Genomic DNA, 67,683 nt, shown 5'->3' on the forward strand with positions numbered 1-67,683 from the left:
AAGAGAGAGACATGACAACCGTGAGTCATGTCAAAAGTACGTCCAGATCACAACAACTCGCTGTGTAAAATTTAAAGTTTCATGTCATTGCAAACAATTTTAATGAGTTTCCCTTGTGTAGTAATCCAGAACAAAGTTCAACACTTTATAGTACAGACTGTAACAAACACCGTAAACCCATCCCTCCACCTCTTCACCCCACAAGCCACCGCCCCCCCAATTTCATCCCCATCTCCCCCCAATTTCGCCCCCATCTCCCACTCCCTCCCAATATCACACCCCATCTCCCCCTCCCCCCAATTTTGCCCCCATCTCCCCCTTCCGCCAATTTCACCCATCTCCCCCAAATATCCCTCTCCTCACCCTCCCATACTCCAATTTCATGCCCCTCCTCCTTACCCCCACCCAATCTCCCCTCACTCCTCCTCACCCAGTCCCTCCTCCTCCTCACCCCAGTCCCTCCTCCTCTCACCACCCCAGTCCCCCCTCCTCCTCCCACCAGTCCCCCCTCCTCCTCCCAATCCCTCCTCCACCAGTCCCCCTCCTCCTCCCACCAGTGCCCCCCTCCTCCTCACCCCAGTGCCCCCCTCCTCCTCACCCCAGTCCCCCCTCCTCCTCACCCCAGTCCCCCCTCCTCCTCACCCCAGTCCCCCCCTCCTCCTCACCCCTCCCCCCCTCCTCCTCACCCCAGTCCCCCCCTCCTCCTCACCCCAGTACCCCCTCCTCCTCACCCCAGTCACCCCCCTCCTCCTCCTCACCCCAGTCCCCCCTCCTCCTCATCCCAGTCACCGCCCTCCTCCTCACCCCAGTCCCCCCCTCCTCCTCACCACCACCCCAGTCCCCCCTCCTCACCCCAGAGCCCCCTCCTCCTCCTCACCCCAGACCCCCCCTCCTCCTCCTCACCCCAGATCCCCCCTCCTCCTCCTCACCCCAGATCCCCCTCCTCCTCCTCACCCCAGATCCCCCCTCCTCCTCCTCACCCCAGTCCCTCCACTCCTCCTCACCCCAGTCCCCTCCTCCTCCCCACACCCCCTCCTCCTCCCCACACCCCCCTCCTCACCCCGCTCGCCCCAACCCCCCTCCTCGCCCCGCTCGCCCCAACCCCCCTCCTCGCCCCGCTCTCCCCCTCCTCCTCGCCCTGCTCTCGCCCTCCTCCTCGCCCCGCTCTCCCCCTCCTCCTCGCCCCGCTCTCCCCCTCCTCCTCGCCCCGCTCTCCCCCTCCTCCTCGCCCCGCTCTCACCCTCCTCCTCGCCCCGCTCTCACCCTCCTCCTCCTCACCCCGCTCTCCCCCCTCCTCCTCACCCCGCCTCTCCCCTCCTCCTCCTCACCCCGCTCTCCCCCTCCTCCTCCTCACCCCGCTCACTCCCCTCCTCACCCCGCTCTCCCCCTCCTCCACCCCGCTCTCCCCCTCCTCCTCACCCCCTCCTCACCCCCTCCTCCCCTCACCCCCTCCTCACCCCTCCTCCCCCTCACCCCTCCTCACCCCGCTCTCCCCCTCCTCCTCCTCACCCCGCTCCTCCTCCTCACCCTCCTCCGCTCTCCGCCTCCTCCTCCTCACTCCGCTCTCCCCCTCCTCCTCCTCACCCCGCTCTCCCCCTCCTCCTCCCACCCCTCCTCCTCCCCCTCCTCCTCGCCACCCTGCTCTCCCCCTCCTCCTCGCCACCCTGCTCTCCCCCTCCTCCTCGCCCCGCTCTCGCCCTCCTCCTCGCCCCGCTCTCCGCCTCCTCCTCCGCCCTCCTCCTCGCCCCGCTCTCCGCCTCCTCCTCCTCGCCCCGCTCTCCGCCTCCTCCTCCTCGCTCCGCTCGCCCACTACTCCTCTCCCCCCGCACTCCCCCCTCCTCCTCCCCCCGCACTCCCCCTCCTCCCCCCGCACTCCCCCTCCTCCTCCCCCCGCACTCACCCTCCTCCTCCTCCCCCCGCACTCCCCCTCCTCCCCCGCACTCCCCCTCCTCCTCCCCCCGCACTCCCCCTCCTCCTCCCCCCGCACTCCCCCTCCTCCTCCCCCGCACTCCCCCTCCTCCCCCCGCACTCCCCTCCTCCTCCGCACTCCACCTCCTCCCCCCGCAATCCCCCTCCTCCTCCCCCCGCACTCCCCCCTCCTCCCCCCGCACTCCCCTCCCGCTCTCCCCCTCCCGCTCTCCCCCTCCTCCCCACCCCGCTCTCCCCCTCCTCCTCCTCACCCCGCTCTCCCCCTCCTCCTCACCCCTCTCTCCCCCTCCTCCTCCTCACCCCGCTCTCCCCTCCTCCTCACCCCGCTCTCCCCCTCCTCCTCCTCACCCCGCTCTTCCCCCTCCTCCTCACCCCGCTCTCCCCCTCCTCCTCCTCACCCCGCTCTCCCCCCTCCTCCTCACCCCGCTCTCCCCTCCTCCTCACCCCGCTCTCCCCCTCCTCCTCACCCCGCTCTCCCCCTCCTCCTCACCCCGCTCTCCACCTCCTCCTCCACCTGCTCTCCACCTCCTCCTCCTCCCCCACTCTCCCCCTCCTCCCCCCGCTCTCCCCCTCCTCCTCCTCCCCCCGCTCTCCCCATCCTCCCCCCGCTCTCCCCCTCCTCCCCCCGCTCCTCCTCCTCCCCCTGCTCCTCCTCCTCCCCCCGCTCCTCCTCCTCCCCCGCTCTCCCCTCCTCCTCCTCCCCCCCGCTCCTCCTCCCCCGCTCTCCCCCCTCTCCTCCTCCCCCCGCTCTCCCCCCTCCTCCTCCTCCCCCCGCTCTCCCCCTCCTCCCCCTCACCCCGCTCTCCCCCTCCTCCTCCTCACCCCGCTCTCCCCCTCCCCCTCCTCCTCCTCACCCCGCTCTCCCCTCCTCCTCTTCACCCCGCTCTCCCCTCCTCCTCCTCACCCTGCTCTCCCCCTCCTCCCCCCGCTCTCCCCCTCCTCACCCCGCTCTCCCCCTCCTTCTCCCCCCCGCTCTCCTCCTCCTCCCCCCCCTCACCCCGCTCTCCCCTCCTCCTCCTCCCCCCCCTCACCCCGCTCTCCCCTCCTCCTCCTCACCCCGCTCTCCCCCTCCTCTCCCCCTCCTCACCCCGCTCTCCCCCTCCTTCTCCCCCCCGCTCTCCTCCTCCTCCCCCCCCTCACCCCGCTCTCCTCCCCCTCCTCCTCACCCCGCTCCCCTCCCCCTCCTCCCGCTCTCCTCCCCCCCGCTCTCCTCCACCCCGCTCTCCTCCTCCTCCCCCCCCTCACCCCGCTCTCCTCCCCCCCCTCACCCCGCTCTCCTCCCCCCCACCCCGCTCTCCTCCCCCTCCCCCCCCGCTCTCCTCCTCCTCACCCCGCTCTCCCCCTCCTCCTCCTCCTCACCCCGCTCTCCCCCTCCTCCTCCCCCGCTCTCCCCTCCTCCCCCCCCGCTCTCCCCTCCTCCTCCACCCGCTCTCCATCTCCTCCCCCGCTCTCCCCTCCTCCCCCCCGCTCTCCCCTCCTCCTCCCGCCCCCGCTCTCCCCTCCTCCCCCCCCGCTCTCCCCTCCCCCCCCGCTCTCCCCTCCTCCCCCCGCTCTCCCCTCCTCCCCCCCGCTCTCCCCTCCTCCCCCCCCGCTCTCCCTCCTCCTCCCCCCCACCGCTCTCCCCTCCTCCTCCCCCCCTCCTCCTCCCCCCCCCGCTCTCCCCTCCTCCTCCCCCCCCGCTATCCCCCCGTCCTCCCCCACGCTCTCCCCCTCCCCTCGCTCTCCCCCCCCGCTCTCCCCCCCCCGCTCCCCCCTCCTCCTCCCCCCCTCCCCCCCGCTCTCGCCTCCTCCCCCTCCCCCCCGCTCTCCCCCTCCCCCGCCCCCGCTCTCCCTCCCCCCCCGCTCTCGCCTCCTCCCCCTCCCCCCCGCTCTCCCCTCCTCCCCCCGCTGTCACCTCCTCCTCCTCCCCCGCTCTCCCCTCCTCCCCCCCGCTCTCGCCTCCTCCCCCCGGCTCTCCCCTCCTCCTCCCCCGGCTCTCCCCTCCTCCTCCCCACCCCGGCTCTCCCCTCCTCCTCCCCCCCTCTCTCCCCTCCTCCTCCCCCCCTCCTCCTCCTCCCCCCCTCCTCCCGCGCTCTCCCCTCCTCCTCCCCCGCTCTCTCCCCTCCTCCCCCCCCGCTCCTCCCCCCTCTCTCCCCTCCTCCGCTCTCCCCTCCTCCCCACCCCCGCTCTCCCCTCCTCCCCCACCCCCGCTCTCCCCTCCCGCTCTCCCCTCCCCCGCTCTCCCCTCCCCCCGCTCTCCCCTCCTCCCCCCCGCGCTCTCCGCTCCTCCCCCCGCTCTCCCCTCCTCCCCCCCCCGCTCTCCCCTCGTCCCACCCCCCGCTCTCCCCCTCCTCCCCCCCCCCCCGCTCTCCCCTCGTCCCACCCCCCGCTCTCCCCTCCTCCCCCCCCGCTCTCCCCTCGTCCACCCCCCGCTCTCCCCTCCTCCCCACCCCGCTCTCCCCTCCTCCCCCCCACTCCTCCCGCACTGTCCGCTCCTCCCCCCTCCCCCTCCACCCCTCCCTCCCTCCCCCTCCCCCCCTCCCCCAATTCACAATTCAAATCGCTTTATTGGCATGATAAGTTACATCTTATGTTGCCAAAGCATCAAAATACATTTATGGTTTAGCACATAAACGCAGTTCTATTCATACAGTGTATAAACAGGTATATCCTGAGTGTATAAATATACATTCGCATTGTTTATATATATTCTTTTCTTAGTTTACTGGTTGGCTCTCTGTTCATGGCAAGCTGTAACATAGTGTGCCGCCAGTGTTATACAGCTTCTCTCCTCTCCCAAGTAGGTATGGGAGTTTTTGGTTGTCATTCAGATTTCTGAAATCAGGGCATATTTGTGAGAATTTTTGGTAGAAATTCTCCCTGATGCCCTGATATTTTCCTCAGGCTGTGAGGAAGTGCATCCCTGTCTCCACTACTCCCTGACTGCAGTGAGAGCATATCCTGTCTTCTCTTGGTAGCCTGGTCTGCCTGTGTCTGCCTTTTTCGATCGCTAAGCTATGTTCGCTAAGTCTGTACCTTGTCAAGGTTCTTCTCAGTTTGTTATCCTTTACCATGGTCAGGTAATCAGCTATGTTGTATTGTCTGTTAGGGCCAAGTAGCAATTGAGTTTGCTTTGGGTTTTTGTTGTTTCTGCCCAATATGTCAGATATTTTTCCTTTTGCTTAGCGACGATTGTGTTGGGTCGAATTCTTTGTGTTACCCTGTCACTGTCCTGGTGCTGGTTATTGTTAGTAGTTACTTCACTGAGTCCCAGGACTAGTTGACTGAGGGTATTCTTCTTTATGGTCAGTTCTTGGCATTTCAGGGCGTCGTAGTGATAGCATTGGGGATTGCTCATTTGTAGGTGATTCCAAAATTTGGTGGCTCTTTTTTGGATAGTGATTATTAATGGATATTGGCCTAGTTCCGCCCTGCATGCATTGTTTACTGTTTTCCTTTGAGTCCGGAGGATACTTTTACAGAATTCTGCATGTAGGATCTCAATTGGGTGTTTGTCCCATTTTGCAAATTCTTGTTGAGTTAGCGGTCCCCATACTTCACTGCCAGAGTGCAATTGGTTCAATTACTGATTTGAAAATTTTGAGCCAAATGCTAATTGGGATTTCTATTTGGATTGATTTTTTGATGGCATAGAAAGCCCTTCTTGCTTTCTCTTTCAGTTCATTCACAGCCAGTTTGAAGTTTCCCGTAGAACTGATTTTTAAGCCCAAGTATGTGTAGTTAGTGGTTTGTTCAATTTTGGTTGTTCCTACTGTGAAATTTATTTTGGGTCCCTGATGTTTGGATCTTTGCTGGAACACAAGGACTTTGGTTTTTTGGGGATTTATTGTCAGGGCCCAAGTCTGGCAGTATGACTCCAGCAGGTCCAGGTTTTGCTGTAGCCCCTCTTTAGTCGGTGACAGCAGAACCAGGTCGTCTGCATAGAGGAGGAATTTAACCTTGGATTCATATAGGGTGAGGCCGGGTGCTGTAGATTGTTCAAGTAGTTTTGCCAATCCATTTATGTAAATATTAAAGAGTGTCGGTGAGATTGGCGAGCCCTGCGTCACCCCCCGCCCCTGTGGGAAGTATTTTGTTTGTTTGTCTCCAATTTTAACTGCACATTTGTTGTTTGTATACATTGATTTAATTACATCATATGTTTTCCCTCCTACCCCGCTTCGATAAGTTTCAGGAATAAACCGTCATGCCAGATGGAGTCGAAAGCCTTCTGGAAATCTACAAAGCATGCGTAGATTTTGCTTTTGTTATGGTGAACGTGTTTGTCAATTAGGGTCTGTAGGGTGAAGATATGGTCGGATGTTCTATAGTTTGGCAGGAATCCAATTTGGCTTTTACTCAAGACATTGTGCTCCTCAAGGAAGTTTATAAGTCTTTTGTTTATGATGCTACAGAATACCTTCCCCAGGTTACTGTTTACACAGATGCCTCGATAGTTGTTTGGGTCGATTTTGTCCCCACTTTTGTATATGGGCGTTATGAGTCCTTTGTTCCAGATATCAGGGAAATAACCGACACTCAGAACCAAGTTGAAGAGTTTTAGGATAGCCAGTTTCATTTTGTTGTCTGTGTGTTTAATCATCTCGTTTAGTATGCCGTCTGTCCCGCAGGCTTTTCCTGGTCGCAGGGTCCTTGAGTTTTTCAAGAAGTTCTTTTTCTGTTATTATGGCGTCCAGCGGGTTTTGGTTATCTTTTATGGCCATTTCTAGCTTTTCCAGTTTTTTGCATATTTGGTGTTGCTCTGGTCTTAGTGTGTTTTTCTGGTATAATTTTTCAAAGTGGTTTACCCATGTGTCCCCATTTTGAATGGCCAAATCGTCGTGTTGTTTTTTGTGTAGTGTTTTCAAGTTTTCCCAGAAACAATTGGAATCAATGGATTCCTCCATGGAGCTGAGTGTATTCTTATATATTGCTCTTTTTGGTTCTGAGTGTGTTTCTGTATTGTGTTAGTGTCTGACAATAAGTAAGGCGTAGTTCCTCGTTTTCTGGATGTCTGTGTTTTTGGTTTGATATTTTTCTAAGTTTTTTCCTCATGTTATGGCAATCTCGGTCAAACCATTTTTCATAGTTTTTTGTTTTGGGTTTGTTCTTGCGAGCTTTCAAGTTTGCATTTGTTGCCAAATTATCAAAAATATTGTTTAGTTTACTAACTGCCCGGTTTACGCCTTCTTTATTGTGAGTGTATATGTTATCCAGAAAGGTGTCTAAGAGAGCTTGAGTTGATGCATTGCTAATTGTTTTCTGGTATTTTTCCGTGTCGTTTTTTGGCCCATCTGTACGATTTTTTGGTGTTGTACAGTTTACTGGGTTGTGCTTCTATGTTGTTTGTTTCTGTCTTTTTGAGGAACATAGTAATTTGATTGTGATCTGACAGTGTTGTTTGTGGTTTGACTGTGAATGCTCTGAAAGAGGATGGGTCTAAGTCTGTAATCATATAGTCTACTGTGCTGCAGCCAAGAGGTGAGCAATAGGTCGATCTTCCTAGGAGGTCTCCTATGAACCTACCATTGACAATGTACAGACCCAGGTTTCGACAGAGCTGTAGTAGCTGTTTTCCGTTGGTATTTGACTGCTTGTCGCAGTTATGCCTGTATGGAAGGGAAGGGATGTCAAAGTGGTTATTCCCGAAAACGTAATTGTTTCCCTGATTATTGGTGAAGTCTGGTTCTTCGCCCGTTCTTGAATTGAGGTCCCCACAGATCAACACGTTCCCCTGGGCCTGGTATTGGATCATTTCCCCCTCCATGTTGGAGAAGGTGTCCTCTTTAAAGTACGGGGAATTGATTGGAGGGATATAAAGTGCGCAAATGTAAACATCTTGGGTGTTTGAGATAATCTCCCTCTCAAGTTTGAGCCACATATGGTTTTCGCCCTTTTTTATAAATTTGATGTAATTCTTAAGTTCTGTTTTAAACCAGATCAGTATGCCTCCGGAGTCTCTGCCTTGGGTTACACTTGGTAATTATTGGAGGGGACCACCAGCTCAGTGTACCCTTGGGGACAGCCAGTGTGTCCTTTTCCTTTATACCAAGTTTCCTGTAAAATGATAATATCTAGGTCTTTAGTTTCATCTATGAACTCTGGGGTCCTACTTTTCACTTCTCGCAGTGAAGAGCGTAGACCTTGGATATTCCAGGTCGAAATATATAAGGATTTCATGTTAAGTTTGATCTTTTACTATGATAGGTTAAAGAGTGGTACGTGTTTGTCGTGTCTAAGTGTGGGGAAAAAAAAGATCACATCAGTTGTCTATAAAAGTTAATACAATTTGGTTACAGTTCTTCCTATTAATTAGTCCTTGATCCATAAGGCGGAAGTAGATGCTGCTGCACATCTGCTTATTGTCTCTTAATGGATTGTTTCTGTCTGAGGTATTGCGTACGTCCTGTGCATCCTCTCCCTCTGTCTGGCTGGGAGCAGTCCTATTCCCCTGTGGGACAGGAGTGGTGCAGGTCTGATATTGTTGTTTTGCATGGGGATCCTCTCTGGTCTCGGTTGGTGTGTTGGTGGTCCTTGTAGTGTTCCTGATATGTACCCCGCTGATCTCTGGTGGTCGGGGGGGGGGTCCTCTTGGAGTCTGGGTATGGGACCCGGTTAAAAGCGACGTCCTTCAGGGCTTTAGCAAAGATCGATATTCTTTGCCTTTGGATGTGGACGTGGTCGTAAAGACATTCCTCATCGAGGGTGGGGTGTTGGGCCAGGTGTACGTTGTGGTTTGATTCGCAGTCTCTTGCTATGCTGGCATTTATCTCATGAATTGTGTTGTTGTTGAAGTCTGTTCTCGGCAATATTGTGGAAACAGTGATTCTAGTGTTTTGGAAATGTACTGCTTGCTTTCCTAATCATTGCTCTGAGCGATGTTGCTACTTCTTTCTGTTGGGTCTTTAGGTCATTTGTGCCCGTGTGTATTATTATGTGTTGGGGGGAGCCTAATCTGGCTTTGGTCAGCCATCCCATGGCTCTGTTTGTTGTTGGGCACCAGATCTTTTCTACTTTACTTCTAGGAATAGCTTTTTCTCCCATAGAAATTTCCCATTTGAGTCTATGAGTATTACGACGTCAGCCTTGTTTGTGTTTACTGTCTGGTGGCTTTCGCTTGGACTCATAGTGTGTGTGCTGGGCTGGGGTGTCTGGTGTGTGCGTACCTCTTGTGAGCGGCCCGCTTGTGGTTCCACGGTGGTGGGGAAGATTGCGAATCAGTATGCTGGTCGGTCTGTGTGGCACCCCTTGTATTGTGTGTCTGTTGCTTTTGTTCCATGTGGGAGTGCAGCCGTTTCGTCCGGCTCTGTCTTGTCTTATCTCTAGCCTCTGGTTGCTGGTCTAATGGTGTTATCTCTCCTCTATGGCTCTCTTCTTTTTCCTGCAGCTCTTTCACCTGATTCCTAAGTAGATTCACCTGGTTCTCAAGTAGCTTCAGCTCTCTCTTGTGTCTCTCCCTCTCCTGATTTTGATCGTCATTCATTTTGAGGAAGTCCTCTCTAAGTTTAACCATCTCTATCTCTAATTGATTAAATTTATCTTTTGGTTGTATCTGGCTGTGTGATCCGGGGTATGTGTCTGGTCGGCCCTGGAAGGCTCACTCACTTCCTGGCTAGGCTGGTCGGCCCTGGAGGCTCACTCACTTCCTGGCTATGCTGCTCTTCTCTTGGTGAGCTGGGAATGGTAGGGGGACTATGTGTGGCTTCCTCCCTGGTAGTTATGCTGGGGTTTGTCAGTTGTATCGTGTGGCTGTGGTTCCCCGGGGTTAGTGTCTGGTTTGAACTGTGTGGCTCATTCACCTCCTGACCAGGCAGATTTTCTCCTGGTAAGTTGTCAATGTTGGGAGGAGTGCGGGCCACTCTGGGCTGTTCCTTCCCCCCTTAGTTAATTTTTTCAGTGGCCTGAAGGCCGTTGCAAATTTGTCGAGGTTGCCTTGCACTAATATTGTTCCGGTATTGTACGCGTTGACCGTCGTAGTTGAACTGTCTCCTGGTGTGTTAATTTTCATTATGGACCCATTTGCGGTATTTTCTAGCTTAACATTGGTATAGTGTGATTTTATTGCTGTGATCCAAGCCACTGGCTGATCTGAGCAGAAAATGAGGTTACTTTTTGTCCCATTGTTGTAACAGTCAGCAAAAAGTGTTTCTGGTTTTTCTCTCATCTGCTCATGCTTGATCGCTTTTATAGCTTTTTTTGCGGTGTTGGGGGGAATCTGGAAGCGGGGCTGTTGTGGATCTTCTGATTCGCTCATTTTTGGTAAAGTATTGTTGATCTTAGAATAAACTTTTCTGGGGCCCCGGGTTTGGTGTTTCCCTCTCCCTGTTCGCGAACTTTCCCGGTCCCCCTCTCCGACCCCGTGGTCCCTGGGCCTCGGCTTCTGGGTTCACCCTTCTCAGGTCTGGGTCTGTGAGCCGCTGTTTCCCGGTGCCTTCGGGCTGTTCCCCTCCCCCTCAGACGTCTCTGTGCCTCTGTCTCGGCCTGGCTCCTCGGGCCTTTCCCTGGCTTCAGTCTCCCTCCCTGGGCCCTGTACTCACAGTCTTGGTTTGCTTCTGGAAGCCTTCTGGTTGCTCCCCTTCTCCTCAGAGGTCTCTGGGCCTGGCTCCTCGGGCCTTTCCCGGGCTTTCTAGCCCAGCCGCCGCTCGGGCTGTGCCTCGTTCGCCGTTCGGGTGCTGGGACTGCGGTCGTCGCTCGGGTGCTGGACTGCGGCCGTCGCTCGGGTGCTGGACTGCGGCCGCCGATCGGGCCGTGTCTCGTTCGCCGCTCGGGCTCCCCGAGTCACCTCGTTCCGGCTGCCGCTGCATCTCCGTGCGGCCTCCCCGATTCGCCTCGTTTCCCGAAGCGGCCTGAGAGAGACCTCCCCGATTCGCCTCGTTTCCCGAAGCGGCCTCCCCGAGTCTCCTCGCTCCAGCTGCCGCTGCGTCTCCGTGCGGCCTTCGCGCCTCGGTTCCCGATGCGGCCGAGTCACCTCGCTTCTGCTGCGGCCCCGTGCGGCCGCTGTTCTTTGGTTTCTATATTTTTTTTTTCCCCTTACTTCTTTTTTTTTCTTTGGCTTTTTTTTTCTAATTTCCTCTGGTTTTTTTTTCCTTTGGTGGTCTCTTTGGTGGTCTTTTCCTTCCTTACTTAATCTAGACTAAACTAAACTTAAACTTAACTAAACAAACTAAACTAACTTAACTAGAACTAAATTTAACTTTAAAACCTTTTTAAACTTGAAATGAACCTTTTTTCCCCCCACTTTAAACACTAAAACACTAACCTCCCCCTCCCCCCTCCTCCCCCCCTCCCTCCTCCCACCCCTCCCCTCCTCCCCCCCTTCCCCCTCCCCTCCCCCCCTCCGCTCTCCCCTCCCCTCCCCCCCGCTCTCCCCTCCTCCTCCCCCCCCGCTCTCCCCTCCTCCTCCCCCCCCGCTCTCCCCTCCTCCTCCCCCCCCGCTCTCCCCTCCTCCTCCCCCCCCCCGCTCTCCCCTCCTCCTCCCCCCCCGCTCTCCCCTCCTCCTCCCCCCCCGCTCTCCCCTCCTCCTCCCCCCCCGCTCTCCCCTCCTCCTCCCCCCCGCTCTCCCCTCCTCCTCCCCCCCCGCTCTCCCCTCCTCCTCCCCCCCCGCTCTCCCCTCCTCCTCCCCCCCCGCTCTCCCATCCTCCTCCCCCCCCGCTCTCCCATCCTCCTCCCCCCCCACTCTCCCCTCCTCCCCCCCCACTCCCCCCGCTCTCCCCTCTCCCCCCCCGCTCTCCCCTCCTCCCCCCCGGCTCTCCCCTCCTCCCCCCCCGCTCTCCCCTCCTCCCCCCCCGCTCTCCCCTCCTCCCCCCCCCGCTCTCCCCCCCCCCCGCTCTCCCCTCCTCCCCCCCACTCCCTCCGCTCTCCCCTCCCCCCCCCGCTCTCCCCTCCTCCCCACCCCCCCGCTCTCCCCTCCTCCTCACCCCGCTCTCTCCTCCTCCTCACCCCGCCCTCCCCTCCTCCTCACCCCGCTCTCCCCTCCTCCTCCTCACCCCGCTCTCCCCTCCTCCTCCTCCTCACCCCGCTCTCCCCTCCTCCTCCTCACCCCGCTCTCCCCTCCTCCTCCTCACCCCGCTCTCCCCTCCTCCTCACCCCGCTCTCCCCTCCTCCTCCTCCTCCTCACCCCGCTCTCCCCTCCTCCTCCTCCTCACCCCGCTCTCCCCTCCTCCTCCTCCTCACCCCGCTCTCCCCTCCTCCTCCTCCTCACCCCGCTCTCCCCTCCTCCTCCTCCTCACCCCGCACTCCCCTCCTCCTCCTCCTCACCCCGCTCTCCCCTCCTCCTCCTCCTCACCCCGCTCTCCCCTCCTCCTCCTCCTCACCCCGCTCTCCCCTCCTCCTCACCCCGCTCTCCCCTCCTCCTCACCCCGCTCTCCCCTCCTCCTCCCGCTCTCCCCTCCTCACCCCGCTCTCCCCTCCTCCTCCTCCTCACCCCGCTCTCCCCTCCTCCTCCTCCTCACCCCGCTCTCCCCTCCTCCTCCTCCTCACCCCGCTCTCCCCTCCTCCTCCTCCTCACCCCGCTCTCCCCTCCTCCTCACCCCGCTCTCCCCTCCTCCTCACCCCGCTCTCCCCTCCTCCTCACCCCGCTCTCCCCTCCTCACCCCGCTCTCCCCTCCTCCTCCTCACCCCGCTCTCCCCTCCTCCTCCTCACCCCGCTCTCCCCTCCTCCTCACCCCGCTCTCCCCTCCTCCTCACCCCGCTCTCCCCTCCTCACCCCGCTCTCCCCTCCTCCTCCTCCTCACCCCGCTCTCCCCTCCTCCTCCTCCTCACCCCGCTCTCCCCTCCTCCTCCTCCTCACCCCGCTCTCCCCTCCTCCTCCTCCTCACCCCGCTCTCCCCTCCTCCTCACCCCGCTCTCCCCTCCTCCTCACCCCGCTCTCCCCTCCTCCTCACCCCGCTCTCCCCTCCTCACCCCGCTCTCCCCTCCTCCTCCTCACCCCGCTCTCCCCTCCTCCTCCTCACCCCGCTCTCCCCTCCTCCTCACCCCGCTCTCCCCCTCCTCCTCACCCCGCTCTCCCCTCCTCCTCCTCCTCACCCCGCTCTCCCCTCCTCCTCCTCCTCACCCCGCTCTCCCCTCCTCCTCCTCCTCACCCCGCTCTCCCCTCCTCCTCCTCCTCCTCACCCCGCTCTCCCCTCCTCCTCCTCACCCCGCTCTCCCCTCCTCCTCCTCCTCCTCACCCCGCTCTCCCCTCCTCCTCCTCCTCCTCACCCCGCTCTCCCCTCCTCCTCCTCCTCCTCACCCCGCTCTCCCCTCCTCCTCCTCCTCACCCCGCTCTCCCCTCCTCCTCACCCCGCTCTCCCCTCTTCCTCCTCCGCACCCCGCTCTCCCCTCTTCCTCCTCCGCACCCCGCTCTCCCCTCCTCCTCCTCCTCACCCCGCTCTCCCCTCCTCCTCCTCCTCCGCACCCCGCTCTCCCCTCCTCCTCCTCCTCACCCCGCTCTCCCCTCCTCCTCCTCACCCCGCTCTCCCCTCCTCCTCCTCCTCACCCCGCTCTCCCCTCCTCCTCCTCCTCACCCCGCTCTCCCCTCCTCCTCCTCCTCACCCCGCTCTCCCCTCCTCCTCCTCCTCACCCCGCTCTCCCCTCCTCCTCACCCCGCTCTCCCCCCCCTCCTCCTCCTCCTCACCCCGCTCTCCCCTCCTCCTCCTCCTCACCCCGCTCTCCCCTCCTCCTCACCCCGCTCTCCCCCCCTCCTCCTCCTCCTCACCCCGCTCTCCCCTCCTCCTCACCCCGCTCTCCCCTCCTCCTCCTCACCCCGCTCTCCCCTCCTCCTCACCCCGCTCTCCCCTCCTCCTCCTCCTCACCCCGCTCTCCCCTCCTCACCCCGCTCTCCCCTCCTCCTCCTCCTCCTCACCCCGCTCTCCCCCTCCTCCTCCTCCTCACCCCGCTCTCCCCTCCTCCTCCTCCTCACCCCACTCCTCCTCACTACCCGTTGCCATGATGCCCTCGCTTCCCCCGAGTGAATAATAACAACAAAAATCCAAAGTTTGAAATAAACCCCCGAGTATAAAACCAGGCGGCGGCCGCCGTGAGCCGCTCCCAACTGGCAGAGCCCAGCGCGGCGTCACTGCCACTCGGCCCCAACTCACTGCCCGAGCTCCGAGTCCGACTCCCACTGAGGCGCTCCGGCCAATCCGCTTCCCCGGGGAGAGCCCCGCCCCGGAAACCCGACCCTCAATTTGAGTGACAGGCGCTCCGACCAATCCGCTTCCCCCCGTGAATTTCATCGGGAAATCGCTGAACTGCGGATGGTCGGCACCGCAGTAAACACGGAAACGGAAAGCGGTTTGAATCAGGAAGTGCTGAGGGTGAACATGGCTTCCAGACAGCAGGCCGAGAGTTGGACCGAGGAGACAATTTGTCCCATTTGTCTGGATTTCTTCACCGATCCGGTAACACTGGAGTGTGGACACAACTTCTGCCGCTCCTGTATCACACGGTGCTGGGCGAAGAAGCGGAGAAAAGCCTGCCCGGAATGTAGAGCAGAGTTTTCGGGAAGAAACCTCAGGGTAAATCGGGCCTTAGCGAATCTGGCCGAGAAAGCGCGAAAATTAAAGCTGAATCCGAAAGAGAAGGAAAGTAAACTTCCCTGTGAGGAACATCAGGAAGAACTGAAGCTGTTTTGTGAAACTGACAAGAAATTGATCTGTTACATTTGTAGAGATGCGCGGGAACACAGAGAGCACCGCTTCATGCCCATTAAAGAAGCTGTTGGAATCTACAAGGTAAAAGGGAGCAGATTTGATCACCGGATTATTTTATCACATTTTCATGGTCTAACACTTTTATTCTGTGATTTTTCTCTCCCAATCCCAGGATCAGCTGAAATCTTCCTTAGATTCTCTCACAGAGAAGAAATCGGCGGCTCTAGAAACGGAGCGGCGGCAGAAACAGAAGATTTCCGAAATTAGGGTAAATCTCCCTTTGCTGATTTTCGAAATTTGATGCTTTTTCTTGTTCTTATTGCAGAAAAAATATTTTTCACATTTCATTTGGTAGAAACAGTCGAGCAGTCTGCAGACCCGCATCACATCCGAGTTCGCTAAAATGCACCAGATTCTCAGTGAGAAAGAGCAGCGTTTAATCAGAGATCTCAGGAAACAAGAGGGGAAGATTCTAGAAACAATGGAGAAAAATCTTCGACAGATTCAAGAGAATTTAAATTCTATTCAGGAGAAACTCTCAAAGTTGCAGAAACAGATGGAGCAAAAAGACGAGCTGACATTTCTGAAGGTGAGGATTATATTTCAGTTTAGTTCAGTGAAAGTTCACAGTCACAAGTTGACGGGCGAGAATTTTGACATAAATGCAGCATTTTCCCAATAATTCGTCACTGATTTAAACCGATCGATTGTTTTGTCTATCCGGGGCGGAGCTGCTATTGTCACCGAACTAATCGACCTCTCACAAAATCTACAGGATCCCGGGAATACCTGCAACCTCCCCGGGAATGAGTAGCTGTGATCTTGATGTTTAGTCTGTAATTATTTCTGTGGTGCCTAAGTTTAATAATCTCCTGAAACTCACATTCCAATCCAGTTCCAGTCCCATGTTGTGAGTGTGTGGGTGTGTCTGGTAGGGTGGGTGTGAGAGGCACTGTGTCTGGAGTGACACTGATGTTGATTTCTAGTATCTGATACTCTAATAAGATTTTTCAACTATATCCTGTTTCTATCAGAAGCATTTAATAATTTTTCGTGTAATTTCTGATGGCCTGTTTTCAAATATGCCGCTCATAGAATTACACAGAATTTTACAGCAGAGAGACCGGCCATTCGGCCCATCAGATCAATGTCAGTGTTTATGCTCCACACGAGCCTCCTCCCACCTTACTTCATCTCACCCTATCAATATATCCTTCTGTTCCTTTCTCCCTCATGTACTGATCTCGCTCCCTTTTAAATACATCGGTGCTATTCTCCTCAACTTGTGGTAGCGAGTTCCACATTCTAAACACTCTCTGAGTAAAGAGATTTCTCCTCAATTCTCCTTTGGATTCATTACTGACTCTCTTATATTTATGACCCCTCGCTTTAGACTCCCCACAAGTGGAAACATCTTCTCTACATCTGCCCCATCGAATCCTTTCATAATGTAAAGACCTCGCTCAGGTCACCTCTCAGTCTTCCCTTTTCTAGAGAATAATCTTTCCTGTTCACTCTTTCCTGTTAGTTGTACCCTCGCAGTTCTGGTATCATTCTTGTAAATCTCTTTTATACGTTCTCCTGTGCTTCTATATCCTTTTTGTAATATCCTCTTTCTACCTGTGTGTGGGCAGCAGTGAGAATTGGGAATTATCAGCAGCTTGTAACAATCTGGGTGTAATTTCTGCTGTCCCGATATAGACGCTCAGTCTCTGTCAACTCAGGTTGTGTTTTATTTCTTTCAGGAAGAAACTCATCAGAAGAGGAGGTAGGCCATGCTCTTTACTGAAACTCTGCACAGTTTGGTAAAATAGCTCAGAAAAGTGTTTATGGTCAATTTATAACCAATTGTTTGATATTTGCAGGATTAGTGAGGACGATAATACACTGACATTAGTAGATACCGCCCTGACTATCGAAAAATTCAACGGCCCTTTACTATACGCAGTGTGTATAGAAATGTTGGATGTCATGAACCCAGGTAAAACTCATATAAGTTCCTTTGGCCTGATTTATATCTTATAATTTGATTCGTTATACATAAAAATATCATAGAAAGTATCTTTTAGTACTAAGTAGTTGCAAATGAACACGGTTAAAAGCGGGCCTGGATGGAGTTAGTGTTATTCACGCACCAAATCCATGTTCTAAAAAGCATCGCCTTCAACTGGTCAGTTGAAAATGTCAGCTCCCCTAACATGACCAACACAGGGACCCTCCGATGAACCACAGCCTCCAGAACCCATCGATACTTTGCACACTTCAGCAACAGGAAACACCGCCCTTCCCAGCTGAACCTTTCCTCCTCTACAATACTCATCTCCTGATCCATCTCCACCTTGTGTGTCAAACCATCTTGGTCTGTGACCAAGGTCAGGACAGAAAGCCTGGGAGCGAGGCTTTCTCTGCCTGGTGAGGGGTATAGAGTTAGCTGGTGCTCACTGTGGACCTGGGGAGCAAGCACTGGATTGCTGAAAGTGTCACCAAGGCTTATTCTCTCAATTGCCTTGAATCATTCCACTCGCCCTAGACAATTATGGCTTATACATCCAGGGATAGTTTCAGGGTAGAGGTATGACAATGGTGCATCACATTGAATAACCGCTGGTGTTTTGCCTCCACGTGCGGCCCCGTATGAAGCCTATTTGTTTGCATGGACCAGGCCGGAGATATCTGGAGGTTAAGATATTGGCCAATATTTTCTTGTCCGCATTGAGGAGGGATTTAATTTTCTACGGTGAGCAATGGTGGTGACCTTTCTCTTCATATGTATTAACATGATTGTGGCTAAGTTAAGTGTGTCTGTGTCCTTGTCTCCAGCACATAGTGCGGGGTTTCAGTAGGAGCAGAGTAAGCTCCGTGATTAGGGCCTTGTAAAACTCGGTAGGGGACCCATTAGTTGGTGTGGGACCAGGTCACTATTTTTCCCAGATTGCTCCGGCTGCTTGTTCTAGTGCCCTGTGTCCACTGGAAGCTTGTCCCGTTGGGAGTGAAGAGCACAGTTTAGGTCTCCACTTTGAATTCTCCTGTTATTCGAGATTCTTTAGGATGGAGCGGCCTCCTTCTCCAGGAATGCGTGTCTCAGAGTAATGGGAAGGTTCCTGTTGATTAGTGTGACTATCCTCTGCACTTGGGTCAGTAGAAAGCGGCCAGCATTGGTCCCACCCACTCACTCACAAACTCGGTGTGTTCTGAGGGTGGTGAGGAGGATCTCCTGTAGAAATGGAGCGTCCACCTGTCCTTTTATGTCAGTCAGTTTTGTTTTGTCTGATTATGTGCTGGAGTCTGTTGAGATTCGTGGATATAATTTGATTGATGGACTGTATTCAGGGTGATGTCGGTTTGCTGTCTCCAGGGTGTCTTTTCCTCTTGGGGGTGTCTCTGAATCTGGGGCCTGCCCGATTGTACCAGTTTTGTTTGAGTTCCTGTCCAGGCTGCTGTTCAGACTGATCGAGTTGTGGGCCACAGCTGCTTCATCCTCTTTTTTTCCTCTACTTTTTCCCTTGAATTATTTATTCACTGCCCTTCCTTACCTTTTCCCCTGTGGCAGCTCGTTTCCTCATTCCATCTGTGGGATGTGTTCTTCATCCAGTTAGGTGTTTGTCCCCTAATACGCTGAATATACATTGGCTTTTTACAGAATAATCTGTATTAAGACCCCTTTAAACGAGCTTAAAAACGAGGAAATAATGAGTGAACCGTTTAGTACTTTTCAATCGTATTAAACCACCCAATACATACAGTGACTGAGATTACTGGTACAGACAGATTATACAGTGACAGTGAGATTACTGATACAGACAGATCATATATTGACCGTATGATTCCTGGTAGAGACAGATCATACAGTGACCATGAGATTACTGATACAGACAGATCATACAGTGACCATGAGATTACTGATACAGACAGATCATACAGTGACCATGAGATTACTGATACAGACAGATCATACAGTGACAGTGAGATTACTGATACAGACAGATCATATATTGACCGTATGATTCCTGGTACAGACAGATCACAGATTCTAGAATGGTGCCCGCGATTGGAAAGTTGCAAATGTATCCCCCCTATTAAAGATAGTTGGGAGAAAGAAACCTGGGAATTACAGACGATTTAGCCTGACGTCAGTATGAGGAAAAATGCTGGAATCTATTATAAACGATGTGGTAACAGGGCACTTAGAACATAATAATAGGATTGGGCCGAGTCAACACGGATTTATTGAAGGGAAATCGTGTTTGCCAAATCTGTTAGTGTTTTTTGATGATGTAACTAGCAGAATAGATAAGGGGGAACCAGCGGATGTGGTGTATTTGGAATTAAAAAGGCATTCGATAAGGTGCCTTAAGCAAAATGAGGGCTCAAGGGATTGGAGCTAATATAGTAGCATGGATTGAGGATTGGTTTACTGGACAGAAATCAGAGAGTAGAAATAAATGGTTCATTTTCGTGTTGGCAATCTGTAACTAGTCAGGTACCGCAAGGACCAGTGCTTGGGCCTCAGCTGTTCACAATCTACATCAATGATTTGGATGAGGGGACCAAATGCAATATATCCAAGTTTACTGATGATACAAAGCTGGGTGGGAATGTAAGTTGTGAGGAGGATGCAAGGAGGCTTTAAGTGGATATAGACAAGCTAAGTGAGTGGGCAGCAACATGGCAAATGAAATATAATGTGGACAAATGTGAAGTTATTCACTTTGGTAGGAAAATAGCAAAGCAGCTTATTTTATAAATGGTGAGGGATTGTGAAATGTTGGTGCTCATTGGGACCTGGGTGTCCTTGTACACGGAATCACTAAGGAAGTGGTACTCGGTAAAATAATGGGACTCAAGACGGATAAATCGCCTGGACCTGATGGCTTACATCCAAGGGTCTTGAGGGAAGTGACGGTAGGGATTGTGGATGCATTGGTAATAATCTTCCAAAACTCCCTGGACTCAGCAAAGGTCCCGGCAGACTGGAAAACTGCTAATGTAACACCCTTATTTAAAAAGGGCAGTAGACAGAAGGCTGGAAACTATAGCCTAACATCTGTGGTAGGTAAAATTTTGGAGTCCATTATTAAGGAGACAGTAACAGGACATTTGGATAATCATAGTTTAATAAGACAAACTCAGCATGGTTTTATGAAGGGGAAGTCATGTTTGACAAATTTGCTGGAGTTCTTTGAGGAAGTAACATACAGGGTGGATAAAGGTGAACCAGTGGACGTAGTGTATTTAGACTTCCAAAAGGCATTTGACAAGGTGCCACACAAAAGATTATTGCTTAAGATAAAAAATCACGGGATTGGGGGTAATATTCTGGCATGGATAGAGGATTGGCTATCTAACAGAAGGCAGAGAGTTGGGATAAATGGTTCATTCTCAGACTGGCAATCAGTAACCAGTGGTGTTCCGCAGGGGTCAGTGCTGGGTCCCCAACTCTTTACAATCTATATTAACGATTTGGAGGAGGGGACCGAGTGTAACATCTCAAAGTTTGCAGGTGATACTAAGATGGGAGGGAAAGTAGTGAGAGAGGAGGACATAAAAAACCTGCAAGGGGACATAGACAGGCTAAGTAAGTGGGCAGAGACTTGGCAGATGGAATACAATACTGGAAAGTGTGAGGTTATGCACTTTGGCAGGAAAAATCGTAGAGCAAGTTATTATCTTAATGGCAAGAAACTGGAAAGTACTGAAGTACAAAGGGATCTGGGGGTCCTGGTGCACGAAACTCAAAAGGTTAGTATGCAGGTGCAGCAAGTGATTAAGAAGGCCAATGGAATGTTGGCTTTCATTGCTAGGGGGATAGAATATAAAAATAGGGAGGTATTGCTTCAGTTGTACAAGGTATTGGTGAGACCGCACCTGGAATACTGCATACAGTTTTGGTGTCCATACTTAAGAAAAGACATACTTGCTCTCGAGTCAGTACAAAGAAGGTTCACTCGGTTAATCCCGGGGATGAGGGGATGGACATATGAGGAGAGGTTGAGTAGATTGGGACTCTACTCATTGGAGTTGAGAAGAATGAGAGGCGATCTTATTGAAACATATAAGATTGTGAAGGGGTTGGATCGGGTGGATGCGGGGAGGATGTTCCAGATGATGGGTGAAACTAGAACTAGGGGGCATAGTCTTAGAATAAGGGGCTGCTCTTTCAAAACTGAGATGAGGAGGAACTACTTCACTGAGAGGGTGGTAGGTCCATGGAATATGCTGCCCCAAAAAGCTGTCGAAGCTACATCATTACATAAATTTAAAACAGAAATAGACAGTTTCCTAGAAGAAAAGGGAATTAAGGGTTACGGGGAGCGGGCAGGAATTTGGACATGAGTTTAGGTGCGGATCGGTCATGGCCCTGTGGGTAACGGAGCGGGCCCAGGGGCCGTGTAGCCTGATCCTGCTTCTGTTTCGTGTGTCTAATTCTGTTAGATTCAGGAGATAGTCCTGTCATAGTGGATTGGCGGTTAGGATCAGATCAGCCATGATCTTATTGAATGGTGGAGCAGGCTCGAGGGGCCGATTGGCCAACTCCTGCTCCTATTTCTTATGTTCTTATGTAATCACAGAAAGTTAACATGCAAGTACAGCACGCAATTAGGAAAGCAAATGGTATGTTGGCCTTTATTACAAGAGTATTGGAGTATAAGAGTAAATGGGCTAAAAATTGGGTAGAGGCACCAAAGTGGCGCAAAGTTCGGCTGTGCGCTGGTTTTTGCGCCGCGAACGCCGCAGTAGCGATCGCCTTAAATTCAGTTTCAGTGCCCCAAGAGGGACACGGGGCGCGGCTTGGGGCACGGCTCGAGGCGCTCCGCGTCCCTCTTAGGGCGCTGAAAGTGAATTTCGCAGCGCAACATGCCGCAGCGGCGCGCTGCGGTACTGCAGGCCTCCCTCCCACTGTTAAGGGGGAGGGGCCTACAACAGCGCGAGCCCCGATCGCAGGTGCCGGCAAAAGAGCCCGGCACCAAGGAGAAGTGCCGGGCTCTCGGGAAACAGCTGGCATTGCCGCGGGGGGGTGGGGGAGGGATAAGGAGGCCGGGGACGGAGGTGCTGGCAGGCGGCCGCCGAATAAAACGGCCGCACCACACCTCCACCTTAACTTGTGCCTCTGCCGGCGCAGCAAGGCCCCGGGAACCTGGCGTTGTTTGCGAACGGCGCTGCAGGGGTGTTCGCAAACAAATTTCGCGATCGGGGCGCTAATGGGGCGCTGCGCACACCGATGATGTTATCGGTGGAGGCGCAGCGCTACAGGCTAGCGCCCCCACTGAATATGGCAGCAGGCGCAGACAGTGGCGTTACAGCCACTGACTGCCTTTTTAGGCGCTAAAAGGTGACGCTAGCCACCCAATTTTTAGCCCAATATGTCTTACTGCAATTATATAGGGCTCTAGTAAGACCACATCTGGAGTATTGTGAACAGTTCTGGTCTCCTTACCTAAGGAAAGATGTACTTGCCATAGAGGGAGTGCAACAAAGGTTCACCAGAATGGTTCCTGGGAATGGGGGGATTGTCCTATGAGGAGAGATTGAGTAGACTGGGCCTATATTCTCTAGAGTTTAGAAGAACGAGAAGTGATCTCATTGAAACATACAAAATTCTTACAGGCTTGACAGGGTAGATGCAGGGAGGATATTGCCCCAGGCTGGGGAGTCTTGAACCAGGGGTCACAGTCTCAGAATAAGGAGTCGACCATATGGAACTGAGATGAGGAGAAATTTCTTCACTCAGAGGGCGGTGAAATTTTGGAATTTTCTACCCCAGAGAAATCTAGAGGCTCAGTCGTTGAGTATATTCAAGACAGAGATCGATAGATTTTTGAATATTAGGAGAATCAAGGGATATTGGGAAAGTGCAGGAAAGTGGAGAAGAGGCAGCAGATCAGCATTCATCATATTGAATGGCAGAGCAGGCTCGACTGGCCAATTAGAACATAAGAAATAGGAGCAGGAGTCGGCCAATCAGCCCCTCGAGCCTGCTCCACCATTCAATAAGATCATGGCTGATCTGATCCGAACCTCAAATCTTCTATCACTCTGCATCCACCCGAACCCATGTGATCTCCCGGGAGAGGCGAAAAACCAGATAAAGACCCAATGGCCAATTTGGGAGAAAAAAATCTGGGAAATTCCTCTCCGACCCATCTAGGCGATCGAAATTCTTCCAGGAGATCACTCTGTCCCTATATTTTCTACAGTACTTACCTTCTGTAAAGGCGATCTCCACCCCAGCCAGGAACAGGAATAAAACCATCTCCTGAAATCTAACACAGAATTAGAACACAGTAGGAGCAGAACCAGGCTACACGGCCCCTGGGCCCACTCCACTACCCACAGTGCCATGACCATTCCGAACCTAGACTCATGTCCAATTTCCTGCCCGCTCCCCGTAACCCTTAATTCCCTTTACTTCTAGGAAACTATCTATTTCTGTTTTAAATTTATTTAATGATGTAGCTTCCACAGCTTTCTGGGGCAGCAAATTCCACAAACCTACCACCCTCTGAGTGAAGAAGTTTCTCCTCATCTCAGTTTTGAATGAGCAGCCCCTTATTTTAAGATTATGCCCCCTAGTTCTAGTTTCACCCATCATTGGGAACATCCTCGCCGCATCCACCCGATCAAGCCCCTTCACAATCTTATATGTTTCAATAAGATCGCCTCTCATTCTTCTGAACTCCAATGAGTAGAGTCCCAATCTACTCAACCTCTCCTCATATGACCACCCCCTCATCCCCGGGATTAACCGAGTGAACCTTCTTTGTACTGACTCGAGAGCAAGTATGTCTTTTCTTAAGTATGGACACCAAAACTGTATGCAGTATTCCAGGTGCGGTCTCACCAATACCTTGTACAACTGCAGCAATACCTCCCTGTTTTTATATTCCATCCCCCTAGCAATAAAAGCCAACATTCCATTGGCCTTCTTAATCACTTGCTGCACCTGCATACTAACTTTTTGAGTTTCGTGCACCAGGACCCCCAGATCCCTTTGTACTACAGTACTTTCCAGTTTCTTGCCATTAAGATAATAACTTGCTCTATGATTTTTCCTGCCAAAGTGCATAACCTCACACTTTCCAGTATTGTATTCCATCTGCCAAATCTCTGCCCACTTACTTAGCCTGTCTATGTCCCTTTGCAGGTTTTTTATGTCCTCCTCACTCACTACTTTCCGTCCCATCTTTGTATCATCTGCAAACTTTGATATGTTACACTCGGTCCCCTCCTCCAAATCGTTAATATAGATTGTAAAGAGTTGGGGACCCAGCACTGACCCCTGCGGAACACCACTAGTTACTGATTGCCAGTCTGAGAACGAACCATTTATCCCAACTCTCTGCTTTCTGTTAGAGAGCCAATCCTCCACCCACGCCAGAATATTACCCCCATCCCGTGATTTTTTATCTTGAGCAATAATCTTTTGTGTGGCACCTTGTCAAATGCCTTTTGGAAGTCTAAATACACTACGTCCACTGGTTCCCCTTTATCCACCCTATAAGTTACTTCCTCAAAAAACTCAAGCAAATTTGTCAAACATGACTTCCCCTTCATGAAACCATGCTGAGTTTGTCCTATTAAATTATGTTTATCCAAATGTCCCGTTACTGTCTCCTTAATAATGGACTCTAACATTTTACCAACCACAGATGTTAGGCTAACAGGTCTATAGTTTCCAGCCTTCTGCCTACTACCCTTTTTAAATAAGGGTGTTACATTAGCAGTTTTCCAATCTGCCGGGACCTTTGCTGAGTCCAGTGAGTTTTGGAAAATTATTACCAATGCATCCACAATCCCTACCGCTACTTCCCTCAAGACCCTAGGATGCAAGCCATCAGGTCCAGGGGATTTATCCGCCTTGAGTCCCATTATTTTACCAAGTACCACTTCCTTAGTGATTTTAATCGTATTTAGTTCCTCCCCCCCTAGAGCCCCCTGTTTGTCCAGTGTTGGGATATTCTTAGTGTCCTCTACTGTAAAGACTGATACAAAATAATTGTTCAGTGTTTTTGCCATCTCCATGTTTCCCACCATTAATTTCCCGGTCTCATCCTCTAAGGGACCAACATTTACTTTAGCCACCCTTTTTCTTTTTATATAACTATAGAAACTTGTACTGTCTGTTTTTATATTTTTTGCTAATTTACTTTCATAATCTATCTTCCCTTTCTTAATCAATCTTTTAGTTATTTTTTGCTGTCTTTTAAAGACTTCCCAATCTTCCATCCTCCCACTAGATTTGGCTACCTTATATGCCCTTGTTTTTAGTCGGATACTATCCTTAATTACTTTACTTAGCCACGGATGGCTATCTTTTCTTTTACACCCTTTTTTCCTCAGTGGAATATATTTTTTTTGGAAGTTGTAAAATAACTCCTTAAATGTACACCACTGGTCATGTACCGTCTTACCCTTTAATCTATTTTCCCAGTCCACTCTAATTAATTCCGCTCTCATACCTTCATAGTCTCCTTTATTCAAGCTCAGCACGCTTGTTTGCGATCCAACCTTCTCACTCTCTAATTGAATATGGAACTCAACCATGTTATGGTCACTCATGCCAAGGGGATCCTTTACTAGGACATTTTTAATTAATCCTGTCTCATTACACAGGACCAAATCTAAGGTTGCTTGCCCCCTGGTCGGTTCAGTTACATACTGCTCAAGAAACCCATCCCTAATGCACTCAATGAACTCATCCTCAAGGCTGCTCTGCCCAATTTGATTTGTCCAGTTAATATGATAATTAAAATCCCCCATAATTATAGCTATTCCCTTATTACAAGCCTCAACTATTTCCTGATTAATACTCCGTCCAACAGAGTTGCAACTGTTCGGAGGCCTATAGACTACACCCACTAGTGTTTTTTTCCCCTTATTATTCCTTATCTCCACCCAAACTGTTTCACTATCCTGCTCCTTTGACCCAATATCATTTCTCTGTATTATAGTGATTCCTTCCTTTATTAACATAGCCACCCCACCTCCTCTCCCTTCCTCCCTGTCCTTCCTGATTGTTAAATAACCTGGTATGTTTAATTCCCAGTCATGGTCACCCTGCAGCCATGTTTCTGTAATGGCCACAAGATCATACCCATATGTCATTATTTGTGCCGTTAACTCATTCATTTTGTTACGAATGCTACGTGCATTCAGATAAAGAACTTTCAAATATGTTTTATAACACTTAGTTCCTGTTTTTTCCCTTTTTAGTACTTTACTTTTTACTCCATACCTTCTGTCCCTTCCTGACACATTCTGTTTATTAATTCCCCCACTGCTACCTAAGTCTATGACCTTCTCTGTTGTCATTTCTATTATTTGCTCTCTAGAAACCTCCCCCCCCCATTAATTAGTTTAAAGCCCTCTCTACAGCCCTAGTTATATGATTCGCCAGGACTCTAGTCCCAGCACTGGCCAAGTGGAGTCCGTCCCAACAGAACAGCTCCCTCCTGTCCCAGTACTGGTGCCAGTGTCCCAAGAAGCAAAACCCATTTCTCCCACACCAGTCTTTGAGCCACGCATTTAACTGTTTAATTTTATTTATCCTAGCCAAATTCGCTCGTGGCTCAGGTAATAACCCAGAGATTATTACCCTTGAGGATCTGTTTTTTAATTTGACCCCTAGCTGCTCATACTCCTTTAACAGTACCGTCTTCCTTGTCCTATCTACGTCGTTTGTACCAACATGGACCACGACAACTGGATCCTCCCCCTCCCACTCCAAGTTTCTTTCCAGCCCAGAAGAGATGTCCTTAACCCTGGCACCAGGCAGGCAACACAGCCTTCGGGACTCCCGCTCTTGACTGCAGAGAACCCTATCTATCCCCCTAATGATACTATCCCCTACCACTACAACATTTCTTTTTACTCCCTCCACTTGAATGGCCCCCTGTACCACGGTGCTGTGGCCAGGTTGCTCATCCTCCCTGCAGTCCCCGCTCCCGCCCTCACAGGGAGTAAGAACCTCGATCCTGCTGGACAAGAACAAGGGCTGCGTCTCCTTCAACACTACATCCTGGATCCCTGTACCTTCCTCACTCATAGTCACACCGTCCTGTCCCTGACCACGGACTACATCTGCAGTAATTAACTTCATAGGTGTGACCATCTCCTGAAACATAGAGTCCAGGAACTTCTCCCCCTCCCTGATGTGTCGCAGTGTCTGAAGCTCGGTCTCAAGCTCCATAACATGGAACTTGAGTTCCTCTAGCAGCAAACACTTGTCGCAGATGTAATCACCGTGAGCCTCAATGGGGTTCACCGGCTCCCACATCTCGCAACAGTAACACATCACCTGCTCCATTCTATATAATTAATTAAATTTCTTATTATTAGTTATGAAGACCCTGCCCGGATATATATGATAATATCACACCACTATTCAATAGGACTTACCAACTTAAAGGTATAAAAGAGAAGAGAAGGAAGAAAACCAGCCAACCAGCTGATCACCAACCTCCTCCTTGAATACTGTCTGTGGAGCCTGTTTGGTTGACTCATCTCGCTGCTCCGCCTCCGCAGTGCTGTCTAAGCCTGGGAGTGGGGAACAAAACAGAGCAAAAAACACACCCTCACCTCCCACTTATCCGAACTCTCCCACTTAGCAAAACTCCAACAGCACTCAATGCACAAAGCACTCTGTGCACTGCACTAGCCCCTCCCCTTTTATACCCGGATTCTACTTCCGGTTTAAACTGCCCAAGAGTTTAAAAAACCCTTAAAAAATTGGCCTACTCCTGCTCCTATTTCGTATGCTCTTATGTTCTTAAATTCTTATTATCGTACAGTTGCCGTAAGATTACTGGTGTAGACAGATTATAGTGACCGTGAGATTACTGGTACAGACAGATCATACAGTGACACTGAGATTACTGGTACAGACAGATCATACAGTGACACTGAGATTACTGGTACAGACAGATCATACAGTGACACTGAGATTACTGGTACAGACAGATCATACAGTGACACTGAGATTACTGGTACAGACAGATCATACAGTGACACTGAGATTACTGGTACAGACAGATCATACAGTGACTGTGAGATTACTGGTACAGACAGATCATACAGTGACTGTGAGATTACTGGTACAGACAGATCATACAGTGACCGTGAGATTACTGGTACAGACAGATCATACAGTGACACTGAGATTACTGGTATAGACAGATCATACAGTGACCGTGAGATTACTGGTACAGACAGATCATACAGTGACCGTGAGATTACTGGTACAGACAGATCATACAGTGACACTGAGATTACTGGTACAGACAGATCAAACTGTGACCGTGAGATTACTGGTATAGACAGATTACACAGTGAACATGAGATTACTGGTACAGACAGATCACACAGTGACCGTGAGATTACTGGTACAGACAGATCGTACAGTGACCATGAGATTATTGGTACAGACAGATCATACAGTGACCATGAAATTATTGGTACAGACAGATCATACAGTGACCGTGAGATTACTGGTACAGACAGATCATACAGTGACCATGAGATTATTGGTACAGACAGATCATAAAGTGACCGTGAGATTACTGTTACAGACAGATCATACAGTGACCGTGTGAATACTGGTACAGACAGATCATACAGTGACCATGAGATTATTGGTACTGACAGATCATACAGTGACCGTGAGATTACTGATACAGACAGATCATACAGTGACCATGAGATTACTGGTACATACAGATCACACAGTGATCGTGAGATTACTGGTACATACAGATCATACAGTGACCGTGAGATGACTGGTCTAGGCAGATCACACAGTGACCATGAGATTACTGGCACAGACAGATCGTAAAGTTACTGAGAGTACTGGTGCAGACAGATCATACAGTGACCATGAGATTACCTGTACTGACAGAGCATAGAGTGAACATGAGATTACTGGTACAGACAGATCATACAGTGACCGTGAGATTACTGGTACAGACAGATCATACAGTGACTGTGAGGTTACTGGTACAGACAGATCGTACAGTGACCATGAGATTATTGGTACAGACAGATCATACAGTGACTGAAATTACTGGTACAGACAGATCATACAGTGACCGTGAGATTACTGGTACAGACAGATCTTACAGTGACCATGAGATTACTGGTACAGACAGATCTTACAGTGACCATGAGATTACTGGTACAGACAGATCTTACAGTGACACTGAGATTACTGGTACAGACAGATCATACAGTGACCGTGAGATTACTGGTACAGACAGATCATACAGTGACCATGAGATTACTGGTACAGACAGATCATACAGTGACCGTGAGATTACTGGTACAGACAGATCATACAATGACCATGAGATTACTGGTACAGACAGATCTTACAGTGACCGTAAGATTCCTGATGCAGACAGATCAGATTCTGGAATGGTTCCCGCGATTGGAAAGTAGCAAATGTACCCCCACCATTTAAGGGAGCTGGGAGTGAGAAAACGGGGAATTACAGACCAGTTAGCCTGACGTCATTAGTAGTGAAATTGCTGGAATCTATTATTAACGTGGTGATTACAGGGCACCTAGAAAATAATAATAGGATTGGGCAGAGTCTACACAGATTTATTAAAGGGAAATCTTGTTTGACAAATCGGTTCGAGTTTTTTGATGTTGTAACCAGCAGAATCGATAAGGGGGAACCGGTGGATGTGGTGTATTTGGATTTTCAGAAGGCATTCTATCAGGTGCCACACAAGAGGTTGTTAACCAAAATTAGGCCTCATGGGATTGGGGCTAATATAGTAGCATGGATTGAGGATTGGTTAACGGACAGAAAACAGAGAGTAGGAATAAACGGGTCATTTTCGGGTTAGCAATCTGTAACTAGTCAGGTACCGCAATGATCAGTGCTGGGGCTTCAGCTATTCACAATTGATATTAATGATTTGGATGAGGGGACCAAATGTAATATATCCATGTTTGCGGATGATTCAAAGCTGGGTAGGAATGTAATTTGTGAGGAGAATGCAAGGAGGCTTCAAGTGGATATAGACAGGCTAAGTGAGTGGGCAAGAACATGGCAAATGAAATATAACGTGGACAAATGTGAAGTTATCCACTTTGGTAGGAAAATAGCAAAGTAGAGTATTTTATAAATGGTGAGGGATTGTGAAATGTTGGTGTTCATTGGGACCTGGGTGTCCTTGTACACAAATCACTGAAAATTAACATGCAAGTACAGCACGCAATTAGGAAAGCAAATGGTATGTTGGCCTTTATTACAAGTGTATTGGAGTATAAGAGTAAAGGGCCTAGAAATTCAGTATAGCCACGTTCGGGGCGCTAAAGTCGGGCGGGCGCTAAAGTTTGCGCCACCTTCGCCGATATTCAGTTGCATCGCCCCAAGAGGTTGCTGCTGCGCTAAAACAGGCGATGCACGACTATCATTAGGCGCTAAGCCGGCGGTCCGGAGCGATACCCCCGAGGCCGGGCGCAGCGCAGGTGCGGCGAGTTGCTGATTGACGGCAGACACTCTGGCGCCGGTCAGCTCTTAAAGGGGGAGGGTGGATTTGTTTGCCTGCCACGCCCTGCACACTGCAGCCCTCAAGCTAGGCCTGACCACTTCTGCTTCATCTCTACAACGCCCAGGGCTATGGAGAAGGCCAGGGAGAGAGCGCAGCACTTCAGCGAGGGTGACCTGAGGGTGCTGGTTGGCGGAGTGGAGCGCAGGCGCCATGTTCTGTTCCCAGAAGGTGGCAGGAGGCCGCTGCCCAGCGCCTACCGGAATGCCTGGAGGGAGGTCTCAAACAGGGTGACTTCCAACAGCGTGGTTGCCAGGACTCCTGTGCAATGCCGGAAAAAGTTCAACGACCTCACTCGGGTTGTCAGGGTGAGTACCCTTTCCAGTGTCCTCCTCATCCCTGCATGTGCACCTCAGTTTATGGGCAAAGGGACCTGAAAGCCCTAATGGCCAGCCCTCATCCAGCAGCTATGGGACTGTCATGAAAATCACTTGCACATTCAGCACTTTACACACTGTACAAGCTATTCGACCATGGGAGGCAGTGCAGACAAGATCAGGGCTTCACACTGTACAAGCTATTCGACCATGGGAGGCAGTGCAGACAAGATCAGGGCTTCACACTGTACAAGCTATTCGACCATGGGAGGCAGTGCAGACAAGATCGGGGCTTCACACTGTACAAGCTATTCGACCATGGGAGGCAGTGCAGACAAGATCGGGGCTTCACACTGTACAAGCTATTCGATCATGGGAGGCAGTGCAGACAAGATCACGGCTTCACACTGTACTTAGAGGCCGTCCTTTCTCTTGCAGGCCAAGGTGGCGCACAACCGTAGGAAGCTATGTGAGACCGGGGGAGGCCGTCCTGACGTCAAAGAGCTCTCCGACCTCGACCAGCGTGTGGAGCGCATTATGGCAGGCCGGCTGATTGGCCCCATCGCCAGTGGAGATGCCGACCCTGTTCTGGGCACCAATGGTAAGGGCATCACCTTTTTGACCTCTCTCTTTCCACTTGCGCCTCAGATCAGCATCCTTTGCCACTGTCCGACCAATGCAGTGCATGGCAGCACTCATGCCTCCCTCGCTGCCACCCTGTCCTTACTCTAAAGCTACTCTTGTGCCTCCCTGCTTTCAGATGGTGAATCGCCAGGTGAGGAGGCGGGCCCTCAAGCTGCCACTGTCAGTGATTCAGAATTCGAGGAGGAGGAAGAGCAAGCCGGCCCATCAGTGCCATCCTCAGCCGCGCCAGCCCATGGCGATGAAGGGGACACGTCTTCCCTGGAGGGGAGCCGGGGGGAAGGGTCGGAGGAGAGTGAAGCTCCGGGGCCCAGCGGCCTGCAGCAACGCGGGAGGGGTGCGGAAGCTCGGCGGACTTCTCCCCAGAGGGTGAGTGCGGTCTCCAGTCCTGCGACGGTGAGCGCAGAGGAGGTGCGGCTCCTGGAGGAAATGGCCGTCCAGGCGGAGCGCAGGCACCTTGAGCTCATGGCTGCAGTGGCAAGGATGCCTGACTCCATTGAGTCTCTGTCAAGGAGTGTGCAGGAATTCAGTGCAGCACAGGCCAGGAGTCTGGAACAATTCAGTGCAGCACAGGCCAGGAGTCTGCAGGACTTCGCAGCAGCACAGGCGGCTTCTAGCCAAGTGCTCAGTCGTGCCGTTCATTCACTGGCTGGTGTCATGCGGACACAGACCAGGACCACACGGGCACTAACTGCTGCCACCCTCGCTGGATCGGCCAGGCATCGCAAGGGCACTCGCCGCGCAGCAGCAGCCCAGCAGTCTGTTCTTCAGCTGTTTGCTGCGCATGCTGCAGTGCTGGCCCATGCGAGTGCCAATGTCTCAGGCGACCAGGGAGTACCTGCGATCTGTCAGGTTGGCACCATTCCTGCAGCCGACACTGCCACTCCGCCATTGCAGCTGCCACCAGCCGCTGGACAGACTGCTGCCGCCCAAGCAGAGTTGGAGCAGTCAGAAGCCGGCCCCTCCACGGCCAGAGCTGGTGCAGGCCGACCCCCAAGGGCATCTGCCGTCTCGCCATCTGACCCTCAGCAGCCTTCCCCCAGCCTTGCTGCAGCCACTGGGGTCCCATTGAGGAGGAGCTGCAGGGCGGGCAGGGGCCAGTCACGGATGCGAAAGGCATCGCCCTCGCAGGGCAAAAAGTAGAAGGTCTGACCAAATGCTTTGTGTTTGTTGAAAGGCCGAGACTGGTGTAGTTGTGTTTTGTAAGGCCGAGACTGGTGTCTTTTTTTTGTAAGGCCGAGACTGTTCGTTTTGTGTTTTTGGAGGGGGCTTCTCTCCATGAGTTTGTAATGTGGGAAGGGCAGAGGTTTCCAAGAAATAAATGTTCTTAAATCGCACTGTCCATGCTTTTTTTTGCAAGTCCTGGTTGCCCTGCTCGGCTGAGGGCTTGTGGAGCAGCTACATTCATCTGGTGACATTGGCACAAGCCATTCCCTGAGAGGGGGCCTAGAACCGACGTTCAATAAGCCGCCGACGGGCGGCCCTTGCACTTTCTGCCTCCCTCCTGTGCTGGTCCTCCTCCTCCTCCGGTGGTCCTCCAATCTCTGGTGGCAGTGGCTGAGTCCTGCGGATAGCCAGGTTGTGCAGCATGCAGCACACGACCACGAAATGGGAGACTCGCTCCGGCGAATATTGTAGGGCTCCACTGGAATGATCCAGACAGCGGAACCGTTGCTTCAGGACGCCGATTGTTTGCTCAATGATGTTCCTGGTTGCTTGATGGCTCTCGTTGTATCCCTCTTCAGCAGGGGTGCTGGGCGCACGGAGCGGGGTCATCAGCCAGGTACACAAAGGATGGCCTTTGTCCCCAAGAAGCCATCCTCGTGGGTGAGGCTGGGCCTGGAACATGTTTGCCACAGAAGTCTGGCGCAGGATGAAGGCATCGTGGCTGCTGCCTGGAAAGCGGGCATTGACAGCTAGGATGAGCTGCCTGTGGTCACACACCAGCTGAACGTTGAGCGAATGGTAGCCATTCCGGTTGCAGTAATCTCGGCATTCTCCAGAGGTGCCCGCAAAGCCACATGCGTGCAGTCAATGGCGCCCTGCACCATGGGGAAGCCCGCGAATGCTGCAAAGCCCATTGCACGCTGTTGCTGCTTGGCAAGGGCCATGGAGAAGGAGATGAACTGACATCTCCTTCTGAAAAGGGCATTGGTCACCTGGCGGATGCAGCAAAGCACGGCGAACTGGGAGATGTTGGAAATGTCCCCAGTAGCGGATTGGAAGGAGCCGGTGGCATAGAAGTTGAGAGCCACCGTCACCTTCACTGCCACCGACAGACGTCCTGCTCCTCAGATGTGGCTGCAGATCACCGCCAAGCAGGTGGCAGATCTCGGTGACCACCGGCCTTCGGAATCGCAGCCTCCGAACACACTGCTCGTCAGACATGTTCAGATAGGAGAACTGCTGGTGGTATACCCTGGGTGGGTAAGGCCTCCTTTGCCGACACCTGTTGCCCCCTCTCCGTCTGGCCAGGACTGCCACTCTCTCACGGCGTCTGTGAGCCCTTTGGATGCAATGGAGAAGGCCAACGTTTGCACCCATTGCAGCCCCCATTATATGTTTGCAAACAATGATATGACACTGAAGGCAAAGACAAGTGGAAAGCTGTGGCCTGAAGCCACAAGTACCTGTCCGAGTGTTGAGCCAAAGCAGAAAGCTCTCTACCTTTGTCTCTCTGCAAAGATCCGTCTCTCAAAAAGGAGTGCTGCGAAATGGCAGCCTTTTCTACTGCAGGAGGAGTGCCCTTTAATTTGCGCCCCCCGCGCCCCGCATCGACTGAGAACCGTTCCCCTCTACCAGTCGCTAGAGGCGCCAGGCGCACAATAGGGCGTCGCCACTGAATTTCCGGTTTGGGGCGCACAAAGGGCGTTGCACGAGGAAATGACGTCAGGATCTGCGCGCGCAGCTGAGCACGCGCAAAGACTTTGCGCCGCCGCTAAATCTTGAGTGAAGTTGGGGAGAGGCGCAGGTCGCGCTGCGCCCGGCCGCTAGCCGCCTAGCGCCCAACATCTCCTCCTAAGGCGCTACCGGCTGGCGCAAGCAACTGAATTTCTAGGCCAAGATGTCTTACTGCAATTATATAGGGCTCTAGTAAGACCACACCTGGAGTATTGTGAACAGTTCTGGTCTCCTTACCTAAGGAAGGTTTTACATGTCATAGAGCGAGTGCAACGAAGGTTCACCAGACTGGTTCCTGGGATGGGGGGATTGTCCTATGAGGAGAGGTTGAGTAGACTGGGCCTATATTCTCTAGAGTTTAGAAGAATGAGAAGTGATCTCATTGAAACATACAAAATTCTTGCAGGGCTTGACAGGGTAGATGCAGGGAGGATATTTCCCGTGGCTGGCGAGTCTAGAACGAGAGGTCACAGTCTCAGAATAAGGAGTGGGCCATTTCGGACTGAGATGAGGAGAAATTTGTTCACTCAGAGTGTGGTGAATCTTTGGAATTCTCCACCCCAGAGAACTGTGGTACCTAAGTCGTTGAGTATATTAAAGACAGAAATCGATAGATTTTTGAATATTGGGAGAATTAAGGGATGTGGGGATAGTGCAGGAAAGTGGAGATGAGGCAGCATATCAGCCATAATCTTCTTGAATTGCGGAGCAGGCTCGAAAGGCCAAATGGCCTACTCCTGCTCCTATTTTGCATTTTCTTATGTTCTTAAGTTCTTATTATCATACAGTGACCATGACATTACAATGCTGGTCTCCTTACCTAAGGAAGGATGTGCTTGCCATCGAGGGAGTGCAACGAAGGTTCACGAGATTGATTCCTGGGATGGCGGGACTGTCGTCTGAGAAGAGATTGAATAAACTAGGCCTGAATTCTCTTGAATTCAGAAGAATGAGAGGGGATCTCATTGAAGCATACAAAATTATTGCAGGGCTTGATAGGGTGGATGCTGGGAGAATGTTTCCCATGAATCTTTGGAATTCTCTACCCCAGAGGGCTGTGGAGGCTCAGTCATTGGGTATATTCAAAACAGAAGTCGATAGATTTCTGACTAGTAAGGGCATCAAGGGATATGGCGATAAAGCCGGTGAATGGAGTTGCGGCAAAAGATCAGCCATGATCTCATTGAATGGTGGAGCCGGCTCGAAGGTCCGAATGGCCGACTCCTGCTCCTATTTCTTATGTTATCATACAATGCCCATGGGATGACTGGGACAGACAGATCATAGAGTGACTGTGAGATTACTGGTACAGACAGATCATAGAGTGACTGTGAGATTACTGGTACAGACAGATCATAGAGTGACTGTGAGATTACTGGTACAGACAGATCATAGAGTGACTGTGAGATTACTGGAACAGACAGATCATAGAGTGACTGTGAGATTACTGGGACAGACAGATCATACAGTGACTGTGAGATTACTGGTACAGACAGATCATACAGTGAACAGGAGATTACTGGTGCAGACAGATCATACAGTGACCATGAGATTACTGGTACAGACAGATCATACAGTGACCGTGAGATTACTGTTACAGACAGATCATACAGTGACCGTGAGATTACTGGTACAGACAGATCATACAGTGACTGTGAGATTACTGGTACAGACAGATCATACAGTGAACAGGAGATTACTGGTACAGACAGATCATACAGTGACCATGAGATTACTGGTACAGACAGATCATACAGTGAACAGGAGATTACTGGTACAGACAGATCATACAGTGACCGTGAGATTACTAGTACAGACAGATCATACAGTGACCGTGAGATTACTGGTACAGACAGATCATACAGTGAACAGGAGATTACTGATACAGACAGATCATACAGTGACCGTGAGATTACTGGTACAGACAGATCATACAGTGACCGTGAGATTACTGGTACAGACAGATCATACAGTGACCATGAGATTACTGGTACAGACAGATCATACAGTGACCATGAGATTGCTGGTACAGACAGATCATACAGTGACCGTGAGATTACTGGTACAGACAGATCATACATTGACTGTGAGATTACTGGTACAGACAGATCATACAGTGAACAGGAGATTACTGATACAGACAGATCATACATTGACTGTGAGATTACTGGTACAGACAGATCATACAGTGACCGTGAGATTACTGGTACAGACAGATCATACAGTGAACAGGAGATTACTGATACAGACAAATCATACAGTGACCGTGAGATTACTGGTACAGACAGATCATACAGTGACCGTGAGATTACTGGTACAGACAGATCATACAGTGACCGTGAGATTACTGGTACAGACAGATCATACAGTGAACAGGAGATTACTGATACAGACAGATCATACAGTGACTGTGAGATTACTGTTACAGACAGATCATACAGTGACCGTGAGATTACTGGTACACACAGATCATACAGTGAACAGGAGATTACTGATACAGACAGATCATACAGTGAACAGGAGATTACTGATACAGACAGATCATACAGTGACCGTGAGATTACTGGTACAGACAGATCATACAGTGACCGTGAGATTACTGGTACAGACAGATCATACAGTGAACAGGAGATTACTGATACAGACAAATCATACAGTGACCGTGAGATTACTGGTACAGACAGATCATACAGTGACCGTGAGATTACTGGTACAGACAAATCATAGTGACCGTGTGATTGCTGATACAGACAGATCATACATTGACCGTGAGATTACTGGTACAGACAGATCATACAGTGACCGTGAGATTACTGGTACAGACAGATCATACAGTGAACGGGAGATTACTGGTACACACAGATCATACAGTGACCATGGGATTACTGGTACAGACAGATCATACAGTGACCGTGTGATTGCTGATACAGACAGATCATACATTGACCGCGAGATTACTGGTACAGACAGATCATACAGTGACCGTGAGATTACTGGTACAGTCAGATCATACAGTGAACATGAGATTACTGTTACAAACAGATCATACAGTGACCGTGAGATTACTGGTACAGACAGATCATACAGTGACCGTGAGATTACTGGTACAGACAGATCATACAGTGACTGTGAGATTACTGTTACAGACAGATCATACAGTGACTGTGAGATTACTGTTACAGACAGATCATACAGTGACCGTGAGATTACTGGTACACACAGATCATACAGTGAACAGGAGATTACTGATACAGACAGATCATACAGTGAACAGGAGATTACTGATACAGACAGATCATACAGTGACCGTGAGATTACTGGTACAGACAGATCATACAGTGACCGTGAGATTACTGGTACAGACAGATCATACAGTGAACAGGAGATTACTGATGCAGACAAATCATACAGTGACCGTGAGATTACTGGTACAGACAGATCATACAGTGACCGTGAGATTACTGGTACAGACAGATCATACAGTGAACAGGAGATTACTGGTACACACAGATCATACAGTGACCATGGGATTACTGGTACAGACAGATCATACAGTGACCGTGTGATTGCTGATACAGACAGATCATACAGTGACCGCGAGATTACTGGTACAGACAGATCATACAGTGACCGCGAGATTACTGGTACAGACAGATCATACAGTGAACATGAGATTACTGGTACAGACAGATCATACAACTTTAAGTTTCTTTTTTTCGCCTTTTGATCTGCTGTCTTAAGCAGCTTTTCCTGTCTTCCCAATTCCCTGTTTATTTCATTCCTTTGCTGAGTTCCCAGATACTTGCAGGGGGGAGAAATTCGGTCTCGCCCCGTTTGGGGCGCTGGTCCTGGCGATGCGCAAAGTTTAGCGCCAGGTGCAATTTAGCGCCACCTAGCACGATATTGGGTCGTAGCGCCCCTGAATGTGATTGTGGCGCTAAATCAAGCGCTGCACGATACTCTTAAGGCGCTAACCCGGCGGCGCAACCCAATTTCGCGGCGGCGGGGCGCAGCGCAGGTGCTGTCAATAATCACTTCCCCTGAGACACACTGGCGCTGGCCAGCTCTTAAAGGGGCGGGTCATCAGCCACAGGCACAGAGGTTAGCCCTTGTCCCCGAGAAGCCAGCCTCCTGGGTGAGTCGGGGCCTCAAAGGTCTGCTACAGAAGTCTGGCGCAGGATGAAGGCGTCGTGGCTGCTGCCTGGGAACTGCGCATTCACTGCGAGGATCAGCTGTCAGTGGTCACAGACCAGCTGCACATTCAAGGAATGGAACCCCTTGCGGTTGCGGAACTCCTCCAGATTGAATACAGGCGCCCGCAAAGCCACGTGCGTGCAGTCAATGGCGCCCTGCACCATGGGGAAGTCCGCTATTGCTACGAAGCCCTCTGCACGCTCCCGCTGCTTGTCCAGGGTCATTGTGAAGGAGATGTACTGCCGCCTCCTTTTAAACAGGGCATCAGTCACTTGACGGATGCAGCAATGCACCGCAAACTGCGAGATGCTGGCTCTGTCCCCAGTTGCAGCCTGAAAAGAGCCACTTGCGCAGAAGTTCAGGGCAACATTCATCTTGACAGCCACCGACAGAGATGTCCTGCACCTTATCTGAGGCTGCAGATCTGGCTGAAGCAGGTGGCACAGCTCAGTCACCACCTCCTTTCTGAAACGCAGCCTTCTGATACACTGCTCCTCCAACATGTTCATGTCGGAAAACTGCTGTCGGAAAACCCTGCCAGCGTAAGGCCTGGTGTGGCGACGTCTGTTGGCCCTCCTCCGTCTGGCCATGCCTGCCCCTCTCTCCCTGCGTCTCTGTGCCCTTTCCAGATGATTCAGCAGCAGGACGTTCCCCTCCAGTGCAGCCCCCATAATAAGTGTGCACAGAAAGTTTTCCCATTGTAAATGCTCACCAACAGCAAGGTGATGGTCAGAAGGCTGAAGTTCCTCTGCCAGCGCTGGCTCCATGGTGAAATGGCTCTGTGTGCAGCTCAACAACTCTCTGTAACTCTCGAAGAAGTTGTGAGCCAAAAATGGCTGCCGCTTTCAAACCACACCAGTCCCCTTTAAATAACGCCCCTCCAGCCCGAGTGTGACTGGAGAAGGTGTCGTGTCCGTGTGTAGATAAACACACTGAAGACAGGAGTTGGTTCATAGGTATTTACTAAGCAAGTCTGGGGGAAGTGTTCTAAAGGATATACACAATACACAGGCTTATATAGCCCAAGTGGCAATTACCGGCATTACTCACACCTGGGGCTCTTAAAGGCACATACACCACAATTCCTCCCCTTTTAGTTAACCAGTACATCATATTTTAAGTAATTATTAATTACATGTTATATGCAAAATAATATACATTGCTGTAATTAATTAATTATAAGTTAGTCTCTCAGGAGGCTTCCTGACTCGGTCCGGATAACGCCTCGGGGGTGTAGTAGTTTCTGGTGGTGTAGTAGGTTCTTCTGGCAAGGCTGATTCGGCTTGAATGCCAGTGTCGGGTTCATCGGGTTCCAGTATCACCGGATCGGAGGTAGATATGGGTATCTCTACTTCATCGTTAGATGTATAGAGTGGTGGTGTAGGTTGTCCCTTTTCGGATGACTTGATGATTTGGTCGGCATGGCGCCTTATTATGCTTTCTCCGATGTCCACGGTATACATCAGTGGTCCTAGTCGTGTGCAGATAGTTCCAGGCTGCCATTTCTCGGTACGGTAGTCCCGGGCCAAAACCGATTGGCCTATCTGGAAGGCCCTAGTTGGCCTTTCATTCATGCCTTGAAACTGACGGTTCTCCACGTCCCTTCGGATGTTGGGCTTGACCAAATCCAGCCGGCATCTTAGGTTTCTATTGTAGAACATCATGGCGGGAGTTTGGTTGGTAACCATATGTGTTGCATTCCTATATGCAAATAAGAAGTTATCCACCTTGTGCTGAAGTTTTATGTCTTCATTACCCATGGCCTTTATGGCCTTCTTGAAGGTCTGGACAAACCTTTCAGCCAATCCATTGGTGGCGGGATGGTATGGGGCGGACGTGTAGTGCTTTACCCCATTGTTCTTTAAGAACTTTCTGAATTCTTCGGACACAAATTGCGGTCCATTATCAGAACATATCTGTTCCGGCAGCCCGTTCCTGGCAAATATGGTCCTTAATACTGTGATGGTTTTTTCCGTGGTGGTGGAGGACATCTTTATTACCTCCGGCCACTTGGAGTGTGCATCAACTGCGATTAAGAACATTGAGTCCATAAATGGACCAGCAAAGTCGATGTGCACCCTTTGCCAGGGAGATGAGGGCCACTCCCATGGATGTAGAGGGGCCTGTGGCGGAGCATTTTGGACCTTCTGGCATCCTAGGCAGCTCTTGGTCATGTCTTCGATGTCTCCATCGATACCTGGCCACCATACAAACGCCCTAGCTAGGTTCTTCATTTTCACTCCACCCAGATGCCCCTCGTGAAGCTCCTTTAGCACTTTATCCTGGAGTTTGGGTGGAATCACCACTCTGGATCCACACATCAAGGTTCCTCGGCACACTGACAGCTGTTCTCTTCTTTGCGAGAATGCTGGCAACAGTGGTTCGCCATGTGCTGGCCATCCCTTCACTGTTAAATCGTAGACCCGTGAGAGAGTAGGGTCATTTCTTGTCTCCCTTTCAATGGCAGAACTTGTCACCGGTAGACATTCCACTATGGTAGAGTGGAATATCTCTACTGGGTCTACTGTAGGTGCCTCTTCTATCGTTGGCAACGGTAGGCGCGATAAACCGTCAGCATTCCCATGCTGTTTTGACCCTTTGTATTCTATGTTGTATTGGTGTGCCCCTAGAAAAAGGGACCACCTCTGTAGTCTTTGTGCTGTCATAATGGGAACACCTTTTTTAGGGTTGAATATGGAGATGAGGGGTTGATGGTCAGTCAGCAAGGTAAATTTTTGTCCGTGTAGGTAATGGTTGAATTTCTTCACTCCCCATACCAGGCTGAGTGCTTCCCTGTCTATTTGGGCATAGTTACGCTCAGCTGAGTTTAATGAGCGTGACGGAAAAGCTATCGGCCGTTCTGAGCCATCAGGGAATTTATGGGATAATACTGCTCCTATGCCGTAAGGGGATGCATCGCACGCCAGTCTGATTGGTAGTGATGGGTTGTAATGAGCCAAAACTTTCTCGGATGTGATTAAGTCTTTACATTTATGGAAGGCACGTTTACAGTCTTCGTTCCATTTCCAAATCACTCCTGTCTGTAGAAGATCATTAAGAGGGTGTAGAATAGTTGATAAGTTCGGTAAAAATTTATGATAGTAATTTATTAATTCCAGGAATGACCTTAATTGTGAAACATTTTCAGGTGCTGAGGCTTTTATAACTGCTTCAATTTTTTCAGGTGACTTATGCAACCCTTCCTTATTAATTATGTGGCCACAATATGATATCTGATTTTGGAAAAATTCGCACTTGGGGCGATTTGCTCGTAGGCCCCGTTCTTTCAGCCTAGTGAGCACCTGCTCCAAATTGGCACGGTGCTCGTTGTTGGTTTCTCCTGTTATAAGGATGTCGTCTAGGTAGCATTGAGTCCCCGGAATCCCTTGCAGGACTTGCTCCATAGCTCTTTGCCAGATAGCTGGAGCTGATGCTACTCCAAAAACCAGTCGATTGTACTGGTACGGGCCTTTGTGTGTGTTTATTGTGAGATACTTTTTAGAGGTCTCCTCAACCTCCACCTGTAGATATGCCTGTGCCAAGTCAATTTTTGTGAAACGTTTCCCTCCGGATAGTGAGGCGAAAATATCTTCTATCCTCGGAAGAGGATACTGTACCGTGTGAAGGACCGGGTTTACAGTCACCTTGAAGTCCCCACAGATGCGAATTTTTCTCTGTTCCTCAGTTATTTTTCAATGCTTTTTTCATGACTGGAACGATGGGTGTTGCCCATTCGCTCCAATCTATTTTGGATAATACGCCTGCCTTTTCCAAATTCTGCAGCTCTGCCTCGACTGCCGGACGTATTGCGTATGGCACCGGTCTTGCCTTAAAAAATTTGGGAATTGCTGCATCTTCCACTTTTATTGAGGCGGTGATGCCTTTCAAGGTTCCTAGTTTCTCTTGAAACACTTCTTTGGCGTTGGCCAAGATGTCTTTTAATCGTTCAGGTATGATGTCATCATTGTTTTTTTCCTTACTGGTCACCGTCAGTGCCTGAATGGAGTGCCAGTCTAAACGTGTCTTCCTTATCCATTCACGTCCCAACAACGGTGGACCACCATCTTGTAGAGTGTATAAATACAACTTTTGTATTTCTTTGCCGTTGTATACCACAGTCACCCTTATTTTTCCTTTGGGGTATACTTTCTGCCCCGTATATGTTTTTAAGATAATGGATGTGTCTTTTAGAGGTATATGCGAAAATAGCCTCTCGTAATCTCGTCGATTTATTACGGTTAGAGCTGATCCTGTATCTAGCTCCATTTTAACTGGGGACCCTGCTATTGTGAGGGTAACCCAAATGGTTTGGTAATCCTCTTTGGCAAGTACATTATGTAATTTGAGACAGCTTAGTCTCTTGTTTCCGGAGTCGCTATCGCTATTCTGGTCTTCGGAGCTATTGTCCGTCATCATTTATACCTTCCTGTACTTTTCTTTATTGATTTTTTGTTTTCTGTCAGTGGATTTATTTTGTCCAGATTGGCATACCCGTGCAATGTGTCCAATCTTACCACATTTCCTGCATGCTTTGCCCTTGAACCAACAGTCCCTCTGGTTATGGGTGGATCTGCCGCAGCGATAACATCTTCCGAACTCCTGTGTCATTTCATGGGTGCCGAAGTCCTGTGTCTTTTGTTGTATCTCTGCAGCTCCTTTTGCTGCTGCTTCGTATGATACAGCCATACTGAAAGCTTTGTCCAATGTTAAATCTTTTTCAGAAAGCAGTCTTTTTTGTGTTCCTTCACTTAAGAGACCGCAAACGAATTTGTCTCGAAGATAATCCGATAGTCCTGCCCCAAATTGGCAGTACTTTGATAGCTTTCTTAATTCGGTTAGGTAATCAGCGTTACTTTCATTCTTGTGTTGATTTCTCTTGAAGAACTTGAATCGTTCCGCTATCAGCAGCGGTGTTGGGCTTAAATGCTCCTGCAGGGTATCAACAATTTCTTTAAAATTCTTGTCCTTTGGTTTGGCTGGAGTGATTAAGTTTCGTAACAGCCCATATGTCTTCGCGCCCATTAAGTTCAGAAGTACTGAAGCTTTTTTTTCATCTGCTATTCCATTTGCAGTGCAATAAACCTCTACTCTTTCCACGTATGTGGTCCAATCTTCTATTTCGCTATCAAAAGCATCAATATTACCAGATTTAGGCATTTCAGAAAAGATATGGCGCTTCCCGCGCTTTTTTTTTTTCTGTAGCAATGATATGGCGCTTCCCGCGCTTTCCCGCCGCTGCTGCCGATAACAACGCTGTTTTACTGTGGTTTCCGTTTATTCACTGTTGGAGACTCGTTCCCGACGGAGGTCTAAACGCTGACCTGCTTGCCGCGCCGGCCGTCTCCCGAGTGCACCCTCCCAGTCCGTTATTGCTTGCCTCCGATTCCGCTGCCTGTCTCAGCTGTAGAGCCCGCCGCTGGAGCCCCAGCCTGATGCCCAGGAAGGATTAGCGCAGTACCTGTCACCAGCTTGGCCAGCTGGTGAAACCACAGTTTCTCTTACTTCTTTGAGTCTTCTGGACGCTGGAGGAATCGATGTCCTTGAGGTGCTGCCGAATTGCAGGTAAGTCCGTTTCCACTTCGTCGCCACTGTAGTGTCCGTGTGTAGATAAAGACACTGAAGACAGGAGTTGGTTCATAGGTATTTACTAAGCAAGTCTGGGGGAGGTGTTCTAAAGGATATACACAATATACAGGCTTATATAGCCCAAGTGGCAATTACCGGCATTACGCACACCTGGGGCTCTTAAAGGCACATACACCACAATTGCTCTTAAAGGCACATACACCACAGAAGGCTCCAGGTAAGCTGTCCTTATTAGCGCCAGGCGGTACGGTGGGGGGCGCCACTGAATTTCCAGTCCGGGGCGCCCAAAAGGCGTTGCACACTCAAACGACGTCATGATTTGCCTGCGCCCGTGAGCGGGCGCTAAGATTTAGCGTTGGCGCTAAATGTATGCCCAATATGGGGCGAGGCGCTAGGTTCACTGCGCCCGGTCGGAAATTGGTTAGCGCCCCACTTCTCGGCCTCTTTAGGCGCTAATCGGTGGCGCTAACAACTGAATTTCCCCCCCTGGTTTCTAGCGGCTGGCATTCTTTTTCCCTCTATTATTTTCTGCGTTTCCAAATGTTCCCCTTCTCTTATTCTCTGTGCGGCTAAATGTTTTCCGTCTCTTACTTCACTATGCTGTGCACAGAAATGGGCTGCATAGCCTGACCAGTGCTCCCCTTTGTCTAATTCGACCTTTCCCAGAGCCCCTTGACTCTGGACCCTCTCTATCACCTTCTGATATGACTCTGCTTCTTGACTCGTCAGAAACGATACTAAATCAGTTAAACATAATTTTCTCAACTCTTTATCTGTGACATGCTCAACTTCTGTCTAGCCCGTCATTTCTACTAACTTGTTGCTATTACTACTGGTCGGTCGCAGTGTCCTAACCCACCGAAGGATTTCCGTCCTTAACTGACCAGGTCACGCTAACCACGCCAGTCCTAGGATCTTGCCTGCACCGAATAGTTTATAAAAGAATCAGCTGTGAATCAACCTCCTGACTAAGCTCGCCAATTTATAAGATTCCAGAGATGCCAGGGCAGGCGATGTATTACTGCTCCACCATGTGGGAGCTGGTGGACACCATTTTGGTTGCTCGAGGAACTTCGGCTCCGTGTTGATGAGCTGGAGTCCGAGCTTCAAACACTGAGACACATCAGGGAGGGGGCGAGTTACCTGGACGCTGTGTTCCAGGAGGCAGTCACACCCCTTGGATTAATTCATTCAAATTTGGTCCGTGGTCAGTGACAGGTGGGTGTGACTACGAGCGAGGCAGGTATGGGGAACCAGGAGTTAGTGGTGGTTGAGACTCAGCCCTTGCTCTGGTCAAATAGTTACGAGGTTTTACTCTCTGTGTGGGTGAGAGCAGGGACTGCAGTGAGGATGAGCAAACTGACCACAGCACCATGGTACAGGGAGCCATTCAAGTGGGGGGAGCAAAAAGAAATGTGCTAGTGGTAGGGGACTGTACATTTAGGGGGATAAACACTGTTCTCTGCAGACAAGAGCGTGAGTCCCGAAGGCTGTGTTGCCTGCCCGCTACCACGGTAAAGGACATCTCCTCAGGGCTGGAGAGGAACTTGGAGTAGGAGGGGACAGATCCAATTGTCGTGGTCCATGTAGGTACCAATGACATAGGTAGGACAAAGAAAGAGGTTCTGTTGAGGGAGTATGAGCAGCTAGGGGCTAAATTAAAAAGCAGAACCACAACGGTAATAATCTCTGGATTACTACCTGAACCATGTGCAAATTGACACAGGGTAAATAGGATCAGAGAGATGAACGAGTGGCTCGAACATTGGTGTTGGAGAAATGGGTTTCGATTCTTCGGGCACTGGCACCAGAACTGGGATAAGTGGGAGCTGTTCTATCGGGACGGGCTTCATTCGAACCAGGCTGGGGCCAGTGTCCTGGCGAATCGAATAACTAGGGCTGTAGATACGGCTTTAAACTAAATAGTGGGGGGCGGGGGGGAGGGATACGCTGAGCCCAAATTTAAAAAGTCAAAGAAAAATGAGAAGGCAAAAGTGCAGGGTAGCGATAGGGGTAATGATAATCAGGGTGTGACAGGAAGGGACAGAGCGTATACACAAGAGTGCATCAGAAAGTGGGATCAAAGTAGGGAAAAATGGTAAAAAGACAAAACTAAATGCTCTATATCTGAACGCACGCAGCATTCGTAACAAGATAAATGAGTTGACAGCACAAATAGAAATAAATGGGTATGATCTGATGGCCATTACAGAGACGTGGTTGCAAGGTGTCCAAGGCTGGGAACTGAATATTCAGGGGTATTTGCAATTTTGTAAGGATAGGCAGAAATGAAAAGGAGGTGGTGTAGCTCTGTTAATAAGGGATAAGATCAGTGCAGTACTGAGAAATGATATTGATTAGAAGATCAAGATGTAGAATCAGTTTGGGTGGAGATAAGAAATAGTAAGGGTAAGAAATCACTGGTGGCAGTGGTCTACAGGTCCTGAAACAGTAGCCACTCTGTAGGACACAGTATAAGTCAAGAAATAATAGAGGCTTGTAAGAAAGTTACGGCTATAATCATGGGAGATTTTAATCTTCATATTGATTGGACAAAGCAAACTGACAAAGGTAGACTTGAGGAAGAGTTCTTCGAGTGTATACGGGATGGTTTCTTGGAACAATACATTGTGGAACTAACCAGGGAGAAGACTATTTTATATCTGGTAATGTGTAACGAGGCTGGATTAATTAATGATCTCGTAGTGAAGGATCCTCTTGGGAAGAGTGATGATAGCATCGTAGAATTTCAAATTCAATTTGACGGTGAGAAATCTAGGTCTCAAACTAGTGTCCTGAACTTAAATAAAGGTAATTACAAAGGTATGAAAGCAGACTTGGTTAAAGTGGACTGGGAAAATATATTACAGGGTAAGACTGTAGAGCAGCAGTGGCAAACATTTAAGGAGATATTTCATAACTCTCAGCAAAGATATATTCCAGTGAGAAAGAAATACTCTAAGAGAAGGATGAACCATCCGTGGTGAACTAAGGAAGTAAAGGATGGTATCAAATTGAAAAAAAAAGCATGTAATGTTGCAAAGAATAGTGAAAGGCCAGAGGTTAGGGAAATTTAAAAAATGAGCAAACGACGACTAAAAAGATGATAGAGAGAGAGAAGATAGCTTATGAGAGTAAGCTAGCAAGAAATATAAAAACAGACAGTAAGAGCGTCTACAGGTATATAAAAGGAAGAGAGGAGCTAAAGTAAATGCTGGTCCCCTAGAGGATGAGTCTGGGGAATTAATAATGGGAAACGGAAATGGCAGAGACTTTGAACAAATATTTTGTATCGGTCTTCACGGTAGAAGACACTACAAGCATCCCAATAATGGATAATCAAGGAGCTATTTGGGTGGGCGGGGGACTTAAAACAATCACTATCTCTATAGAGAAAGTGCGAGGCAAACTAATGGGACTAAAGGTGGACAAGTCCCCTGGACCCAATAGCCTGCATCCTAGAGTCTTAAAAGAGGTGGCTGCAGAGATAGTGGATGCATTTTTTGTAATCTACCAAAATTCCCTGGATTCTGGAGAGGCCCCAGCGGACTGAAAAACCGCAAATGTAACGCCCCTATTTAAGAAAGGAGGGAAGCAGAAAACAGGCAACTATCGACCAGTTAGCCTAACATCTGTCATTGGGAATATGCTGGAGTCCATCATTAAGGAAGTGGTAACAGGACATTTAGAAAATCATGACATAGTCAAGCAGAGTCAGTATGGTTTTATGAAAGGGAAATCATGTTTGACAAATTTTCTGGAGATCTTTGAGGATGTAACGAGCAGGGTTGATAAAGGGGAACAAGTAGATCTCGTGTATTTGGATTTCCAGAAGGTGCCACATAAAAGGTTATTACATAAGATGAGAGCTCACAGGGTTGGGGGTTATATATTAACATGGATAGAGGATTGGCTAACTAACAGAAAACAGACAGTCGGGATAAATGGGTCATTTTAAGGTTGGCAAACTGTAACTAGTGGGGTCCCGCAGGGATCAGTGCTGGGGCCTCAACTATTTACAATCTATATTAATGACTTGGATGACGGGACCGAGTGTAATGTAGCCAAATTTGCTGATGATACAAAGATAGGTGGGAAAGCAAATTGTGTGGAGGACGCAAAGAATCTCCAAAGGAATATAGATAGGCTAAGTGAGTGGGCAAAAATCTGGCAGATGGAGTATAATGTGGGAAAATGCGAGGTTATCCACTTTGGTAGGAAAAATAAAAAAGCACATTATTATTTAAATGGGGAGAGATTACAAAATGCTGAGGTACAGAGGGATCTGGGGGTCCTTGTACATGAATCACAAAAAGTTAGCATGCAGATACAGCAAGTAATTAGAAAGGCAAATGGAGTGTTGGCCTTTATTGCAAAGGGAATGGTGTATAAAAGTCGGGAAGTCCTGTTACAACTGTACAGGGCATTGGTGAGACCACACCTGGAGTACTGCGTACAGTTTTGGTCTCCTTATTTAAGGAAGGATATACTTGCATTAGAGGCAGTTCAGAGAAAGTTCACTAGGTTGATTCCTGAGTTGAAGAGGTTGTCTTATGAGGAAAGGTTGAGCAGGTTGGGCCGATACTCATTGGGGTTTAGAAGAATGGGAGGGGATCTTATAGAAACATAAGATTCTGAAGGGGCTTGACAGGGTAGATGCAGAAAGGATGTTTCCCCTCGTGGGGGAAACAAGAACTCGGGGGCATAATTTCAGAATAAGGAGTCCCCGATTTAAAACAGAGATGAGAAGGAATTTCTTCTCTCAGAGGGTCGAGAATCTTTGGTATTCTCTTCCCCAGAGAGCTGTGGAGGCTGGGTCATTGAATATATTTAAGGTGGAGATAGACAGATTGTTGAACGAGAAGGGAGTCAAGGGTTACGGGGAGTGAGCAGGGAAGTGGAGTTGTGGTCAAGATCAAATCAGCCATGATCTTATTGAATGGTGGAGCAGGCTCGAGGGGCCAAATGACCTCCTCCTGCTCCTATATCTTATGTTCTTATGTTATGTTCAGAGGGACCCTGGTTCCAAATGATTCGAGGTTGACCCGTATTGGGGACAGTGATTTAACTTTATTCAGCACAAGCAAGACTTCATTCATTACAGTATTCAAGCAGCAGTTACAGTGTATAATTGAGACTTATATTACCACTCATACTCTGGGTACAAGCCGCAACTGTGAGTAAGCTGCACCCTGTGTCTCTTGTCTCTCATCTCTTCTCGTCTCCCGGGGGTCTCCTTGTTTCTTCCTGAATCCTTCTACTGTGTCTCTGGAATCTCCTACTCCTGGAATCCCCTGCTCCTGGAATCCCCTGCTCCTGGAATCCCCTGCTCCTGGAATCCCCTGCTCCTGGAATCCCCTGCTCCTGGAATCTCCTGCTCCTGGAATCTCCTGCTCCTGGAATCTCCTGCTCCTGGAATCTCCCGCTCCTGGAATCTCCCGCTCCTGGAATCTCCCGCCCCTGGAATCTCCCGCCCCTGGAATCTCCCGCCCCTGGAATCTCCCGCCCCTGGAATCTCCCGCCCCTGGAATCTCCCGCTCCTGGAATCTCCCGCTCCTGGAATCTCCCGCTCCTGGAATCTCCCGCTCCTGGAATCTCCCGCTCCTGGAATCTTCTACTCCTGGAATCTCCCGCTCCTGGAATCTCCCGCTCCTGGAATCGTCTACTCCTGGAATCTCCCGCTCCTGGAATCTCCCGCTCCTGGAATCTCCCGCTCCTGGAATCTTCTACAATTTGAGGCTGTTAAGAACTCCTTATATCCTTACTCTCATTCAAAACCTATGGAACCCTCCTGAACCAATGACTGACTGACACCCAAACCCAAAATCCAATCATAAAGATGCCACGTTGGTATCAACCTGGCTTACGCAGGCTTTTGGTCTGATGACACTCTTACATCATCTGTTTTTGACCATTAAGACTCTTTTTAAAACGTGTTTCTGGGATGTGGGCATCGCTGACCAGGCCAGCATTTATTGCCCATCCCTAATTGCCCTTGAGTAGGTGGTGGTGAGCCGCCTGTTGAACTGTTGCAGTCCGTGAGGTGAAGGTACTCCCACAGTGCTGTTCGGTAGGATGTTCCAGGATTTTGACCCAGTGACGATGAAGAAACGACAATATACTTCCAAGTCAGGATGGTGTGTGACATGGGTGGTAACTTGGAGGTGTTGGTGTTCACATGCGCCTGCTGCCCTTGTCCTTCTAGGTGGCAGAGGTCTCGAGTTTGCGAGGTGCTGCTGAATAAGTCTTGGTGAATTGCTGCAGTGCATCTTGCAGATGGCACACACTGCAGCCACGGTACACCGGTGGTTGGGGGAATGAATGTTTAAGTTGGTGGATGGGGTGCCAATCAAGCGGGCTGCTTTGTCCTGGAATGTGTCGAGCTACTTGAGTGTTGTTGGAGCTGCACTCATCCAGGCAAGTGGAGAGTATTCCATCACACTCCTGACTTGTGCCTTGTAGATGGTGGAAAGGCTTTGGGGAGTCAGGAGGTGAGACATGGGTGGTAACTTGGAGGTATTGGAGATTGCGGTAATTGGCCGGGTTGGGTTTGTCCTGCTTTTTGTGGACAAGACATACCGCGGCAGTTTTCCACATTGTCGGATAGATGCCAGTGTTGTAGCTGTACTGGAACAGCTTGCCTAGAAGCGCGGTTAGTTCTGGAGCACAAGTGTTCAACACGACAGACGGGATGATGACAGGGCCCATAGCCTTCCCTGTATTTTTAAAAATTCATTTTTATGGGATGTGGGCGTCGCTGGCAAGGCCAGCATTTATTGCCCATCCCTAATTGCCGTTGAGAAGGTGGTGGTGAGCTGCCTTCTTGAACTGCTTCAGTCCTTGGTTGGGGGACTGAATGTTTAAAGTGTTAGAGGGGGTGCCAATCAAGCGGGTGCTTTGTCCTGTATGGTGTCGAGATTCTTGAGTGTTATTTGCGCTGCAGCCATCCAGGCAAGTGGAGAGTATTCCATCACACTCCTTACTTGTGCCTTGTAGATGGTAGAAAGGCTTTGGGGAGTCAGGAGGTGAGACACTCGCTGCAGAATACCTAGCCTCTGAACTGCTGTTGTTGCCACAGTATTTATGAGGCTGGTCCAGTTAAGTTTCTGGTCAATGGTGACCCCCAGGATGTTGATGGTGGGGGATTCGGCGATGGTAATGCCATTGAATGTCAAGGGGCGGTGGTTAGACTCTCGCTTGTTGAAGATAGTCATTGCCTGGCACTTCTGTGGCACGAATGTTACCTGCCACTTATCAGCCCAAGCCTGAACGTCGTCCAGGTCTTGTTGCATGCGGGCATGGACTGCTTCATTATCTGAGGAGTTGTGAATGGCACTGAACACTGTGCAGTCATCAGGGAACATCCCCACTTCTGACCTTATCCAGTGCACACAGCCGTTTCTTGCTACCACATGGAGTGAATTGGCTGAAGACGGGTTTCTGTGATGGTGGGGACCTCAGGAAAAGGCCGATATGGATCATCCACTGGGCACTTCTGGCTGAAGATAGTGACAAACGCTTCAGCCTTGTCTTTTGCACTCACGTACTGGGCTCCACCATCCTTGAAGATAGAAACATAGAAACATAGAGGATAGGAGCAGGAGTAGGCCATTTGGCCCCTCGAGCCTGTTCCGCCATTTAATGAGATCATGGCTGATCATCCAAATTCAGTACCCTGTCCCTGCCTTCTCCCCATATCCCTTGATCTCTTTAGCCTTAAGAAATATATCTAACTCCTTCTTGAATATATTTAATGAATTGGCCTCAACTGCCTTCTGTGGGAGAGAATTCCACAGGTTCACCACCAAGATGGGGATATTCATGGAGCCTCCTTCTCCCGTTAGTTGTTCAATGGTCCACCACCATTCACGACTAGATGTGGCAGAACTGCAGAGCATTGATCTGATCCGTTGATTGTGGGTTCGCTTCGCCCTGTCTATAGCATGCTGCTTCTGCTTTTTAACATGCATGTAGTCCCGTGTTGCAGCTTCCCCAGGTTGGCACCTCATTTTTCGGTACGCCTAATGTTGCTCCTGGCATGCTCTTCTACACTCCTCAGTGAACCAGGGTTGGTCCCCTGGTTTGATGGTAATGGTAGACTGAGGGATATGTCGGGCCATGAGGTTACTGATTGTGGTGGAATACAATTCTGCTGCTGCTGATGGCCCACAGCGCCTCATGGATGTCCAGTTTTGAGCTGCTTCATCTGTTCTGAATCTATCCCATTTAGCACGGTGGTAGTGCCACACAACACGACGCAGGTTGTCCTCTGTGTGAAGACGGGACTTCGACTCCACAATGACTGTGCAGTGGTCACTGCTGCCAATGCTGTCATGGACAGATGCATCTGAGACAGGTAGTTTGGTGAGGACGAGGTCAAGTAGCTTTTTCCCTCATGTTGGTTTTCTCACCCCCTGTCACAGGCCCAGACTGGCAGTTATGTCCTTCAGGACTTGGCCAGCTCGGTCAGTAGAGGAGCTACCGAGGCATTCTTGGTGATGGACATTGAAGTCCTCCACCCAGAGTACATTCTGTGCCCTTGCTACTCTCAGTGCTTCTTCCAAGTGGTGTTCAACATGGAGGAGAACTGATTCATCAGCTGAGGGAGGGCGGGAGGTGTTAATCAGCAGGAGGTTTCCTTCACCTTGCTTTACCTAAAGCCATGAGACTTCTTGGGGTCCGGAGTCAATATTGAGGACTCCCAGGGCCAATCCTTCCCGACTGTATACCACTGTGCCGCCACTCCTGGTGGGTCTGTCCTGCTGGTGGGACAGGAAATGTCCAGGGATGGTGATGGAGGAGTTTGGGACAGTGACTGAAAGGTATGATTCTGTGAGTATGAGTCTGTCAGGCTGTTGCTTGACTTGTCTGTGGAACAGCTCTCCCAATATTGGCACAAGTGCCCAGGTGTTCGTGAGGAGGACTCTGCGGGGTTGACTGGGCTGGGTGTGCCATTGTCATGTCCGTAGCTGGTACCGATGTCAATGCTGGGTGGTCCATGCGGTTTTATCTGAGGTATTTATGGCAATACTAAAGGAATATGTCTCCACAGGTTGAGATATGGCACTTGCTGTTAGCCTTTGTTTTTACAATTCACTGCGGATGTTCTAACATATCAAAACAAGTATTCAAAAAAACAACTAACATCTAATTCATAACAATCTTACAGTCCCTGCCTCGTATCTCAGTCTCTGGAATTCCATTAATTCTCTCAGCTTTTCTCACAGACTGACTGTCGCTTTGCTAACAAGGCTTGTTAAAGTCTGCACCTTTAATATTTGGTCAAGCAGGCCCAAGGCCTCTTTCTTCTATTTTAATATCTAACCGGGTCTACCCAAGGCATATTACACTGGTTTATAAACATGATTATTCAAGAATCGGCGAGCATTGACTGACAGTTACATAATACCAACCTAAACCTACAACTAATAATATTTATTTCATTTCATCCATGTTAGCTAGTGGGAATCTGAAATGGGGATTTCTCAGGATTCTTACACTGGGACAGACAGATACTCACTGGAGGACTTATCAGGAACAGTTGTAAGCGTGTAGCTCTCATCTCCTTATGCTGCTCGAAGCTCAAAGTCCAAGTCCCTCTGAGCTTTTGGGTGCTGTTCCATTTATCGACCCCACCCATAAAACTGGCCCCGCCGCCAGATCGGGATAATCAGCCTGGCGAGTTTCCGCTGATTGTGCCCGTTTGAGGAAGCTCTTCAAATTGAACTAATTTTTAGGGGCACAGACACTAGTAGGCACGTTTTAACAGTTTTTAAATATTAAAGAATATTTAATTTATGAAGAAACCGACTAGTGTACACCAGTGAAATCGGTAAATGGTTCAGTACAGTTTTAAAGTCATTTTCAGTGGATTTAATTCAGATTAATCACGGTGGTGGTCTAGACACTATTAATAAAATGCTTATTTTTTGTGACCATAGAATGATACAGAACAAAAGGAGGCCATTCGGCCCATCTTTGGTAGAGCTATCCTATTAATCCCAGTCCCCTGCTCTCTCCCCACAGCCTTATCATTTTTTCCCTTGAACTATTTATCCAATACTCTTTGGAATGTTACTATTGAATCTGCTTTCACCGCCCTTTCAGGCAGCGTGTTCCAGATCACAACAACTCGCTGTGTAAAAAATGTTTCCTCATGTCGCCTCTGGTTCTTTGGCCAATCACCTTCAATCTGTGTCCTTTGGTTACCAACCCTTTTGCCATTCGAAACAGTTTCTCCTTATTTACTCGATCAAAAACATTCATGATATTGAACACGTCTGTCAAATCTCCTCTTAACCTTCTCTGCTCTAAGGAGAACAACCCCAGTTTCTCCACGTGACTGAAGTCCCTCATCCCTGGTACCATTCTACTAAATTTCTTCCTCACCCTGTCCAAGGCCTTGACATCCTTCCTAAAGTGCGGTGCCCAGAATTGAACACAATCCTCCAGCTGAGGCCTAACCAGTGTTTTATAAAGGTTTAGCATAACCTCCTTGCTTTTGTACTCTATTCCTGTATTAATAAAGCCAAGGATCCCATATTATTTTAACAGCCTTCTCAACTTGTCCTGCCACTTTCAAAGATTTATGTACATACACCCCCAGGGGTCTCTTTGTTCCTGCACACCTTTAAAATTGTACCATTGAGATCATATTGCCTCTCCTCATTCTTCCTACCAAAATATCACTAAACATCTCTCTGCATTAAATGTTGTCTATCATTTGTCTGACCGTTTCACCAGCCTGTCTATGTCCTTCTGAAGTCTGTTACTATCCTCCTCATTATTTACAACATTTACAAGTTTCATATCGTCTGAATACTTTGAAATGATGCCTTGTATACCCAAGTCCAGGTCATTAATAGATATCAAAAGGAGCAGTGGTCCTAATAAGGACCCAGGGATCACCACTGTATACTTCCCTCCAGTCTGAAAAACAACCATTCACCACTACTCGCTACTTTCTGCCCTTTAATCACATGGGCTTTAATTTTGCTAACAAGTCTCTTATGTGGTACCTTGTTTTGAAAGCCTATATACACCACATCCACCTCACTACCTTCATCAACTCTCCCCGTTACTTCATCAAAGAACTCGATCACGTTAGTCAAACACGATTTGCCTTTAACAAATCTGTGCTGACCTTCATTTACTCGCCCATACTTTCCCAAACGCTGATTAATTTTGTCCCAGGTTATTGTCTCTACAACTTTCCCCACCACCGACGTTAGGCTGACTGGCCTGTAGTTGCCAGGTTTAGCCCTCTCCCCTTTTTAAAAGAGCGGTGTAACATTTGCAATCCTCCGGTCCTCTGGCACCGCCCCCAGATCTAAGGATCATTGGAAGATTGTGGCCAGAACCTCCGCAATTTCCCCCCTTACTTCCCCCAGTAACATAGGATGCATCCCATCCAGACCGGGGACTTTTCTACTTTGAGGAACACACACACACACATCTACCCGTATACACCCAGTCCCACAGAGTGACTTTCCTCAGTGAGTAATCTGGTAAGGAGTATGGAATGTGTTCAACCCCCAGGTATTTAACCCCAGTTTGTGGTGCATTAAACTGGGAACAGTATTTAGTTGTACATTGAGGCTCCAGTTCCAGCTTTTGTTCATTTTAGTATTTATATCCCCACAGAATCACACAGTGCGGAGGCGGGTGTAATGTTTGATATTTTCAGAAGCTGTGACCTCCCTCCCTGGAAGTCCCGGTGTTTTCTGCTGTTGTCAGATCCTCGTTTCCTCCCCTCAGGGCGGCTCTTTTCTCGAATTGAGAAACAAAAAAATCAGTCAGAAAGGGGGATCTCGGTGAGAGCATCTCTCCCCGATCCCCGGCCAGTCTCTCCCCGATCCCCGGCCAGTCTCTCTCCCCGATCCCCGGCCAGTCTCTCCCCCCGATCCCCGGCCAGTCTCTCCCCCCGATCCCCGGCCAGTCTCTCCCCCCGATCCCCGGCCAGTCTCTCCCCCCGATCCCCGGCCAGTCTCTCCCCCCGATCCCCGGCCAGTCTCTCCCCCCGATCCCCGGCCAGTCTCTCCCCCCGATCCCCGGCCAGTCTCTCCCCCCGATCCCCGGCCAGTCTCTCCCCCCGATCCCCGGCCAGTCTCTCCCCCCGATCCCCGGCCAGTCTCTCCCCCCGATCCCCGGCCAGTCTCTCCCCCCGATCCCCGGCCAGTCTCTCTCTAATCCCTGGTGAATCTCTCTAATTCTTTGCTTTTTCTCCCAGTCTCTGTGACCCTGGATGTGGAAACAGCGAATCAAGAACTCGAGGTGTCTGAGGATCTGAAGAGTGTGAGATGGACCGAGACCCGGAGGAATCTCCCTGACAGCGGGAAGAGGTTTACAGTCTGGGCCTGTGTGCTGGGATCGGAGGGATTCACATCGGGGAGACATTACTGGGAGGTGGAGGTGGCGGGGAATGAGCGCTGGAGTCTGGGAGTAGCCGCAGAGTCTGTGGAGAGGGAGGAAGGGGTCAGACTGATCCCGGAGACTGGAGTCTGGACCATCGAGCAGATTTATGATGAGTTTTATGTAAACTCCTCCCCTGAATCCCCTCTCCCCGCTGGTCTGATCCCCGGGAAGGTGGGAGTTTATCTCAGTTATGAGTCCGGGACAGTTTCATTTTACAGCGCGGACACCAAGTCCCATCTCCACACCTTCACTGGGAATAAATTCACGGGGAAACTTTATCCTTATTTCTGGACTTGGGATAAAAACAAGTGGCTGAGAATCTGCTCCGGCTCCGATCCGGGTCTGTAAAAGGGGCGGGGCCTCGGGCCGGCCCGCATCACCCATGACGTCACAATGACTTGACCCCGCGCCATTCGGGTCAGGAGCAGAGGTCAGGGGTCAGGAGTTAGAAAATGTAATTTCCAAATTACACATTGTAAAATCCCAATGAGACTGTAAATACAACCAATAAAAATATAAAATGTCAGAAGAAGAAAGACTTGCATTTCTATAGCGCCTTTCACGACCACAGGGCTTCCCAAAGCACTTTACAGCCAATGAAGTACTTTTTGGAGTGTAGTCACTGTTGTAATGTGGGAAACGCGGCAGACAATCTGCACAGCAAGCTCCCACAGACAGCAATGAGATAATGACCAGATAATCTGTTTTTTGTTACGCTAATTGAGGGATAAATATTGGCCAAGGCACCGGGGAAAACTCAATCACAAAAGCAAAATACTGCGGATGCTGGAAATCTGAAATAAACAGAGAAAATGCTGGAAATACTCAGCAGGTCAGGCAGCATCTGTGGAGAGAGAAACAGAGTTAACGTTTCAGGTCGATGACCCTTCCTCAGAACTCTTCTCTGAAATAGTGCCTTGGGATCTTTTACATCCACCTGAGAGAGCAGACAGGGCCTCGGTTTAAGGTCTCATCGAAAAGACACCTCCGACAGTGCGGCGCTCGCTCAGTACTGCACTGGAGTGTCAGCCTAGATTGTTGTGCTCATGTCACTGGAGTGGGACTTGAACCCACAACTTTCTGACTCAGGAAGCGAGAGTGCCAGCAACTGAGCCACTGGCTGACACTGTAATAAAAACAAAGACTAAAATAAAAAGTAAAACCGACAGCAACTCCATCCCAGCCCTTTCTCATCACTGCCCCACTCCTTTATATTAAAAAGCAGGTATAAGTTGTGCTCTCAAAATGAGGACATTCCTCAGTTCATCAGCACCATTAGTGATGAGAAGTACACAAACTATCTCTCTTCAAGATGACGGGGAATTTGCAAATCTTCGGTTTAACGGGCTGAATGTTCACTTTTACTGCGGTGCGGGCTGTAAAACGGGCGGCCGATCCGCTGACGCCTGTTGTGGTAAAAGTGAAAATTCACCCCAGAGTGTTTGACGTTCCCTCGCAGTTGATTGTAGTGCCACTTTCAGCCAGGAGATGGTGATGGCGAGCTGCACAAAGAGCTGTAAAGTTTTACAGTGCAGTATCACCACCTGCTGGTGGAAATCGGTACTGAGGGAATATCAAAAACAGCAAATGCTGAAACACTCGGCTGATCAGACAATTCAGGCAGGACCTTCCTTCAGAACTGAAAGATAATGGGATCAGAAAAAAGAATGGAAAATAAACACGAGCCTAGAATTCCCTCTTCTGTGCTCCTGGCACACACCGAGACCCTGTCGGGAAAATCCGCATTCCCGGTCTGTCCAATGTTCAAAAAAGCACAGGTTGGGATTGTGGAATTTCCCAATATGGGCTCTTGCTGTGTGTCAGGAGAGCGGAATTCCAAAATCTGGGCCTGTATTCCGAGTACAGAGAGGAGATTAATCAGTTAAATAATCTCTGAAGTGGGTGCTGAAGACATGAAATTTATTTCCAGAGGGTGCCTGGGAGATACTTTGGTCAAAAGTGAATGGAAACTAGTTACTGGATTATCCTAGGCAGCGCCCTAGGTATGTGTCAGACCGTTACTCCACCCCTTGGTCCTGGATTTGAATCAAACAACAACAACAAATTGCATTTATATAGCACCTTAAACATAGTAAAATGACCCAAGGCGCTTCACAGGAATGTTATCAAACCAAATCTGATACTGAGTTTGGTCAAAGAGGTAGGTTTAATGTAATGTCCATGTAATGTAATTAGCGCCACAGTCACTCGGAGGAATGCCAGGGTTCGATGAACAGACTGCGACTATCTTCTTGTTCAGTATTACTTCTTTGTACTGGATGTTTAATGCATAATAAACCTGTTTTACTGATGTACAATATACCTGGACCCAGAGTGGTTTGTGTAGTCACGGAGAAATTATTCTGAAGAACTTTTAAAAGCGACATAATCCCTCAGTCTTCTCTTATCTAGAGAAAAGAGCCCCAGCCTGGGTGCTCTCCAGTGACTCCTCCCGCTGGACGTGGCCATCAGGTGAGGACACAACTGAGCTCAGCTCTGCTGTTCCCGAGACTGGAGTTGGTGCCTTCAGGGGAAGAAGCGAGGAAATTGAGGTTTGAGGGACTTCTACAAAGAAAGCCACATTATAAAAAGGCGATTGGCTGTGCTGGTGCTCAGCTCACTGTGCCACGGTGCTCGCTGCACTCCACACATGGTGATCTCCCAGTCTGAGCTGTGCTGCCCTATAAGCTGCAGTGAAATCTCTTTTACAATCCTCAGTGCATTGAGAAATATTGTGGTTTTCAACTTATTTTTTTCATGAGTAAGCTCTGTCACTGTAGTGTGGCAAATTCAGTTGCCCCCTTTTCACCCGCCCCTCCAGTGCCACACATCTGTTCCCAGCTGATGGGGCTCACTGGCAAACTGTTCCTCCCGGATATAAAACACAAAGTGCTGGCAGTGCATGGCAGGCCAGTCAGTATCTGTAAAGAGAAAAGAGCCGATTGATGGTTTGAATGTGAATCTTTTCATCAGAACTCCTGATGAGGCGTTATACACCTGAAACACCTTTTCCAATTCAGGTTTATTGTATTAGTAGATTCTGTTTTTTATATTATTGTTCACACCAGGTCTCTGCTAATACGGAAATGTAACCTGCTTCGAGCAGATACAGAAGAAGAGAGCACCTTTGTTTTATTTCTTTACCTCCCTGCCTGTGCTGGGACGCGTCTTGGCTCTGATGTGAGCACCCTGCTTCTGCTGGGATGCTGATTGCCTCTGCTGTGTGCTTCATGCATCTGCTGGAATACACCCTGGTTCTGCTGGGAAACCCCATGCCGCTGTGTGATTGATGCTCCTTTCCTCTCTTCTTTACCTGCCTCTGTTGGCCTGAGTAAGATCTGGATCTCAATGTGTGGCCAACAACAGTGCCCGTGAACTTTCTTCCACTACATCCACGGGTATCTTGCTCCTGACAGACCAGTAAGCAGCGCCTGAACTTCCTGCTTTAGAGTTTTTGTCTGACAACATTTTTGTTCTTTTCGTTTGCTTTGTTTGTATTGTTAGATTAATGAATGTAATAAACATGGCGAGACTGCTCTAAAACCACGTGATCGCTGGTTGGATGCAAATTCATTACGAACAAAAAAATTAAATGAAGGAATTCTGGGGATAAAATTGTTTTTGGGCGGTAGTTCAAAATGTCCAGCTGAGTCCAGAATGAGGTGTGAACTGCAGGAATAAACACAGGAAATGCTGGAAATACTCAGCAGGTCAGGCAGCATGTGTAGGGAGAGAAACCGAGTTTCAGGTCGATGAGCCTTGGTCAGAACTGCAGGAAGCCGGTGAGCTCGCTGCCTGTAATGTGGCTCCACAGCCGGAAGGTGGCGTTCCATGGCCGTGTCTCCGGTGGATTCCCGCGGTCCGGCTCACTCGAGCTGCTTTCCCACCGCGGCCATTGGCCACACTTCCCCAAGGCCCGCCAGCTTCACTCGCTCTCAGAAGGAACCGCATGAAGGTTCCGTCAATGACCAATTCCTGAGTCTGTTCCGCGACCCGTCTGCGTGCGATTCACAGGCTGAAATAGAAGAGCCCGTGTCCAGTGACAATGACCTGGTCATTGGCCGGAGAGCCTGTCACTCAGTGAGGGGGCGGGTCTCTCCCGGGGGAAGCGGATTGGCCGGAGAGCCTGTCACTCAGTGAGGGGGCGGGTCTCTCCCGGGGGAAGTGGATTGGCCAGAGAGACTGTCACTCAGTGAGGGGGCGGGTCTATCCCGGGGGAAGCGGATTGGCCGGAGAGCCTGTCACTCAGTGAGGGGGCGGGTCTCTCCCGGGGGAAGCGGATTGGCCGGAGAAAATGAACACAATCCTACATTCTCTGAAGCCGAAGAAAACCACTTTTGAAGATTTTGAGTTGAAGCAACAAGAGAGCGTCTGTGAAATGAAGGTGAATTCTCAGTGGGCCGTTGTGGGCTGCGCCTGTACGGGTAGCGTGTGATGCACCCCATGCCCGGATAACTGAACTCATAGAATCATAGAAAGTTACAGCACGGAAGGAGGCCATTTCGGCCCATCGTGTCCGCGCCGGCCAACAAAGAGCTATCCAGCCTAATCCCACTTCCCAGCTCTTGGTCCGTAGCCCGGCAGGTTACAGCATCCCAAGTGCACACCCAAGTACTTTTTAAATGTGGTTAGGGTTTCTGCCTCTACCACCCTTTCAGGCAGTGAGTTCCAGACCCCCAAAACCCTCTGGGTGAAGAAATTTCCCCTCAAATCCCCTCTAAACCTTCCACCAATTACTTTAAATCTGTGCCCCCTGGTTTTTGACCCCTCTGCTGAGGGAAATAGGTCCTTTCTATCCACTTTATCTAGGCCCCTCATAATTTTATACACCTCAATAAGGTCTCCCCTCAACCTCCTCTGTTCCACAGAAAACAACCCCAGCCTATCCAATCTTTCCTCATAGCTAAAATTCTCTATTCCTGGCAACATCCTTGTAAATCTCCTCTGTACCCTCTCTAGTGCAATCACATCTTTCCTGTAATGTGGTGACCAGAACTGCGCGCTGTACTCTAGCTGAGGCCTAACGTGTTTTATACAGTTGAAGCATAACCCCCCTGCTCTTGTATTCTATGCCATGGCTAATAAAGGCAAACATTCCATATGGCTTCTTCACCACCTTATCTACCTGGCCTGCTACCTTCAAGGATCTGTGGACATCAAAGGTCCCTTTGTTCCTCTACACTACTCAGTGTCCTACCATTTAATGTGTATTCCCTTTCCTTGTTAGCCCTCCCAAATACATTACCTCACACTTCTCCGGATTGAATTCCATTTGTCACTGTTCTACCCACCTGACCAATTTATTGATATCTTCCTGCAGTCTACAGCTTCCTTCTTCAGTATCAACCACACAGTCGATTTTAATATCATCTGCAAACTTCTTAATCATACCCCCTAGATTCAAGTCTAGATCGTTGATATATACCACAAAAAGCAAGGGACCTAGTACTGAGCCCTGCGGAACCCAACTGGAAACAGCCTTCCAGTCACAAGAACACCCATCAACCACTACCCTCTGCTTCCTGCCTCCGAGCCAGTTTTGAATCCAACTTGACACTTTGCAGCAGCGGGCCTAGGAGGAGCGGGGCGGCGGCGGAGCGACTACAAAACCGAGGCGGCAGCAGCAGGTAGGCCCCACAGGGGCGGCGGACCTGGGTGGAGCGAGGTGGCGGCGGAGCGACTACAAAACTGAGGTGGCAGCAGCAGGTAGGCCCCACAGCGGCGGCGGACCTGGGTGGAGCGAGGCGGCGGCGGAGCGACTACAAAACCGAGGCGGCAGCAGCAGGTAGGCCCCACAGCGGCGGCGGACCTGGGTGGAGCGAGGCGGCAGCGGAGCGACTACAAAACCGAGGTGGCAGACCAGGTAGGCCCCACAGCAGCGGCGGACCTGGGTGGAGCGAGGCGGTGGCGGAGCGACTACAAAACCGAGGCGGCAGACCAGGTAGGTTTACCAATCTCAGAGCGGGAGAGAGAGAAGTAAAAAGTAATCGAAGTGTGACGTCACCAGAAACAGAGAAACATAAAAGATAGAAGATAGGAGCAGGAGTAGGCCATTCGGCCCTTCGAACCTGCTCCGCCATTCAATGAGATCATCGCTGATCATCCAAATTCAGTACCCTGTCCCTGCCTTCTCCCCATTTCCCTTGATCCCTTTAGCCTTAAGAACTGGCCTCCATCGCCCTCTGTGGCAGAGAATTCCACAGGTTCACCACTCTCTGGGTGAAGAAATTCCTCCTCATTTCAGTCCTAAATGGCTTACCCCTTATCCTTAGACTATGACCCCTGGTTCTGGACTCCCCGGCCATCAGAAACATCCTTCCTGCATCTAGTCTGTCCAGTCCTGACAGAATTTTATAGGTTTCGATGAGATCCCCTCTCAGTCTTCTAAACTCCAGTGAGTATAAGCCCAATCGACACTATCTCTCCTCATACGTCATTCCTGCCATCCCAGGTATCAGCCTGGTGAATCTTCGCTGCACTCCTTCCATGGCAAGAACGTCCTTCCTCAGATAAGGTGACCAAAACTGCACACAATACTCAAGGTACGGTCTCACCAAGGCCCTGTACAACTGTAGCAAGACATCCTTGTTCCTGTACTCGAACCTTCTTGCTATGAAGGCCAACATACCATTTGCCTTCTTAACCGCCTGCTGCACCTGCATGCTTACCTTCAGCGACTGGTGCACAAGAACACCCAGGTCTCTTTGCACTTCCCCTTCTCCCAATCTATTGCCATTCAAATAATAATCTGCCTTCCTGTTTTTACCACCAAAGTGGATAACCTCACATTTAGCCACATTATAGTGCATTTGCCATGTTTCTGCCCAATCACCCAACCTGTCCAAATCGTACTGGAGTTTCACGACATCCTCCTCACAGCTTACCCTCCCACCCAGCTTTGTGTCGTTTGCAAATTTGGAGATATTACATATATCAATGATCAGGACGAGGGAATTGGATCTTTGAATGTTTGCCATTGCCTATCCACTGTCCTGACAGTAGCAGGACAGTTAGATAAGGTGATTAAGAAGGCATATGGGATACTTTCCTTTATTAGCCAAGGCATATAATGTAAGAGCAGCAAGGTTATGCTTGAACTGTATAAAACAATAAAATAAAAACAGAAAATGCTGGGAGTATTCAGGCTCTGTGGAGAGAGAGACAGAGTTAACGTTTCAGTTCTGGTCACCAGATTACAGGAAGGATGTGATTGCACTAGAGAGGGGACAGAGGAGATTTACGAGGATGTTGCCCGGATTGGAAATTTTAACTTCGAGGAATGATTGGATAGAACATAAGAAATAGGAGCAGGAGTAGGCCATTCGGCCCTTCGAGCCTGCTCTGCCATTCAATGAGATCATGGCTGATCTTCTGCCTCAACTCCATTCACCGGCCCTATCGCCATATCGCTTGATGCCTTTACTAGTCAGAAATCTATCGACTTCTGTTTTGAATAGACCCAATGACTGAGCCTCCACAGCCCACTGGGGTAGAGAATTCCAAAGATTCACCACCCTCTGTGTGAAGAAATTTCTTCTCATCTCAGTCCTGAATGGCCTACCCTTTATCCTGAGGCGGTGGCCCCTGGTTCTAGGCTCCCCAGCCAAGGGAAACATTCTCCCAGCATCCACCCTATCCATCCCTGTAATAATTTTGTATGCTTCAATGAGATCCCCTCTCATTCTTCTGAATTCAAGAGAATACAGGCCTAGTTTACTCAATCTCTTCTCATACGACAGTCCCGCCATCCCAGGAATCAATCTCGTGAACCTTGGTAGCGCTCCCTCTATGGCAAGTATATAATTCCGTAGGTAAGGAGACCAAAATTGTACACAGTGCTCCAGATGTGGTCTCACCAAGGCCCTATATAATTGGAGTAAGACTTCTTTACTCCTCTACTCAAATCCTCTTGTGATGAAGGCCAGCATACCATTTGCCTTCCTAATGGATTGCTGCACCTGCACATTCACTTTCAGTGACTATGTACAAGGACACCCAGGTTCCTTTGAGTATCTGCATTCCCCAATCTTTCACCATTTAGGAAATACTCTGCCTTTCTGTTTTTTCTACCAAAGTGGATAACTTCACATTTATCCACATTATATTCCATCTGCCATGTTCTCGCCCACTCACTGAGCCTGTTGAGATTCCCTTGAAGCCTTTCCACATCCTCTTCACAACTGACACTGCCACCTAGCTTTGTATCATCAGCAAATTTGGAAATGTTACATTTAGTCCCTGTTAAATCCGTGTATCTTGATGTTGTGTGTCCTTCAATAACTAGACAGAGACTGCAGAGAACAATCAACAGGTGTTTACTGGATGAGGGTTACTCTAAAACTAACAGTACAGATCCCTACTCAGGGTTTATATACAGGTGTGGTCACTGTCGGTACTACAGTATACAGGAGCTGTAAAAAGTAGTTCTCCCCTTAAAGGTACATACACTACAATTCCTCCCCTTTTAGATTAACAGTACCATAACATTCATTTAACAATTAACACTTTTAACATGCAACATTTACTGAAAATAGTCCATTTATAAATTCAGTCTTTGGGGCGGCTTCCTGATCTTTTCTGGATAGCACCTTTCCCGAGTGTCTTGCTCTTGGTGCGGAGGCGATTCTGGCCCCCTGTCATCGGTTGGTTCATCAGCTTCTGATGCTACTGTTTCTGGGGTAGATGCTACCTGTATGTCGGGTTCATTACCAGGTACGCGAGACATGGGGTTGACTCGTTCCTGTGACTCTAGGATCTGGTCGACATGGCATCTCACAATGTTCTCCCCAACATCCACTGTTTACATTAGTGGCCCCTGCCGTGTGCATATCGTTCCTGGTTGCCATTTCTCTGTTCGGTAGTTGCGGGCTAAAACTGGTTGCCCTACATTGAAGCTCCTTGTCGGCTTCTCATTGATGTGCTGGAATTGCTTATTCTCAACATCTCTTCGTACATTTGGTCTGAGCAAATCCAGACGAGATCTCAACCTTCGGTTAAAGAACATCATGGCCGGGGTCTGGTTGGTGACTGCATGTGTCGCATTTCTGTAGGCTAACAGGAAATTGTCCACCTTATGCTGCAGTGGAATGTCGTCATCGCACATGGCCCTTACTGCCTTTTTAAAGGTTTGTACGAACCTCTCAGCCAATCCATTTGTGGCTGGATGATACGGGGCGGATGTGTAATGCCTTACCCCATTCCTTTTCATAAATTTCCAAAACTCTTCGGACACAAACTGTGGTCTGCTATCAGAGCAAATCTGCTCTGGCAAGCCGTTCCTGGCAAATATGGTCCGTAGGACTGCAATCATTTTCTCCGTGGCGGTGGAGGACATTTTGATCACCTCAGGCCATTTCGAGTGCGCATCCACGGCTATTAAAAACATTGAGTCCATGAATGGACCAGCAAAATCAATATGCACCCGTTGCCATGGAGAGGAGGGCCACTCCCATGGGTGTAGAGGGGCATGTGGTGGTGCATTTTGGACCTTCTGGCACCCTGAGCAGCTCTTTGTCAGGTCCTCGATTTGCTGATCGATCCCCGGCCACCACACATAAGCCCTAGCAAGGCTTTTCATTTTCACCCCTCCCAGATGGCCTTTGTGAAGCTCATTGAGCACTCTCTCCCTTAACTTGGGTGGAATTACCACTCGGGATCCACACATCAAGGTCCCCTGGCATACTGACAGCTGTTCTCTTCTGGATGAGAATGCTGGCAACAGTGAGTCGCCATGTGTTGGCCATCCCTTCACCGTCAAGTCATATACCCGAGACAGTGTCGGGTCATTTCGGGTCTCCTTCTCTATATCCGCGTTAGTTACTGGCAAGCGTTCAATTATAGTCGAATAAAATATTTCGACAGGGTCCACTGCTGGTGCTTCCTCCGCAGTAGGCAGTGGCAGGCGTGATAGCCCATCAGCGTTTCCATGCTGTTTCGTGCCCTTATACTCTATTTCATATTGGTTCGCCCCTAGAAAAGGGACCATCTTTGTAGCCGTTGCGCAGTCATCACCGGAACACCCTTCTTTGGATTAAAGATGGAGACAAGTGGTTGGTGGTCAGTCAGCAAGGTGAACTTCTGCCCGTGCAGATAGTGGTTGAACTTTTTCACTCCCCACACTAGGCTGAGGGCCTCCCTGTCAATCTGGGTGTAGTTACGCTCGGCTGAGGTTGGTGACCGAGACGCAAAGGCTACTGGCCTCTCCGAGCCGTCTGGGAATTTGTGCGACAGCACCGCTCCAATACCATAGGGTGATGCATCACACGCCAACCAAATTGATAGTGCTGGGTTGAAATGAGCCAACACCTCTTTTGATGTGATCAATTCTTTGCACTTCTGGAAAGCTCGTTTACATTCATCATTCCACTTCCATGGTACCCCCGTTTGCAGTAGGGTGTTCAGTGGATGTAGTACTGTAGACAAATTCGGCAAGAACTTATGGTAGTAGTTCACCAGCCTGAGGAACGACCTCAGTTGTGACACATTTTCCGGTGCTGGAGCCTTGACTACTGCCTCAATCTTTTCAGGGGACTTATGTAACCCCTCTTCATCAATAACGTGGCCACAATACGAGATCTGCTTCTGGAAAAACTCGCATTTGTGGCGATTAGCTCGGAGCCCATATTCCTTCAATCTAGTGAGCACCTGCTCCAGGTTGGCGAGGTGATCACTGTCATTTTCGCCCGTGATCAGGATGTCGTCCAAATAACACTGGGTCCCTGGAATCCCTTGAAGGACTTGATCCATTGCCCTTTGCCAAATAGCCGGAGCTGATGCTACCCCGAACACCAGCCGGTTGTATTGGTAGAGACCTTTATGAGTGTTGATCGTGAGGTACTGTTTCGAGGCTTCTTCTACCTCCATTTGCAGGTACGCCTGGGCCAGATCAATCTTAGTGAAGCATTTTCCTCCAGATAGCGAGGCGAAAATATCTTCAATCTGCGGAAGCGGATATTGTACCGTGTGTGAAGGACTGGGTTCACTGTCACCTTAAAGTCCCCACAGATGCGAACCCTCTTTGGTTCCACAGGCGTATTACTCAATGACCTCTTCATTATAGGAATGATGGGTGTAGCCCACTCGCTCCAGTCCACTTTGGACAGTACTCCAGAACGTTCCAAACCTTCCAGCTCTGCTTCGACGGCTGGGCGGATCGCATAAGGCACCGGTCTGGCCTTTAAAAACTTTGGGCTTGCATTTTCCTCTATTTTGATCGTCGCTGTTATGCCTTTTAGTGTTCCGAGTCCCTCCTGGAACACTTCTTGTGCGTCAGTTAGCATTTTTGACAGTCGTCCAGGTGTGACGTCATCATCCTTTTTGGCATCTACCGTCAGTGCTTGTATGGAATGCCAATCTAACTGTATCTTCCGGATCCATTCACGTCCTAGTAGTGTTGGTCCTCCATCTGGCAATACATATAGGTCCATTTTTGGTGTTTCCTTGCCATTATATATAACGTTCACCCTTATTTTTCCTTTGGGGTAGACTTTTTGCCCCATGTACGTCTTCAAGACAATCTCTGTATCTCTCAAGGGT

General features: G+C 49.8%; 1 protein-coding gene across 1 annotated transcript; it reads left to right on the forward strand.

Annotated features, from left to right (window-relative positions):
• Positions 1 to 14,120: 14,120 nt before the first annotated feature.
• LOC147096348 (zinc-binding protein A33-like) lies at positions 14,121 to 58,468 on the forward strand. The gene is made up of 6 exons (XM_085975151.1): positions 14,121 to 14,621; positions 14,713 to 14,808; positions 14,896 to 15,129; positions 16,286 to 16,308; positions 16,406 to 16,521; positions 55,964 to 58,468. Exons 1-6 carry the CDS (start codon positions 14,145 to 14,147, stop codon positions 56,494 to 56,496), a joined length of 1,479 nt encoding a protein of 492 aa, XP_085831277.1. The 5' UTR covers positions 14,121 to 14,144; the 3' UTR covers positions 56,497 to 58,468.
• Positions 58,469 to 67,683: the final 9,215 nt, after the last annotated feature.

Source organism: Somniosus microcephalus, unplaced genomic scaffold (genome assembly GCF_052327205.1).
Source record: "Somniosus microcephalus isolate GS21.2 unplaced genomic scaffold, FLI_Smic_1.0 unresolved_chr1, whole genome shotgun sequence".
NCBI lineage: Eukaryota > Metazoa > Chordata > Chondrichthyes > Squaliformes > Somniosidae > Somniosus > Somniosus microcephalus.

Coding starts and splice junctions, on each gene's coding strand:
- LOC147096348 (XM_085975151.1), top strand. CDS start 14,145: ATGGTCGGCACCGCAGTAAACACGGAAACGGAAAGCGGTTTGAATCAG. Junction 14,809..14,895: donor AGAAGATTTCCGAAATTAGG/GTAAATCTCCCT, acceptor TTCATTTGGTAG/AAACAGTCGAGCAGTCTGCA. Junction 15,130..16,285: donor ACGAGCTGACATTTCTGAAG/GTGAGGATTATA, acceptor TATTTCTTTCAG/GAAGAAACTCATCAGAAGAG.